The 72,089-nt window shown below is 39.5% G+C and overlaps 1 protein-coding gene across 1 annotated transcript; it reads right to left on the minus strand.

Annotated features, from left to right (window-relative positions):
* Nucleotides 1-23,333: 23,333 nt before the first annotated feature.
* Nucleotides 23,334-55,294, minus strand: riok2 (RIO kinase 2 (yeast)). The gene is made up of 10 exons (XM_059969451.1): nt 55,139-55,294; nt 50,386-50,524; nt 46,936-47,052; nt 45,346-45,521; nt 38,921-39,009; nt 37,892-38,083; nt 33,923-34,015; nt 31,621-32,106; nt 24,428-24,518; nt 23,334-24,028 (listed from the first exon to the last, which is right to left on the minus strand). Exons 1-10 carry the CDS (start codon nt 55,202-55,204, stop codon nt 23,867-23,869), a joined length of 1,611 nt encoding a protein of 536 aa, XP_059825434.1. The 5' UTR covers nt 55,205-55,294; the 3' UTR covers nt 23,334-23,866.
* Between the last annotated feature and the right edge of the window lie 16,795 nt (nt 55,295-72,089).

Here is a 72,089-nt window from a genome sequence, read left to right on the forward strand (position 1 = left end):
ATTTATGAATCATCAGCCTAGACTAGAGTAAATGAGAAAACAGGAAAAATGATCAATTATAATAACAGTAACTTTTAGTTATATGGTATTTTTGTTATTCAATTACACAGGAGCAAAGAGAAAGATACTGCACAGGAGCAAAAATCAAAGATCTGTGTGGGGCATTGCATTATAATTAGCAACGATCTGCTCTCGGGATCATTAAGCAAACAAAGACAGAAGAGACCCAGGCTGGCATCCTGCCAACAGAACAACTGTAACTCAATTTTTTCTGCATTAGAGAGGGAGATGTGTTTGTGAAGTTTGAAAGGCAGCTATAAACTGTAAGATGTGAGTGCAAAGCCTGGACTACCAAGTGAAGATATGGCTTGTAAGTGAGCAAAGAAAATGATCTGCAGTTGATATTTTGAATTAAATTATATATTTTATTGATCTTAACCACTTGTATGAGTTATTAAGCATTTTGCAGCCATTTCATTATGGTTCTTAGATTTTACACCTGGCAGTACAATTCTTTTTTAGATGTGGTGGATTCCTAGAACCCAATGAATGCCAATCAAAATCTTTCTCACTCCATTGGCTCACTGACTAATCAGACTCATCCACCCTGCTTTCTCACTCAGTAATTGTCTGCTCACCCTCCTCTCTCACTGCTTGAAACATTGAACTAAATATGGCTCTTAAATATTGCTGTTGTATCTGTTTCCTCTACTTCCCAGCAGCACATTCTATGTAGCAACCTCTCTCTGTTGAAAAGAAACTTATCTCATAAACTTCCTTTAAGCTTTCCGCCACTCTCATTAAAGTTATCAGACTCAGAATCAGGTTTAACATCACTGGCAAATGTCATAAAATCTGTTTAATGCAGCAGCAGTACATTGCAATACATGATAAATATACTGTAGAAAAAATAAATTGAGGTAAGTTATGCAAAAAACAGAAATTTAAAGAAAATAGTGATGTGGTGTTCATGGGTTCAATGTTGATTTAGGAATCAGATGGCAGAGGAGAAGAAGCTGTTTCTGAAACACTGAGTGTGTGCCTTCAGGCTCCTGTTCCTCCTACCTGATGGTAGCAATGAGAAGAGGGCATGCCCTGGGTGGTGGGAGTCCTTAAAGATGGACAACCCTTTCAGAGGCTTCGCTCCTTGAAGATGTCTTGGATACTTTCTGCAGCTTACTTTGATCCTGTGCAGTGGCCTCCCTTCCCATACCAGACGGCGATGCATCCAGTCAAAATGCCCTCCATGGTACATGTGGAGAAATTTGAAAGTGTTTTACCAAATGTATATCCTCTAGTGTATGATAGTTCCACCCAAGGTAAAACCTTTGACTCTCTACACTCTCCATGCCTCTCATGATTTTATACACTTCTGTTAAATGGCCCATTCCAGGCTGCAGGTGAACGTGTTGAGGGGCACACTGAAGCTCGGTGCAGCCCCCACAAGGGCTCTTTAGGGTGGGCCACAGTCTAGCATTCTTTCGCTACTGGAGAGAGAGGGGCCACGTTGGGTGAGGAAGCCCCTCAGTTATTGTAGTAGTGTACCGCCACAGTAGGTCACAGGAGTGGTAGACATCCTATCGGTTTTAAGGAATCTTACCAGAACTGTACTCAAAGCATTGACTATGAATGTAAGAATGAAAAAGCATTCAATGGTCTATGCTTATAAATGTTCTTTTATTACGAATAATGTTTATATTAATTAAAAATATACTTCTTCCAGTGGAAATCCATGTGGGGAGAACGTACAAACTCCTTACAGACAACAGCAGAACTGAACCCAGTTCATTGGCATTATGCAAACTGCTAAGCTGTGTGTAACTCCATACACCACCGTGGTGTATCGCCTGCAGAACTCTTGGAGGAAAGGTCAAGGACACGTGAGAATTCCATTCACCTAAAGTTGGATTCTGGACTTGAACAGAAGCAGCCGAGTCAAGGAATTACAATACCCACAACACTGGTCAGAAAGACTATTTCTGTTCCCCTGAGTCATAAAGATATGTAAAATTCGAAGGACATCGGACTGAAATGTCGACTGTTTATTCATTTCTGTGACACTGCCTGACTGCTGAGCTCTGCCAGAATTTTGTGTCTGTTGCTCTGGATTTCCAGCATCTGCAGAATCTCTTGTATTTTTAGTGAGATTTATTAGCTTCTCTTCAAATTATGATTAAAGCATAATTTATGATTTATCAAACAAACTTTTCTATGAATGGGAAGAGATTCAATTAAATATTAAACTGCAACAATTGTCTGTGAGTTCTCAAAAACTTTGATGCAAATTTTGGTATCAAGTGCTTCCTTAGAAACTCAGTACAAAGCCAAAATAATTGGTGCCGGGACTTGAGAACCCGAGTTATAGGGCAATATGTTAGGACTTTATTTCCTGATGCCTAAGAGAATGAGGGAAGATTTTATAGAGGTGTACAAAATTATGAGAGGTATAGATATGGTTGGTGCAAGCAGGCTTTTTCCACTGAGGTACTGAGTTTGGTTGAGATTATGGGCTAAGGGGGAAAAAGGTGAACCTGAGGGGGAGTTTCTTCACTCAGAGGGCAGTGCAGGTGTAGAATACACTGCCAGTGAACTAGTGAATGCACACTCAGTTTTAACATTTAAGGAAAGTTTAGGTAAGTACGTGGATGGGAGGGGTTCTGGAGGGTTTTGGTTTAGGTGCTAAGATGATAGGACTAGGCAGAATAACAGTGAGGCATGGACTAGATGGGCCAAATGGCCTGTTTTGTGCTGTAGTGCTCTCTGACTCAATGGTGCACTGATATTTTTAAAGGATGACATTCTTGTATAGATTGGCAATAACGGTTTTGCACAGTTGGATTAGTACGTTACAAAGACTTAATAATAAGTAGGTCATTTCAATTGGTGATGCAAAGGGCCTCCTTAACATAAATTTTCAGATACCAGAGGAAAAATTCTGTGCAAACATGAAGTGTTTAAAGGACTGTACTTCAAACATAAACCTGGAGCTGCCAGTTCAGTTGTTACATAAACCTATTGCTGACCTAGGGTAGCAGGAGATAATGATTGGAATGCTGCCAATGTTGTATTTAGAGAATAAGATGACCAACGCTATTGGCTGTATAATCAAAGCTAAAACATTCCTCCCTGAGAATGAATCTGTTTATGCTTGTGCTGAGATACAGGATTGAAAAAATGCAGAATGTATCACCTTTTAACCTTTAGTTAGGAAGCTCTTTAAGACCATAAGATATAGGAGCTGAATTAGGTCATTTGGCTCATCGTGTCTGCTCCACCATTTCATCATGGCTGATCCATTTTTCCTCTCAGCCCTAATCTCCTGCCTTCTCCCCATATCCCTTCATGCCCTGAGCAATCAAGAATATATCAACCTCTTCCTTAAGTACACATAAAGGCTTAGAGTTCACAACTCTGGCTAAAGAAATTTCTCCTTATTTCTGTTCTAAAATGACACCCCTCTTTTTTGAGGCTATGTCCTCTGGTCTTAGACACTCCCACCATAGGAAACATCTGCTCCACATCTACTCTATCGAGGCTTTTCACCATTTGATAGGTTTCAATGAGGTCACCCCTCATTCTTCTGAATTCCAGTGTATACAGGCCCAGAGCCATCAAACACTATGACAAGCTGTTTAATACTAGAATCATTTTTGTGAACTTCCTTTGAACCCTCTCCAGTTTAAGTACATCCTTTCTAAGATAAGGGGCCCAAACCTGCTCACAATACTCCAAGTAAGGCCTCACCAGTGCTTTATAAAGTCTCAACATGACACCCTTTCTTTTATATTCTACTCCTTTTGAGAAGAGTGCTAACATTATATTTGCCTTCTTCACCACAGATTCCCTAATTAATTTTTTGGGAAACCTGCACAAGGACTCCCAAATCCCTTTGCGCCTCAGATTTTTGTATTTTCTGTCCATTTAGAAGATAGTCAAACTTTACACTTCTTAAGACTGTAAGACCATAAGACACAGGAGCAGAATTAGGCCATTTGGCCTATCGAGTCTGCACAGGTCATGGCTGATCCTTTTCCCCACCTCAACCCCATTCCACAGTATTCTCCCCGTAACCTTTGATGCTGTGTCCAATCAAGAATTTATCAATCTCTGCCTGTCCAAAGACCTGTCCTCCACAGCTGCCTGTGGTAACAAATTCCAAATATTCACCACCTTCTGACTAAAGAAATTTCTCCGTATCTCTGTCTAAATGGACACCCCTCTATCCTGAAGCTGTGCCCTCTTGTCTTTGACTCCCCACCCATGGGAAACATCCTTTCCGCATCTACTCTGTCTAGGCTTTTCAACATTCAAAAGGTTTCAATGAGATCCCCCCTCATCCTTATAGCTTCCAGTGAGTACAGACCCAGAGCCATCAAATGCTCCTCATTTGATAACCTTTTATTCCCGGAATCATCCTTGTGAACCACCCTTGGACCCTCTCCAATGTCAGCACATCTTTTCTTAGACAAGGAGCCCAAAACTGTTCACAATACTCAAAGGTGAGGACTCACCAGTGCCTTATAAAGCCTCAGCATCAGATCCCTGCTCTTGTATTCAAGCCCTCTTGAAATAAAAGCTCAACCTGCAAGTTAACCTTTAGGGTGTCCTGCACAAGGACTCCCAAGTCCCTTTGCATCTCAGATTTTTGGATTTTCTCCCCATTTAGAAAATAGTCTGCACATCTGTTTTTACTATCAAAGTACATGACTATGTGTTTTCCAACATTGTATTTCATTTGCCACTTTCTCGCCCATTCTCCTAATCTGTCTAACTCCTTCTGTATCCTTCCTGTTTCCTCAGCACCACCTGCCTCTCCACCAATTTACCAAAGTACGTGACCATACACTTCCGATACTGTATTCCATCTGCCACTTCTTTTTCCATTCTTCTCATCTACCTAAGTCCTTCTGTGGCCTCATTATTTCCTCAAACCTAGTTGCACCTCCACCTTTGCAACAAAGCAATCAATTCCATCATCCAAATCATTGACATATAAAAAGAATCGGTCACAATACTGTCCCCTATGGAACACCACTAATCACTGACAGCCAACCAGGAAATGCTTCCTTTATTCCCACTCTTTGCCTCTTGCCAATCAGCTACTAGTTTATCCATGTTTGAATCTTTCCTGTAATACTATGGGCTCGTAGCTTGTTAAGCAGTGTCATGTGTAGCACCTTGTCAAAGGTCTTCTGAAAATCCAAGTACACAACATCAATTGATTCTCTCTTGTCTGTCCTGCTTGTTATTTCCTCCACAAACTCCAAAAGATTTGTCAGGCAAGATTTTCCTTTGAGGAAACCATGCTGACTACAATTAGCCACTGCTTTATCCATGCAACAATCTTTCCTGCAATATCATGGGCTCTTAGCTTGTTAAGCAGTTTGTGGCACCAAGTACACGTCATCAAATTACTCTCATTTGTTTATCCTGCTTATTGTTTTTTTGAAGTATTCCAACAGATTTGTCAGACAAGATTTTCCCTTGAGAAAACCATGCTGACTATGGCCTATTTTATCTTGTGCCTTCAAGTACCCCAAAACTACATCCTTAACAATCGACTCAAAATTTTCCCAACCACTGAGGTCAGACTAAACTGCTGTATCATTTCCTTTCTTCTGCCTCTCACCCTTTTTGAAGAGTGGAGTGACATTTGCAATTTTCCAGTCTTCTGGAACCATTCCAGATTCTTGAAAAATCATTACTAATGCCTCCACAATCTCTTCAGCCACCTCTTTCAGAACCCTGGGGTGTACACCATCTGCTCCAGGTGATTTATCTATCTTAAGACCTTTCAGCTTAGCAAGAATATTCTCTCTAGTAATGGTAACTTCACACATTTTATGACCTCCGACACCTGGATCTTCCACTATATTGCAAGTGTCTTCCACAGAGAAGACAGGTGCAAAATACTTACTCAGTTTGTCCCCCATTAATACCTTTCCAGCATCATTTCCAAATGGTCTGATATCCATTCTCGCCTCTCTTTCATTCATTATGAATCTGAAGAAACCTTTGGTATTCCTCTTTAATATTATTGGCTAGCTTACTTTCATATTCCATCTTTACCTTCATAATAACTGTTTTTTAGTTGCCTTCTGTTGGTATTTGAAAGCTTCCCAATCCTCCAATTTCCAACTAATTTTTGCTCTATTATATGCCCTCTCTTTGGCTTTAACTTCTCTTTTTAGCCATAGTTGTGTCATCTTGTCTTTAGAATACTTCTTCCTCTTTGGGATGTGTATATCTTGTGCCTTTTGAATTGCTTCCAAAAATTCCAGCCATTGCCGCTCTGCCATCATCCCTACCAGTGTCCTTTTCCAATCAATTCTTGCTAACTCCTCCCTGCCTCTGTAATTTCCTTTACTCCACTGTAGTACTGATACATCTGACTTACTTACTGATTAATTCCCACCAGGTCTCACCTATCACTTGCTAGCTTCTATTCCTCCCACTGCCCCAAACTTATTATTCTGGCTTCTGCTCCCTTCCTTTTCAGTCCTGATGAAGCGTCTCAGCCCAAAAATGTTGTCTGTTTCTTCACCTTCGTAGTTGCTGCCTGATTTGCTGAGTTCCTCCAGCATTTTGTATGTGTTGCTCAAATACAAACGCTGTCTCCATTAGCCATCTCTTCATGTAAATTTGTGGATTTTAAAGATTAGTATCCAGTGGAACTCTATGAGCAATTCTGAAGTGATGCATATCATAATCAAAGTACATATTTTTGCTATGAAATATATAATTTGCTTCATATTCATCTGATAGACTTTTTTGAAAGTCATGGTAAAGGGTGCAACATACACAAACAACTGGAGGAACTCAACAGGCCAGACAGCATCAATGGAAACAAGTACTGTCAAAGTTTTGGGCTGAGTCCCTTTGGTAGGACTCACAAAAAGGGTAAAGGGTGTTTAATTTTCATTAAAAATTGTGTATTTTTAAAGCATGTATGGGTGGAGATTTTATGTCTGGCTGGAAAATCATAAAACAGTAATCAAAATGAGAAAACAAAACATCTGCACTGTTATTATTTCAGTAGTATTTGAGTAATCTTGTGTATATATATTGTTTGATGAAGCATTCTTGTTTGTTTAAATAATTCATTACAGGTTATATGTAAAATCACATAAATGGCATACATCATCACACTACCATGTTATACGTGTGTGCTTCACTTAAAGTAAACACGAAGTTAGGTTCACATTTCGCACTTCCGTGCCTTTGAATTAGTTTAATGTTTTGAACTTGCAAAGCATAACAAGCATGCAATTCCTCCTTTTTAATAGAACATGAAAAGGATCTTAGAAATCTTGCAATGGTAACAAAAGAAAAGGGTGAGGTGTAGTTTACTATTAAACATCAAGAAGGCAAAAATTATAGTATCTGGAATTCTAAAAACACTACAAAGTAGGCAGTGACCAATTGAAAGTGGTAATCAGCTTAGTCTTCCTGAGAGCTAGAACAGGCAGAAATGGAGAATGTGCAGAAACAATCAGAGGGACGGTAATGTCAGGGCTCGTTAAGGCAATGAATGATAAAGATGTTACTGAGATATATACTATATAAAGTAACAATAATAGAAAGGCTGGATTTCCCATTCATGATGTACAGATGTTAAAGAGTTTTATATAAAAGAGTGAGAGGAAGGAGTTGAAAAGTGGTAGTGGAAAAGGCTGCTCAAAGTGCCATTTGCAGGAAGATTCAATCATTCAGTCCTGAGCCAACTGAGGCTTATTCATTCCTTTGTGGTTATAATTATTTTCAAATAAGAACTGATATCCTTTGTTTTTAAAGCATTGAGTGTGGGTCTTCAGGCTCATGTACCTCCTGCCTGATGCTAGCAATGTGAAGAGGGCATATCCCAGATGGTGGATGTTCACTATTACCAGAGGATGATAAACTCCACTTGCATGCTTTTTTTTTTAATCAGAATCAGGCTTAATATCACTGGCATATATTCTAAAATTTATTTTTTTGCAACAGCAGTCAAATGCAATACATATTAATAGAAAAAACTGTGAATTACAGTAAATATATATAATAAATTAAACAGTGCAAAAATATAAGTAATCAAGTAGTAAGGCAGTATTCATGGGTTCAATGTCCATTAAGAAATCAGATGGCAGAGAGGAAAAATCATTGTGTCTGTGCCTTCAGGCTTCTGTATCTCCTTCCTGATGGTAGCAATGAGAACAAGGCATGACCTGGATGATGGGGGTGGGGTGTGATCCTTAATGATGGATAATTTCTTTTCTTTTTCTTCTTTTTTCTATTTCCCTCATATAATCAAAAACAATCACTATCTCTAACAGAACAACATTTCCTATCCTCCAGTCAACGTTCGAAGTAATTTATTATCAATCTATCTGTCACTCAAGTACTGTATTGAGATACATTTCCTTGCATACTTTCACAGTAGAATAGTGAAGTACAATAGAGTCAATGAAAAACTACACACAAAGACTGACAACCAACCAATGTGCAAAAGAAGACAAACTGCAAGTAAAAAGATAAGTAAATAAATAATACTGATAGCATGAATTGTGGAGTCCTTGAAAGTGAATCCATAGGTTGTGGAATCAGTTCATTGTTGAGTTGAGTGAAATTATCCATGATGTTTAGGAGCCTGATGTTTGAAAAGTAATAACTATGTGGGTGGTGGGTGCATGGAATGCATTGCCGGTGATGGTGGTGGAAGTGGATACAATATGGTCTTTTAGATAGGTACATGGAGCTTAGAAAAATAAAGGGCTATGCGCTAGGGAAATTCTAGGCAGTTTCTGGAGTAGGTTACACGGTCGGCACAACATTGTGGTCTGAAGGGCCTGTAATGTGCTGAAGATTTCTATGTTCTATTGCAAGGGTTCCCAACCTTTCTTATGCCAAGGAGTAATTCCATTAGGCAAGGGGGTCTGTGGACCCCAGGTTGTGAATCCCAGCTCTAGTGGGACAAGTTGCTGTAGAGATCGATCTTTCTGCTGATGGTCCATCATAATTTGCTACAGCTTACAGACAGCAAAGGCAAACGCAATGCAGTATAGATAGATGTCTGTCATGAAGAGTGGAGGACTCCTCTCCCATTATGTATGGTGTGTATCTACTTGGTAATTCTTCAATCTACCCTGAACCAGGTTTTAATAATTTCATTCCTTCTGAAATGTCAGATCTCTCCAGAGTCTCACCTCTCTCCTATCATGACCTTCAATAGCCTGGGCCCTAATATCTGGTGTTCTATCAGTATCAATGTCAGTAATTTGCATTCAGGCTCCAAAACTTAGTTCAGCTTAACAGTCTGAATAGTTGAACCTATAGTTTTAGCAGCTGTGACTTGAGGAAATCCAGCATAACTGACATCCTAAAATATATGAAATGTGTGTGACATTGGTACAGACACAGGTGTGTTCACTCCCATTCGGGTGAACCCATGTGTCAGCTTGACAGATGTTTCAACTTTATCATTTACATTGAGGGTGAATTTCAATTTTAGCTAATGTAAAGCTATAGAGCAAACAAAATCTTAAATGTAAATTTCTTTAATGATTCCTGTTTAGTCCTTCTGACAGCTAAATGAAATGTGTTAGAAACTTAAGAGTAGTTGACCTCAGTAGGTTTCGACTCTGTTAGCCATACACTAATGGCTTTGAAAAGAAGCCATGACTATGGAATTGGAATTACTTTATCATTGCTGCATGTAGCAAGGTACAGTGAAAAGCTTGTTCAAACAAATCGATTCATTATACAGTGCATTGAGATAGTACAATACCAATGCAGAATAGTGTAACAGCTGCAGAGAAAAGGTAGTGCAGGTAAATAATAAGGAGCAAGATCACTAGGAAAACTCAAGGTTTCCTCTGGGTGCTCCAGTTTCCTCTCACAGTCTGAAGACGTACTGGTTAGTATGTTAATTGGTCATTGTAAATTGTCTTATGATTGGGCCAGTGTTAAATAGGTGGGTTGCTGGGCAGCACGGCTTGATAGGCTGGAAGGGCAGTTACACACTGTATCTCTAAATGAATAAAATGAGGTAGGTTGACACCGCAACAAATTCCTAATACGTGTAAATATATATGGAGAATAAAGTTAATCCTTCATTGTGAGGTAAAGATAAAATTGAAAGGTACCAGGGAACCATTGAATAATCTTATAACAGCAGGATAGAAGATATCCTTGAGCCTTGTGGTATGTACTTTCAAGTTTTTATATCTTCTGACCGATGGGGATGGGGAGAAGAGAGAATGTCTGGGGTGGACAGACTTTTTGACTATGATGGCTCCCCTAGTGAGGACAGAATCCTCAGAGGGGAGGTTGGTTTCTGTGATGTGCTGAGCTGTGTTCACAGCTCTCTGCTGTTGCGAAATTAAGTGAAAAAATAGCGGAACAAAACACCCAACAAATTCACACTTGCCAAACTGGTGAGAGCACCTTTGACAGATAACATAATTACAGTCCTATTTTTGTTACTTGTCAAGATTTTAGAATGCATTTGAACATCTCTGACAATCAGAAGCATACACATGTTGTGAGCATTGAAATGAACAATGAACAAAATTTAAAATCATTAAATGTTTTAAATTTTTTTAAATTACCTGTAAACATTTCTAAGTAATGTTAAAGAAAATTATGTACTTTGGCTTTCTAGTTATGAGATCTTATTTGAATGGGTATCTTCAAGGATCCTGCACCAGTTTTTTGAAAGTTAAAATTCCCATAGAATCCATGAGTAGACTTCCAGATGCCAGAGAATCTCAGCAATTTCATGTTTGCCCGGGGCCAAGTGACACATTCTCCAGCTGGAATCCATCAGCAAATGCTGTACTTCCGAGTTGGGATACACATGGCCTGAAGTTCCACACTTGCTCAGATTTACATGGGTAAAGGCCATGGTTCACTGCCTGCCCATCACATCAAGCATTTCCATTGCATCGTCAGAACAAGTTCTTTCTCTTTGAGAGTACAGTACTATTTTATTTATCGTGACATATTTTTACATTGTGAATAATGTGATGATTAAAGAAATCTATGAATTATTTTTGTGACTACTTGACTCTGTACTTTTTGATCTTTAACTTGAAAGTCTGAGCCACATCCAACAACAAGAGCATGAATGTTCACCCAGAATTGTGATAGATTTTCAATTGTGCAATTTCAAGATATTGCAGAATCTGAAATAAAGACAGAAACTCCTGGATATACTCAACAATTCAGGGGAGGAAAGAAGTGAAAGTGAAAGAAGTGAAAGATGAAAGATAGGGGAAAAAAATCATCCCACATTAAATTGTCCAGTCCTTCGGAAAAATATCCATAAAAATTGGAAGACAGAGACATTTTATTTTACTTTAAGTCATAGCCATCTGTCAGTAAGAGAATTATTATTCTGTGTTTACCGAATGAAATATCACTTATGGGACTTCAGTGCTGTATTCCCTTGTGCAGACTTTCTGAGAACAGATATGAATTGGTGTTCCACTCACAACTTTTACCTCCAGAGAAAAATCTTTGTGGTTCCTCGAGGCCCTCTTTTTCATTTAACCTCCCTCTAACTATTTGTACCTTTGAAACACCAGGTCCTCATGCACTGATGGATGGCGGTACCTGGTACAAAGTAGCAAACAACAAATCATGACACAAGGCCTGATTTTTCATTGTCTGAAATCTGTCAGATATGTCATTGTATCTATTGAAACTGCATTTGGGTTTATTCTACCAAGAGATTCTCCCGGGACATCTTCCAAGTGTCCCCATCAGAAATCTGTAATAAAGACCTTCTGAATTTACAGCTCCAGTCTCCGTGTGGACCAAAGGTACCATACAGGTTACTTGTTCATAGTGACTCCTGGCTGTTTTCCTGCTGAAGTGCTACAAAGACCAAGCTGTGAAGCACTGAGTATATTGTATTGGGATAAATAGTTGTTATTTTTCTTGTGGTTTAACTTTCCTGTGCTTGCTCATAACCCATATACGTGTTCAGTGAATTTTCCAGTATTTACAATACAGTTGCTTCTGAATTTTTCGAGAAATTTTTCAGTAGCAGGTGTCACACCACTTAAATCTGGCTATTTTATAGGTCATGGTTATCACTGGAATTTGCTGTTATCCCCAGTAAGACTCCTCGTTTTCTCCTTTCCTCTTTCTTTGTTCACCCTTTGTTCATGTAACATTTAATAAAATTGCAAGCGATTAGTTTCATGCCACATTCGTGACTTCGGAAGAACCTTTGGGTCACAAGAGTATCAGGATCCAACAACTATTAAAGGATGGTGTTGGCCAAGCTTAAGAGGCTGTCGAATGCTGCTCCTGATTGGGCCACTGCTTCTACATTTCTGGGTTCATACGGACTCGTCAGTTACAGTCGTACACTTAAAATCAGAAAATGTTGCAAATGCTCAGGCTGCATCTGGCAGCAACTATGGTAGAGAAACAGAATTAAGCAAATTACATAACACCCAGATCTCCAGCTAGGTATTGTTACAGACCCATAAAGGAAAATCCCTCTGGTCTGAATGTACTGCTGTCTGTTTTGCATAGCCCTCCAGTGAAATTAGAAATGTGAACTGATCTTCATAAACCCTGTTTGCTTAGTTTTTGATGTTTACCCATATCTATATGACCTTTTCTGCAGACAAATCCCATCCTGAAAAACTGAATGGCATCATTTTATTAATACAGATAGTAAAATGTTGGGGAATCTTCGAAAGTCAGGTTACATCAATGGAGAGAATAGAACAACTGTTGACATTTTGGTCCAAGTCCCTTCATCAGGACAGGAAAGGAAGGGTGCAGAAGCCTGAATAAGAAGGTGTGAGAGAGGGAGTGTTAGGGGAAGGAGTACAAGCTGGCAGGTGATAGGTGAAACAAGGTGAGGGGGAAGATAGTGGTGGGGCAGGAGAAGTAAGAAGCTGGCAGGTGATGGTTATAAGAGGTAACAGGCTGAAGAAGGAATTTAATAGGACAGAACCAAGGAAGAAAGGGAACCCAAAGGAGGTGATGGGCAGGTGAGGAGAAGGGATGAGAGAGGGGAACCAGAATGGGAAATGGAAGAAGAGGGCAAAGCCCATCAAAGTAAAGGATTTTAAGTGTTTCGATTCCTGTGGCTAACCACAATTTTTACTGAGCTTCTGAAAATCTGAGGTAATTTCCTCACTCATTCACTAGATATTCTGGAACTGAGATACACTGTCAGTCATCAATAATCGGAATGTCTTTACAACACATATTTTATTGGGCTCAGCATTTATTGTAGATTCCTAAATAATTCTGATTGAACCGGAATTTTCTTGTCTTTACTCCCACAAAATGATATGAAGAATTAATTTAATGCATCTGTTATTTCTAAACTCCTAACATGTTTCTACATTTTCCCTTAAATAAGCGATCTGTTCTTTATCCTTCAATCTGTTTCATACATATGTAAAACATTAGTAATAAATCATTGTATGGTAAGAAACCCACTTTTAACGATTATCTGTTTTTCTCATTTTTCTGATTGCTTCTGCATTTTAAAACAATTGTTACACTGCAGTCATAAAAATAAAAAAGTGGTTGTTTGACTATGGCAAGTAATTCAACAATTTATGATCCTCAAAGGAAGAAAATATACTTTCTTCACTTGCTCTGGTCTACATGTCATCGATTCTTAACTACCGACTCAAAATGGTCTCCCAAACTTCTCAACTCAAGGGTCACCTAAAGTAGATAATGGCTGATTCAAAGAATATTTATTATCAAAGAATGTATAAATTATACAACCTTGAGATTTGTTTGCTTACAGGCAGCCACAAAGCAAGAAACACAAATGAACCCAATCAAAGAAAAAAAATAAAAGGCCAACTCTCAGTGCGCAAGAGAAAGGGGGAAAAGCACAAATCATGCAAACAATTGGAGGGAACAACAACTTGCTGATTGCAAGTTCCATATTCTGTGAGAAAAATCCATAAGACTGGAAGACCGTAAGACATATGAGCAGAATTAGGCCATTTACCTGGTCTATTTCTGACACCTCCCTCCCCTTTCCTGATCTTTCTGTCGTCATCTCTGGAGACAGCCTATCTACTGACATCTACTATAAGCCTACAGACTCTCACAGCTTCCTGGACTCTTCCCCTTCCCACCCTGTCTCTTGCAAAAATGCTATCCCCTTCTCACAATTCCTTTGTCTCTGCTGCATCTGCTCTCAGGATGAGGCTTTTCATTCCAGGACGAAGGAAATGCTCCTTTTTTAAACAAAGGGGCTTCCCTTCTTCCATCATCAACTCTGCTCTCAAACGCTTCTCTCCCATTTCCCGCACATTTGCCCTCACCCCACTCGGGATAGGGTCCCCCTTGTCCTCACCTACCACCCCATCAGTCTTCGGATCCAACGTATTATTCTGTGCAACTTCTGCCACCTCCAACGGGATCCCACTACCAAGCACATCTTTCCCTCCCCCACTCTTTCTGCTTTCCGCAGGGATCACTCCCTATGCAACTCCCTTATCCATTCATTCCCCCGATCCCTTCCCACCGATCTCCCTCCTGGCTCTTATCCTTGCAAGCGGAACAAGTGCTACACCTGCCCTTACACTTCCTCCCTCACCACCATTCAGGGGCCCAGACAGTCCTTCCAGGTGAGGTGACACTTCACCTGTGAGTCGGCTGGTGTGGTATACTGCGTCCGGTGCTCCCGGTGTGGCCTTTTATATATTGGTGAGACCCGACGCAGACTGGAAGATCGTTTCGCTGAACACCTACGCTCTGTCCACCAGAGAAAGCAGGATCTCCCAGTGGCCGCACATTTTAAATCCACGTCCCATTCCCATTCTGATATGTCTATCCATGGCCTCCTCATGAAGCCATACTCAGGTTGGAGGAACAACACCTTATATACCGTCTGGGTAGCCTCCAACCTGATGGCATGAACATTGACTTCTCTAACTTCCGTTAATGCCCCTCCTCCCCTTCTTACCCCATCCCTGATATAGTTTTTTTTGTTTTTTATTTCCCCCCTCCTTTTTTTTCTTTCTCTCTCTGCCCATCAATCTGCCTGTTCTCCATCTTCATCTGGTGCTCCCCTCCCCCCTTTCTTTCTCCCTAGGCCTCCCGTCCCATGATCCTTTCCCTTTTCTAGTTCTGTATCCCTTTTGCCAATCACCTTTCTGGCTCTCAGCTTCACCCCACCCCCTCCTACTTTCAAATTTCTTACTATCTTTCCTTTCAGTTAGTCCTGACGAAGGGTCTCAGCTCAAAATGTCGACAGTGCTTCTCGCTATAGATGCTGCCTGGCCTGCTGTGTTCCACCAGCATTTTGTGTGTGTGTGTTGCTTTATCAGAAACAAGTTGAGTATATAAATAATAAATACATACAGCCTTAATCTAAATAGCATTGTGCATGAAACAGTGACACTTGACAAATAGTTAGGAAATTAAATAAGACTGGCTCACTTTCAAAACAGTCACAGTGAGTTAGTTCCTTAAAAAACAGATGTGTAGTTTGTAAATTTGCACAATAATCACTTAATTAGTAATGAAGATTCTTATGTGCAATTAAAGACTTGGCTAAAATATTTAGCTTGTTTCTGTTTTTATAAATATCAATTAACTGGAAATATTTGTAGGACACAAACTGAGTGAAACATAATGCAGGATGTTAACTATGGCTCATTACAGGAATCGAACTTTGCTGGCATATGCAAAACGGGTGGCACATTCTATCAAGGTTTCAAGATTGGGCCAAACTGTCCCGAGCCATCAGAGGGGCAAAGCGTGCACATGCCCAGCATGCACTTCCAGGACAGTGGCGACACACGGTGCATGTGGAAGGGCATCCAGGACATCACCAATTACAGGATCAACATCATCTGACTGTGCAGGTGATGCCTCCCTCCCAGATGCACTGAAGAACTTTTACGCCCGGTTTGAGGCGGAAAATGAGGTGGTGGCGAGGAAGTTCACCCCTCCTACAAATGACCGGGGGCTGTGTCTCACTGTGGCCGGCGTGAGAAGAACCCTGTGCAGGGTCAACCCACGGAATGCTGCTGGACCAGACAACATTCCTGGTAGAGTGCTCAGAGGATGTGCAGACCATCTAGCAGATGTTCTCACTGACATCTTCAACATCTCCCTGAGCAGCGCCACCATTCCAATGTGCTTCAAGGCCGCCACCATCGTCCCCCATGCCAAAGAAGTCTTCAGTGTCCTGACCAAATGACTACCGTCCTGTTGCACTTACATCCATCATAATGAAGTGTTTCGAGAGGCTCATCATGAGGCACATCAAGACCCTGCTGCCCCCCTCACTGGACCCTCTGCAGTTTGCGTACCGCCCCAACCACTCAACAGATGATGCCATTGCCATCACCCTCCACCTGGCCCTAACCCACCTGGACAAAAAAGGCACATACGTTCGGATGCTGTTCATAGACTTTAGTTCAGCATTCAACACAATCATCCCTTAGGAACTGATTGGAAAGCTGAGCCTACTGGGCCTGAACACCTCCCTGTTCAACTGGATCCTAGACTTCCTGACTGGGAGACCTCAGTCAGTCCGGATTGGGAGCAGCATCTCCAACACCATCACACTGAGCACGGGGGCTCCCCACGGTTGTGTGCTCAGTCCACTGCTGTTCACTCTGCTGACCCACGACTGTGCTGCAACACACAGCTCAAACCACATTATCAAGTTCGCCGATGACATGACTGTGGTGGGTCTCATCAGCAAGAATGACAAGTCAGCTTACAGAGAGGAGGTGCAGCGGCTAACGGACTGCTGCAGAGCTGACAACCTGTCTCTTAATGTGAATAAAACAAGAGATGGTTGTTGACTTCAGGACCACTCCCCACTGAACATCGATGGTTCCTTGGTAGAGATCGTAAAAAGCACCAAATTTCTTGGTATTCACCTGGCGGAGAATCTCACCAGCTCCATAGTGAAGAAAGCCCAGCAGCGCTTCTACTTTCTACGAAGGCTGAGGAAAATCCATCTCCCATCCCCCATCCTCATCACATTCTACAGGGAGCATTGACAGCATCCTGAGAAGCTGCATCACTGCCTGGTTCAGGAATTGCACCATCTCAGATTGCAAGACCCTGCAGTGGATAGAGGGGTCAGCTGAGAAGATCATCGGGGTCTCTCTTTACACCATCACAGACATTTACACTACACACTGCATCCGCAAAGGAAACAGCATTATGAAGGACCCCATGCACCCCTTATACAATCTTTATTATACAAGCATTATACCCCTTATACAAGCATTCGGGCTCTCACAACCAGACTATGTAACAGTTTCTTCCCCCAAGCTATCAGACTGCTCAATATCCAGAGCCTGGACTGACACTTTGCCCTATTGCCTTGTTTATTATTTATTATAATGCTTGCACTGTTTTTGTGCACTTTACACAGCCCTGTGTAGGTCTGTAGTCTAGTGTAGCTTTCTCTGTGTTGTTTTTTTTTACGTAGTTCAGTCTAGTTTTTGTACTGTGTCATGTAACACCATGGTCCTGAAAAACATTGTCTCATTTTTTCTATGTACTGTACCAGCAGTTATGGTTGAAATGACAATGAAAGTGACTTGACTTGATTGATCTTAACGGTGCTAGTTATGTGCAGAAATCAAGACAAAACAAATTGGGGTTTAAGTGGAGAGACAAAATAATTTAAAAGTATGGAATTTTAAAGATTTTCAACAATAATAAAAACTTTAAGTATGAAGTTTAGTGCAGAAGAACCTGTTTGCAGTCATCATGGTGAAATTATGGTGCTAAAAATGAGTTAGATTGGAACTCTACTGCTAAGATGAGGCCATTCACAGATTAAAGGAGCAACACCTCAGATTCTGCCTGGATAGCCTCCAAACTGATGGCATGAACATCTATTCCTCTAATTTTTGTCCCCTCCCCTACTCTCTTTTTCCATTCCCCAATCTGGCTACCCTCTCACCCCTTCTCTTCTCGTCACCTGCCAATCAACTCCCTCTGCTGTAGCTCTTTTTTCCCTTTCTTCCATGGTTCACTCTCCTCTCCTATCAGATTCCTTCTTCTTTAGTCCTTTTCCACTCATCACCTCCCAGCTTCTCACTTCATCCCACTCTCCCACCTTCCCCTCATTTAGCTTTACCTATCACTGGCCAGACTGAACTCCTTCCAACACCCTCACCTTTTTGTTCTGGCTTCTTCCCACTTCTGTTCTAGTCTCAGCACAAAACATCCTGTTCATTCCTCTCCTTATATGCTGTCTGACCAACTGTTTCTCCAGCATTTTGTGTTACTCTGGATTTCCAGAATCTCTTGTTTTAGATTGGAATAGAAAATGTTGATATTTTCCTCATACTTTTCAATATCTATTACATGCATTTCCATATTGAATTTCTGGTGAGATAGCATATCTCATCAAGCTTCAAGAGGAGACCAGCTTCATTGTTAGCTTCCTATACCTACATTTTTCTGGACACAGATTTGCTGTCCAAATTGCTCTTTAATAATGTTGGATTTTGAGATATAATGTGGAATTTTGGGATACAATGTTGGCAGAATGGATCAAAATGTTGTGGGTTTTTCATGACTAATTATAGAAAGGCAAATAACTAATGCTATTGAGAGAAACACATGTAAAAGGAGGGAAAGCTCAGGAAAACACATTTGCGTTTGTGTTTCTTACATCAAAGGCAAATAGGAATGAGAACCTCTACAAAAAGCTCAGTTCTTTTAAGTTGACTTCATCATAAACACAAGATATCCGGCAGCATCTGTGGAAAGGAATAAACAGTTGACATTTCAGGCTGAGATTCTTTATGACTGCCCATTACTTTCCACAAGTGAATAGCCCTTAGAAGCTACATCAGGACAACCTCTGTCAACATAATGATCCAATTCCACTGAAAAGTCTTGATTTCACTGATGGATTAGTTTGCATTGGAACACCAACACCACAATCCCAGTCCAGGATACACCACTGGTAGGTTTCAATCTCCACCAATACCCTTATAAAAATTGCACGTCATTTATGTGCAGCACCAAGAAGTGCATTGATTGAAAACACATAAATCAACAGCACATCAGTTATTTGGAGGCATGCAATGGGAAGGGAGAGTGGCTTCCATATAGCCATTAGAGCTAACTCCTAAACAGTAATGGAGTAGAAATACACCTCAAACACATGCCATGATGAGGATTATTGTGGAGAACATCTACGAAATACTAAAGTAAAAATTTCCTGGCTTGATTAGATGCCATTGGCCAATGGATTCACCCAGATAATTAATCTCATATAATCCATTTTGCCTAATGTGATTAAGTAGAATGCATGGCAATGGAAGGTGAAGAAAAGGAACCAATGAAATGATTAGGTGCGCAACTGGGAAGATTGATGTGGTAGTCACATTATGAACTGTTTCCAGTAAGTTTCAGATTTGGCCCCTACAAAAGCATGACATATAAACCCAAGTGTATTTCATGCACATTTTTTGTCATCTGTTTTTCCACCAACTGTCCGCAAGAGAAGAATCTTATTAAGATTTATTACATACTATTTAGCATATGTTACGTACCCCGTATCTGGGTGTCTTACCAGCAAAGATAGAAGTATCCGTTGGAGTCTGGTACTATTTTCAAAACAGTGTTTATTAGTAAAATATACAAATCAATATCAACAATGCAAATATACAGATAGTACATGTTAGCAATACTAAACCTAAAAGTGTGGGTATAATAATAATCAATAATAAACAAGCTCTATCGTTGTCTAGGGGATAATGAATTATCATGGGAAACTATAAAGTTCAGTTCAGTTCATGTAGGCTGAGGTAGTTGTTGGTGGTTTTGTTGTAATTGTTGGAGAGAGAGAGAGAGAGAGGACGAGCAGTGACAGTCAGTCAAACCTTCCTTTACCTTCTTGATCCGTCGATGTGTTGTTGTGGCCATTCAGGTATGTCCTTTAGCTAGACCGTTCTTCTATGGTGGACTCGTCACCCAGGCAAGGGTGGACACACACACAAGCCCCCACCGGCCTCGCTATAAACACTGAGAGTTAAAATTGACCGATCCTTCGTTCAGTTTCTGTTGCCTCCACACCTTCTCGTGGGTTCCAACACTTAAGCAGTGCTCACTAGTGTGTCTCCTAGTGTGTCGGAGGGGTGTCTCCCCAGACCTCACTTTTATCCCTACTCACGGGGTCTCAGGTGTCAATCAGTTTTGAATGGCTTAACCCATCAAACCAGCCCACTCCGGCTGTCCACTGAGGAATTTTAATGAACAGAATAGAACCAAGTAAACAGCTCTCTCCAGAGCCATAAGTCTTTCAGGAGTCATAATATGGTGGAACAAGTCTCTTTCTCCGTGTTCTCTCTTCCTTATCTGAAGCAAATGTTCCAGTCCCAGTATGTTTTTGTTCCATCTCTTTCTCTCTCATTAGCAGCATGGCAACAGTAACGGTTTGTAATTCTCCCAGGGGAGGGGGACATGGGCAACTCTGTACTCTTCTGCCCATCAGAGTTGTTCATCCTTCGTAACACATAAAATATGCTCAGCATTCCTGTTTGACTGACCTTGCTTCAAATCCCACTCGTCATATTGAAACTATCTATGGTGTTTAAAACTGGATTGTTATCCAACAGGATACTCGGCTCTGAGGTCAATGGAGTTCTCCCCAGTCCCAATGAGGGACCAGTGTTCAGGCCTCTGCATGCTGAGTTGACATCAAGTGAAGTACTGTTTTTACAGGCGTGTTGCCACTTTCTCCAGAAGCGATGTATCTACAATAATTGGGGAGGGCTTATAGGATTATTTCTTGCCCACATCTGTGGAAATGTGTTCTTTAATTGCAGCATGTTCACTAAAACATCCTCTCCTTAATTGAAAAGCAGTCATACACAGTTGAAACTGTAGATGCTGGAAATCTGAAACAGAAACAGGAGCTGCTGGAAGTACTCAGCAAGTCAGGCAATACCTGTGGAAAGGTCTTTCAATAACCTTTCATTAGAACTAGGAAAAGTTAGAAATAAGTTGTTTGTCACTGTAATTCTCTGTCCCATCCCACACTGATTTTTCTGCATTTGGCCTCCTATACTACTGCAGTTAGATCTAATGGGATCTCGAGAAACAGCATCTCATTTTATGATTGACATGTTTTAGACTTTAGCTCTCTGAATTCTACGAAAGATATTCATATTATCCAATTTATATAAGAACTAACAAATTCCAGTGATAGATCATTAACGTATAACATTTTTTCTTCCCATAGATGCTGCCGACTTGCAATTTGTCAAACATTAACTTTTGCTTTCAAATGACTGCAATGTTCAATTATTTCAGTTCCACTATTTTATTTTCTCTCTGTTCTCATTATTACTTACATTACTAACTTGCTTGAATTTAGGTTAAACAAACATCTTGATCCAACTGCAGTACTCTACTAAGATTACTTGTGCTATGAGCATTGAGTTGCGGTCAGCTACAGAACACCTTGGTCCAATTTTCCACATTATTCCCGTAACATTTCTTTTAGTGCATTGGAGTAGAAAGCAGATCATATACTGAGTAACAACCCACAATGAGAAATGTTTAGTTGAATTTAATGAAAAATGACTAGAAAATGCTGATCAGAATAAATAAGACATTCAGGTATTCCTATCTGCTATTCAGTACGGTTATTTTTGATCACTGAACTCCATTACTACTTTGCTCCATGAAAGCCTATATTCTTGAATCCAAAAAAATTACCTTGAATATACACAATGACTAAGGCTCCCCATTCTCTTGGGTAGAGAGTTCCAAAGGTGCACGATCTTGAGTGAAGCGTTCTCCCATTTCAGTCCCGAATGGTTGACATGTTATTATAGGACTGTGAACTGCAGTACTGGAAACCCTGCCATAGGGAAACATTATCTCTGCATCCATCTGGTGCAGCTGCAGAAGAGTTTTGTATTCTTCTAAATGTGTGTTCTGACCCAGTCTGTTTAATCTCTCCTTAAAGGAAAGTTCACATGCTAGTAAATCAATCTTCCTTGCACAATATTCAGGGGGCCAGTATAATTGTAGTAAGACATCTTTATTCTTCATCCAATCCTCTTTCAACAAAAACTAATGACTGTTGAATCTGTACATTAGCTTAGTGATTTGTATAGGACACCTAGGATGATGTGAATAAACATCTTTCAATAATGCCACCATTTTAAAAAATATGCATTTCTACTTCTTTATCCCCAGACCAATAGAGATTCTTCCTCAATTTCCACATTATGTTCCATATGCTGTTCTCATCCAATTCACTTAGTCTGTATATTCCCTTGAAACCTTAAAACATCTCATTAACACACTGACAACTAGCTTTGTGTCAACAGCAAACTTGTATTTGGATGAAGGGATCAAATGTAATGACAAAGAATAAACTACTCTAATTCTTGTAGCACTAAAAGTCTCTCTGACCTGTTTAGTCTTACTGTTTTGGTCGAAACTAATCCTCAATCTATACCAATATATTATTCCCAATCCCATGTGCTCCAAATGATTAATTAGAATAGAAAGTCTTCCTTGACATTTTCAGAATTTCTGTTTAAACCAAATATAGATCTATAAACACAAAATATATGAATAACCACATTCTCCTATCAAGGCAATGGATTTTCAGTGTGGAAACACAAGTTTATGGAAGAGATGGAAAAGTATGTGTCTCTTACCAAAAAAGACCAATTACCTATGTAGGACTTTCAGTACCATTAACTGTGGTGTTAACTGTTCAGGCTAACAATATGGCTTCTCTGTATTGTTATAATGAAATGGCTTCTCTGTAATGTTACTTAATGCTATAATGGGTTTCTGTATCTGGAATGTTTGGGTTATAACTGCAGATAAGGGGGGAACTAACCAATGGAAAATTGTTATGCCATCTTGTATGTGGGAGCTGAGCGGACAGCGGTTCCAGGGCGGCGGATACTGGACATCGGCGATTCAGATGGTGGCCGAAGGCTCGGAAGGTCATTGTGGATGGAACCGGAGGCGTGAGCTCCAACATATTAAAATATTATGTGCACTAACTGATAAACTTACTGATTTGGCGCCTTTAGGTTATCTATTTCACTAACCCATAACTAAGAAATAACTATAAAGTTGCTATTATTTACTCGCCTTTGGTGTATTGTCTGATATTTGTGTTGCAAGTGGGTACTGGGGGGCATTACACTGTATTTACACCAAAGTATTGCACTGTTGGTGGGGCGACAGCAGTTCACCCTAGGTGAACGGGGGTAAACTGGGGGCATAGATGCTACACCTACAACAGAATAGAAACTTCATCTAATTATATAATTTTCATATTATTCCTTTTAATTATGGTAATGGGAAAATAACCACTTCATTCTTCAACACTTGGTATTCCCCAATTTTATTACTGAAACTATAAAGTGCTACAAATATTATACACATATTAACAGTAATCTCTATTAGCCAAATTTAAACAGCAGTGAGCTAATTAAATATTTATTTCAATTTTCTTGATTCAGTATATCAAAATATTGAGATACAATTTTCATCAAATAGACATTCCATTGAGAATTCACATATAAAACAAATGACTTAAGGAAAGTAAGATTCAAAACAAAATTCAAAGATCATACCACACATTATTTTAAGTATTATTTTTAAAAGAACTTTTCCAGGACTCCCCAGTTTGATATTTCCATGGGTTTTGTAGTACAGATTTGTATGCAGATTCAAATTCTGTCTGACCTGTTCCTCCAGCAAATTCATGTGATCTTTAAGTCCCAAACTGAATGAATAACTTTATAACACACTGTACTGTATAATATTAAGTGTAGAAATGTAAATAGAGTATCAGTGCAAATTAATCTTCATTGTACTTATGTAGCCAAATAGAATTATGACATTTCTAAAAGCACTTCTAACCCCAGAAATCTTGTGCATCAACACTCCATTTAATCGTCTGCATGTTTTCTCGCCGCTGCTTCGTGTAGATGTTGGCTTCTCCTTTTTGTAAACGTCTTCTTGTTGCAGCCTTTTGCTGCTTGGTGAGCTGTTGTTTAACCTTTCGTTTGATCACATCCTAAAATAGCATACACAATCTCAATAACTGCAAAGCAAACAAGTGGCAATCATATATAGAAATAATATTAAGAAGCTCTGCACTACTATTTTTGTTCAGTCACAGTTAATCCCACAATACAGTTGCTGACCTTTAGCAATTATCTTTCAATAGGATCACTGAAAGTTCTTTTATGGTAAGCTAATTTTGTCAAGAAGCTCTTGCAATATCTGCTAACAGCGCCAGTAGCTGGCATCTATGCCAGTTTAAAACTGAATACAGAATGGAATCATCAGGGAAGACTATCTGCTAATCTCCAACCAGGTTGCATTTCAAAGTCCAAGGAAGTAAACTGCATTAACTACCACTGAAGTAAAACAAATAAAAGATACAAGAGTGTGAATCTGAACACAAACTTACTGGTGGGATTGTTGAAGTACTCAACAAGCTGCCTGCAGAACTCACACTGGTGGTTCTCTGTCTGTGTCCACAGGAGTCCATCGATTCATCCCTAGTAAAAGGTAATATCATGAACACAGGAACTAAGAACACGTTAGCTGCACTGCATGACATCAATCCATAAATGTGGAATCTATCTTTGATAAATTTAAAACCCAACGTACTCAGTATGTGTTCCTAGTCACTCATGCTGCCAATGACTTGCCAAAAGCAATATGGGGTCAAACAAGAACTTTAGTTTACCTAGCTTCAATACTCAACATTTCCTTTTTGAACATCTAATGTTGGTAAATGCCACTTTTTCTTCCTGTAATTCCCTTTAGGTTTCTTGTTCCACAATCTTTGTTGGTAATCTGTTTTGTATACATCCTTACATATCACAATTTACTATTTAAAACCTGAAAATTTTAGTAACCATCTCATCATACATATCCTCATATAACAGTGCTTCTACTTTTCTCTGCCAATAAAAAGCTCATCAAGATCTTTTATTAAATGAAGATACACTGACACTAATCATTATTGCTAGATTTCTCTTTGATATAGAGAATTTTGGAGAAAATATTCTATCTTACAACACATTACACATCAAGATACATGATACATGTCTTAAATAAGGTAGATGATCGTGTAGCACAGATAGGGATGGGTAGGTATGACATGGGAGTTATGGCTGAAAGACGATTGTAGTTGGGAGCTTAATACCCAAGGATACATAATCTATCAAGGACAGGTAGTAGGCAGTGGAGCAGTAGCTCTACTGGTAAAAATGAAATCAATTCTTGACAGAGAGTCTACATAGGAGAAGATGTAGAATTCTTGTGGGTAGTTAATAAACTACAAAGATAAAACCATCCTGATGGGAGTTATATATAGGCATCTGAAGAGGAGCCAGGATGTGGTGAATAAATTGTAGCAGAAGGCATTTCAAAAAGACAACGATAGTCAAGACGACTTCAATATGCAGATAGAATGGGGAAATCAAGTTGATGCTAGATTCTAAGACAGAATTTGTGGAATACCTATGAGGTGGCTTTTTAAAGCAGCATAATTGAGCCCGTTAGGGGATCAGCAATTCTGCATTGGGTGTTGTGTAATAAACTGAATATGATTAGGGAGCTGAAGGTAAAGGAACCCTGAGCATACAGTGATCATAATATGACATAATTCACCCTGCAATCTGAGAAGCTAAAGAAAGATGTATTGGTATTACAATGCAGTAAAGGGAATTTCAGAGGCATGAGAGGAGCTGGGCAAAATTGATTGGAAGGGGGCATGAGCAGGGTGACAGCAAAGCAGCAATGGCTGCAGTTTCTGGGAGCAATTCACAAAGTGCAGAATAGATAATATCCCAAGAACTACCCTAAAGGCAGGATGACATAACCGTGGCTAACAAAGCCAACGTAAAAAACAAAAGACAGGGCATATAATAAAGCAAAAATTAGTAGAACATTATTGGCAAGCTTTTAAAAACCAAAAGAAGGCAACTAAAAAAAATCTCATGAGAGGAAAACAAATGAAATATGAAGGTAAGCTAGCCAATAATATCAAAATGATACCAAAAGTGTTTTCAAATATATAGTAAAAATGATGCTAGACAGCTGGCAAACTGAATAAGTATTTTGCATCAGTCTTCACCGTTGAAGACATGTTTGAGAGTGTCATGGGACAGAAGTGAATGCAATTGCTATACTAAGGAGAAGGTGCTTGGCAAACTGAAAGGTCTGAAGGTAGAAAGTCACCAAGAACCTGAAGGATTGTACCCTAGGATTCTAAGAGGTAGCTGAAGAAATTGTGTAGGCATGAATAATGATCTTTCAAGAATCAATAGATTCTGGCATGGTTCTGGAGGACATGAAAATTGCAAATGTCACTCCACTTATCAAGAAAGGAAAGAGGCAGAAGAAAGGAAATTACAGGCCAGTCAATCTGAATTTGGTGTTTGGGAAAATGTTGGAGTCAACTGTTACGATTGTGGTTTTGGGGTACTTGGAGGCATATAAAATAGGCCGTAGTCAGCATGGTTTCCTTAAGGGAAAATCTTGTCTTAAAAATCTGTGAAATTCTTTGTAGAAATAACAAGCAGGATAGACAAAGGAGAATTGGTAGATGTTGAGAACATGGAATTTCAGAAGGCCTTTGGCAAGGTGCCACACATAAGGCTGCTAAACAAGAACCCAGGATGTGACAGGAAAGAAACCAGCATGGGTTGAGCAATGGCTGATTAGCAGAAGATAACTGGTGGGAATAAAGGAATTTTTTTTTTGGATTGGCTGCTAGTGACTGGTTGTGTTCCACAGGAGTTGGTATTGGGATTGTTCCCCTTTACATTGTAAGTGTATGTCAACGATTTTGATGATAAAACTGATGGTTTTGTGGTGAATACTAATACAGGGACAGGTTGTTTTGAGGAAGAAGAGCGGCCGCAGAAGGACTTAAGACAGAAGAATGGGCTAAGAGGTGGCAGGTGGAATACAGTGTTGGGATGTGTATGGTCATGCACTTTGGTAGAAGGAATAAAAGCAAAGACTATTTTCTAAATGTGGAGAAAATTTAAAAATCTGAGGCACAAAGGGATTCCACATTCAAGATTTCCCAAAGGTTAATTTGCAGGTTGAATTGATGGTGAGGAAGGCAAAAGTAATGTTAGCATTCATTATAAGAGGACTAGAATATAAATGCAAGGATTTAATGCTAAGGCTTTATAAGGTACTGGTGAGACCTCAAGAGTATTGTGAGCAGTTTTGGGCCCCTTATTTAAGAAAGGATGTGCTGACATTGGAGAGGGGTTAGAGGAGGTTCACAAGAATGTTTCCAGGAATGAAAGGATTATCACATGAGCAGTGATTTAAGGTTCTGGGCATATACTCACTGGAATTCAGAAGACTGAGGAGGGATCTCATTGAAACCTATTGAATGCTGAAAGGTCTAAATAAAATGGATGTGAAGAGGATGTTTCCTTTGGTGGGGGGAGTTTAGGACCTGAGGGCACAACCTCAAAATAGAGGGATGCCCAGTTAGAATAGAGATGAAGAAGTCTTTCTTTAGCCAAAGGGTGGGTGAATCTGTGGAATTCATTGCCACAGGTGGCTGTGGAGGCCAGGTCACTGAGTGCATTTAAGGTGGAGGTTGATAGGTTCTTGATTAGTCAGGGCGTGAAAGGTTATGGGGAGAACGCAGGACAATGGCGTTGAGAGGGAAATGGATCAGCCATGATGAAAAGGTGGAGCAGATGATGGGACAAATGGCCTAATCCTGCTCCCATGTATTATGGTCCAAGACCACAAGATTCTTGTATGAACGCTTCTCTCAACCCTTTCATCAGGCAGAAGATACAAAAGCCTGAAAGAATGGACCACTGGGCCCAAGGACAGTTTCTGCCCTTCATTAAAAGATTATTGATTGGTTCCCTAGTAAGTATGAACTTTTGACCTCACAATGACCCAATTATGACTTCAAATCTTATTGTCTACCTGCACTAACTCTCTTTGTTCTGAATTCTTATTGTTTTACCCTGTACAAGCTCAGTTCACTGTTGTAATGAAATGATCTGTATGAACTATATGCAGGACAAGTTTTTCACTGTACCTCAGTTAATATAATAATACATTAATTTACCAACTGGTTTTAATGGGACACAAAATAAACATCCTTCTAGTTGTAGTCTATTAGAGAATGTCTTATCTAACATTTTATAGAAAAATGTATTAAAAGGCCATCTTCTTGAAGAACGAAGAGAAAAAATACACATTGAATTAGAATGGCAGAAGTAATTGTAGTTCACACAAACTGCAATCACACCTCTTGTTTGTTTGCCCTCTAACATTCATTGTATATGGTCAATGTTAGAGATTGTCTCATGATTTCAGAGATGCAAGTTTGAGTATAATGCACAGGAGCCTAATGCACTGAGTTGTCAAATGTTCTGAAGGCCACTTTTACTGGCACAGGCAGAAGAATGACTCAGAATCAACCACATAGGTTACATTAAAAATTATGATATTGTTACAAGTTGTCATTATTTGAGCAAGTCTATGCTGCTGTTAGAACAGTACCATTAATGCCATTTCCCAATTTTCTCTGTTGCTTAAACTATTTGCTCAAGTGTTTGTCCAATTTCTTTTTTAAAGCATTACTGTGTTTCAACCTATCTTAAAACAAGGAATTCCTCAATACAGTCCAAAATAAAAAAAAGTTTCTTTTCATATTCCACAGAACAGTAGAACACAGGAACAGGCCCTTCAGACCACAATGTTATGCTGAATCAATTAAATTAATAATCAAATTTCCAACTAAACTAGTCCCTTCTGCCTAAACAATGTCCATATCCTTCCATTTTCCTCACACTCATTTGCTTACCTAAACATTTTTTAAATGTCTCTAATGTTTCTGCCTCTACCGCCACTCCAGGCAGCACATTACAGGCACCCACCACTCTCAAAAAAAACTTGCCGCTCACATCATCTTTGAAATTACCCTCTCTCACCTTAAATGCATGCCCACAGGTATCAAGACATTTCAGCCATGGGGAAAAAATACTGTCTGTCTACTCCATCTATGCCTCTCATAATCTTATAAACCTCCATCAAATCTCCCTTCAGCCTCTGCCACTCCAGAGAAAACATCTGAAGTCTGTCCAACCTCTTTTTATAGCACATGCTCTCAAATCCAGGCAATTTCCTGGTAAACTTCTGCATCTTCTCCAAAGCCTTGACATCCTTCCTATAAAGACCAGAAACATATGCAATACTCTAGATGTAGCTTAACTAAAGCTTTACAAAGCTGCAACTTAATTTTCTGACTTTTGAACTCATTGCCTTGGTAAGCATGCTATATGCCTTTTTAACCACTCTTTCAACCTGTGTTGCCACTTTCATGGAGATATGAATTTGGACCCCAAGATACCTCTCCCATCAACATTTGCCCTTAACAGTGCTTTCCTTCTTCCACCATTTCTGCGCCGCATCTGCTCTCAGGATCAGGCTTTTCATTCCAGGACGAAGGAGATGTCTTCCTTTTTTAAACAATGGGGCTTCCCTTCTTCCACCATCAACTCTGCTCTCAAATGCATCTCTCCCATTTCCCGCACATCTGCCCTCACCCCATCTGCCCGCCACCCCACTCGGGATAGGGTTCCCCTTGTCCTCACTGACCACCCCACCAGTCTCCAGGTCCAACGTATAATTCTCTGTAACTTCTGCCACCTCCAACGGGATCCCACTACCAAGAACATCTTTCCCTCCCCTACTCTTTCTGCTTTCCGCAGGGATCACTCCCTATGCGACTCCCTTATCCATTCATTCCCCCCATCCCTTCCCACCGATCTCCCTCCTGGCACTTATCCTTGTAAGTGGAACAAGTGCTACACCTGCCCTTACACTTCCTCCCTCACCACCATTCAGGGGCCCAGACAGTCCTTCCAGGTGAGGCGACACTTCACCTGTAAGTCAGCTGGTGTGGTATACTGCATCTAGTGCTCCCAGTGTGGCCTTTTATATATTGGTGAGACCTGACGCAGACTGGGAGACCGTTTCACTGAACACCTACGCTCTGTCCACCAGAGAAAGCAGGATCTCCCAGTGGCAACACATTTTAATTCCACGTCCCATTCCCATTCTGACATGTCTATCCATGGCCTCCTCTACTATCAAGATGAAGTCACACTCAGGTTGGAGGAACAACACCTTATATACCGGCTGGGTAGCCTCTAACCTGATGGCATGAACATTGACTTCTCTAACTTCCATTAATGCCCCTCCTCCCCTTCTTACCCCATCCCTGATATATTTAGTTGTTTTGTTTTTTCCCTCTCTCTCTGCCCATCACTTTGCCTGTTCTCCATCTCCCTCTGGTGCTCCCCCCTCCCCCTTTCTTTCTCCCTAGGCTTCCCATCCCATGATCCTTTCCCTTCTCCAGCTCTGTATCACTTTCGCCAATCACCTTTCCAGCTCTTAGCTTCATCCCACCCCCTCCGGTCTTCTCTTATAATTTTGCATTTCCCCCTCCCCCCACTACTTTCAGATCTCTTAGTATCTTTCCTTTCAGTTAGTGCTGACAAAGGGTCTCGGCCCGAAACATCGACAGTGCTTCTCCTTATAGATGCTGCCTGGCCTGCTGTGTTCCACCAGCATTTTCTGTGTTGTTTGAATTTCCAGCATCTGCCCTTAACAGTGTATTGACTCTTTACATTTGACCTACTATAAATCACAAACCTCCAGCTAGAATAAGTCCCTACGACCACTACCCTTCGTCTGCGCTGGGCCAGCTAGTTCTGAATCCAAACAATGGATCACATGTATCTTAATCTTCTGGATGAGCCTCCCATGAGGGCCACTACTAAACACTTCACTAAAACCCATGTAAACAGCATCCACAGCTCTACCTTCATCAATCATTCTCACCACTATGTCAATAGTCTCAATAAAGCTAGTAAGACACAACTTGTCCTACACAAAGCCATGCTGTCTCTCCCTAATTAGACCATGGCTTTCCGAATGCTGATAAATCCCATCCCTAAGAAATCTCTCCAGTAGCTTCCCTACCACTGACACGAGCCTCACCAGTCTACAGTTTCCAAGATTATCCCCGTATCCCTTCTTGAATAATGGAACAACATTAGCCACTTGCCAGTTCTCTGGGATCTCGCCTGTAGCTGGAGGAAATGAAAATATTGAAGGCCCCAGTAATCTCTTCTCCTGCCTCTACCAATAACCTGGGTATATCCCATCAGGGCCTGGTGAGGTATCCACCAGTAATTGAATCAGTACTCCAGTTGTGGCCTGCATTTTATATAGGTTAAACCTAAATCTAGTTTTGCATTCACAATTATGTCAAAGTTTATCACTTAACACTTCCTCACACCTTTCACATTTCTATCCATTCAGCTAACACACATCTTCTGACAATCTATTAGTACTATATTTCTAAACATGTATTAAACAGTTTTATGGGGAAAAACATGCACATCAATGCCCATATCATTACTATAAATAAGCACAAGTGTCTGCACTGACAATTAGGAAAAAATGATGCCTTCTGATAATTCAGAGAGAAGATATCAACTTCAATCTATTAATCATCCTACTTCTAATTCCTCAGAAATTAAACTGAGTAAGTTAATGAATTATGCCAAATGGACACTACTGAAATAGTACCTGAAAGGTTTAAACTCCTTGTTGTGAGCAGACAGATCAATTAAGTCTGGGCATTCTTCTTCATCAGTTGGAACAGCGTCACTCCGGTCTATCTGATGCACCATTTCAGACATGTGTTCATGATAATGTTTGTTAACATCTCCAGAAAGTTCAACAGCACCAGCCATTTCAGTGCACTGTCTTTCAACTTCTTCATCATCTATTTTCAGTGTCACCAAATTAATATTTTCAATATCATTACCACTGGTATCTTCCCTGTAAGTCTGCTCACTATTAGGAGAATTTTCAGAATTACTGTTGGCATGCAAATCCTCGCTTTCAATTGTTTTGATAGAATTTTTGATTTCTTCATCCAAATCATCTTCTGAAAGCTCATTCTCAGCACCTTCTTCTTCAGGGTCGAAAGCATCCAGCAGTGCTGCATCTTCCTGGAGCTCTTTGGTGAAACCACTAACTTCTATCTCCACATCAAGTGAAGCTTCCTTCCTAAAGATAATAGAAAAAGATCCTTATGCATAAACAATTATCTGTATGTATTACAAAACTAAATTTGTTCCCTGGTTCAAGATGAGGCAAAGCCATCGAGTTTGAGTGTGTGGGGGTTGGGGGCGGACAAGACAAGATGATAGAATAAAGCAAATGAGTTGAATACAAAATAATGATGCAGTCTCAATTCAGGTATTGTGTTCTCTTCTGGATGTATCATTGTAAGGAAATAAAAGTATTTGTGAAGGTATTGGAGAAGGTCTAGGAAAGATTTATGAGAATTGCTCCTAGGATAAGGGACCAGTTACATAGATACATTAAAAAGGTTTGGACTTTAGAGATGGTTAAGGGGAAATTTCAAAGTACATACATGATGAGGAATGTGTCCAGAGAGGATTACAGGAGGCTTTTGTCTTCGGAGATGACACCAGGGATCAATGGTTACAAAGCATTAAAAAAGAGAATTACCAGAAATGAAGTATTTTAGCCCACATAGCATGCATTGGAGACTGGAATGAATTGCCACTTTATAGTTCTATAAGTCTATTCAGGAATGATTATGGGATAGTAGCTCCTATTTGGTCAAATATGATACTATTTAACCTCTTGATGCCAGCAAGGAATTCATGGCAGAAACGTAGTAACAAGAAATGCTGATATTGGAAGCTGGAGCAATTAAATGCTTGAGGAACTCATCAGTTCAGGCAGCATCTGTGAAGGGAAGTGGACAGTCTGCATTCTGGATCATGGCCCTTCATCAGGAATATAGCCACTGCTTTTGGTCATTCCAAAATTTAGTTAAAAGTAATAATTTCTGCTCATCTAGTGCTGGACAAACAATGGTGCTATTGGAATAGAAGTAAAATTGAGTGCTATCAATGTATGCATAGAAGATGATGTGGTTTTGAGTGGTGTCATAAAGGAGCAAGGTGCAGGTGAAACTGATGGCCAAAGATAAATTTGGGAGCATTGTAGTTATACTGCTGTAGGAACAAAAAGATGCTAAGTACAGATAATTCTCATTTCAATAGCTGAATAACTGACAATGGAAGAAAACGTATTAATTCCACTTAACTGAGCACTGAACTTGTTAACAAGTAGAGATTGATGAAGAAGAAAGGTTTACCTCAATGCACTTTATGACTCAGGTTGTTTTAACATCTCAAAACAAGTTAGCCACATCATTCTACCATTAAAACTTGAGTATGGTCCACTGCTCCTGCTCAACTGAGCCAAAATACAATTTTAGGAAGTATAACAGTAAAAAATATACAGGAAGTCAATGCATGTAATGGGTATAGCAAAAGAAATGGGAAGATCCCTGGGAATGCTGGACTAACAATTTTGAGGAGTGTGAAGAAAAAATTACCTATGATGCATAGTACATTTCAAATAGCTATTTATTCTTAGTTGGATTCACACTTGTCTGCTAGTGCCAATGCAACAATATCAGTGGTGGGGTAATACAAAACCTCCTGGAAAAATATGCAGAAAGTGAGGGAAATGTCCTTTAAGATCTAAACTGCAATTTTACTTAAGTTTACTGATATATTAATACAAGATTCATTAAAAAATGTAACACTACATCTTGCCAATTGTTCCACAAGGAATTCCATTAGCTTTAAGATCATACACACTTTAAATAATTTAAGTAAACCATATAGTGTAAAAATGCTTTACCGTTGAGCAGAAAAGGCATCTTTTGAACAATCAATTACCATACAACCTAAAGCATGATATTGTTAATAATTTGCATATGAAAATCATCACCAGAAATCTACAACATTAAATACTGACATATACAAATAATGCTAACCTGATATCCTTAAATGTTGGATAAAGTTCACTTTCATAGTTGAAGCGCTTAATAAAAAAATCACGGATACATTTTACATCTCTGTTAAAATACCTGGAATGCAAAAAATAAAAAGGTCAGATCAATGTATTCATTGAAATGCTTTAAAAATGGGCAATGCTTATCTTTAAGCTATTTCACCCCCAAATATCTGCCTTTAGTTTTAAACACATAGTTAGAAAATAAATGAACAATTACAAAATCAGCATCTGTATAGAAATGCAAAGATTACTTTCAATTAAAAAAAATCTTTCAGTCAATTTCCTGAAAAAGTGAATACACGCACACAAGTGATTAATGTTAAAATCTTCTCTAGTATGGCAAGATGGACAATTGTCCTCACTATCTATCTTGTTATGATTGTGCACGATTGTTTACTTACTCTGCACTTTCCCTGTCGCTGTTGCACTTTATTCTGCATTATGTTAGTTTTACCTTGTTGTACCTCAGTGCAATGATTTGACGAGTATGGACAGTATACAAAATTAGCTTTTCCCTATATCTCAGTACATGTGATGATAAACCAATTCCAAATTGTAAAGTGAGGACTACCAATTCATTATTATTTACTGATTATTGACATTTTATTTTTAATTTCTGGCATCCTCATTTCCCATCCTCCCCGCCCACACAATACATTTTAAATTGAGAACAGGTCCATCACTTCGGGTGTGGGTAAACAGAACTAGCTACTTTCTCCAGTCTTTCGAACTTAGCACCTCCTTGAAAAGCTCATCAATTGACACCAACAACAAATCATAGAGAATATTCTGAGTATGCCTGTTTCACTGGTGTTTGCTTCACCTGCTCTGGACAGTAAATACAAGAAACACTCAAACTCAGAGAGAAAGAAACCCTCACATGGAATAAAAGCAAAAAGAAAGGGTCCAACAAAAATTTGTAATTTAAAAAAACATGTTTTAGATGGAGCCCTTTATCAGATTACCTGATAAAAACAGTCAACCAAAATATTATTGTTTCATCTTCTAGTAAATAGTCTCCTGTGGTGGGTACATTTGTTACAACTACACGTGTCATAGAGAAAACGGAACAGTAGCCTAGCAGTTGGCACAACACTATCATTGCTTGGGGCATTCCAGAGTTCAATTCCAGCAGTCTGTAAGGAGTTTGTATGTTCTTTCCTGTGAAATAGGTCAGTAGGTGGATGTGTTCAATAGTTCCATTTAATATAAGAGTATATAATATAAAACCTGAAATTCCTACTCTCTACAGGCATCCTGGAAATAGAAGAAAATCCCTCAAAGAATGAAATGACAGAAAAAATATGCAAGAACCCCCAAAGCCCCCGCCCCCTCCCACACACAAGCAAGCAGCATCAACAACCCCTTCCCCTCACTTATTTTAGAATAAAGCATCAACATTCCCACCACCCACCATAGTGGGTAGGTACAGTTGCAAGAAAAAGTTTGAACCTGGCTTTCTGCATTAATTAGTCATAAAACATGGTCTGATCTTCATCCAAGTCTCAATAATAGACAAGGATAACCTTCCTAAACTGTTAACAGAGAAACTATTGTACTTGTCAATATTGAGAACACATTCGGCGGTGGAGCTAAGTTAAGATGGCACTAAATGGAGAATCCTTTGCTTGCATCTTTGGAAACCGTTCTATTTCCATCTTTATTATCTTTATTTTTCCCTTTCAGGGTTCTTTTGAAGACCCTGATCTAGAGTTACAAGCTGACTTTGGTTCTTTGCGGGAATGGGACCCGTCCTCAGGGTTTCAGGACTGGCTGCTATTCGGCACGCCAAGGATTCTGCCTGAGAGTCCAGCTCAGGTTCTTGAGCCTAAGATCTTGGGGCTCTGGAGACAGGCGGATTGAGGGCTGGTGTCATGGCAGGAGAATCGTTTGTTGCCGGGGGAGTCAGAAAATCTACTGCTGTGGGCCCGAAGACCCGGGATCTTTGCTATCTTCAGGCACAGAACTCGAAAAAAAGCGATGCAACGGACTTTTAACATGGCAAACCAGCTCACTGGGAAAATGGAGACACCTCCTTCTCCCTTATTATGGACAGACAGAACCTGTGTAATATCGAATGGCGGGTGAAACGTGAAGTCTGTGTCTTTGCTATTGCTTTGCTCACACTTGAGTACGGTGCCAATGCTTGCTGTTTCGGGAAGGGGGATTGCTGCTCGCTGCCGCTTACGTGTGGGAGGGAGGGGAGCTGGTGGAGGTCTTCAGGGTTCTTATATTTAACTGTTGTTCATTCTTTGGGGCACTTCTGTCTTTCATGGATGTTTGTGAAGAAAAAGCATTTCAGGATGTATACTGTAAACATGTCTCAGACATTAAATTGGACCTTTGAACATTCTAGTTTCAATAAAGTACGTGAACCTCCAGGGTAATAACTTTTACAAAAGCTGTTTGGAGTCAGGTGTTGCAAACAATGAAATGAGACTGGAGGTGTGAGTTGTAGAGGTGCCTGCCCTAAAAAAGATACACAAAGTCAGGTTATTGACAGAGCCTGCTCTTCTCAAGAAAATCTGTTTAAATGCACCATGCCTCGATCAAACCAACTTTCAGATGATCTTACAACAGAAATTGTAGAGATGCAAGAAGCTGGAAAAAGCTACCAGCTTACTGCTCACCAGTCCACAGTAAGAGAAACTATCTACAAATGGAGGAAATTTAGTACTATGGCTGCTCTCCCTAGGAATGGGCATCCTGCAAAGATCACACCAAGAGAATAACATACAATGCTGAAGGAAGTGAAATAGAACCCGAAGGCAACAGCAAAAGATCTGCAGAAATCTCTAGAACTTGCTCAAGTCTCTGTTCATGTGTCCACTATAAGGAAAACACTGAAGAAATGGTGTTCATGGAAGGACACCACAGAGGAAACCACTGCTCTCCAAAAAACAAACAAACAGAATTGCACATCTGAAGTTTGCAAAATACCATCTGGATATTCAATAATGCTTCTGAGACAATGTTCTGTGGACAGATGAGACAAACACTGAATTTTTTTGGCAGAAATGCACATTACTATGTTTGGAAGGAAAAGGGCAATGCACACCAACACCAAAACCTCACCCCAACTGTGAAGAATGGTGGAAGGAGCATCATGGTTTTGCTGCCTCGGGGCCTGGATAGCTTGCCATCATTGAGGGAACAGTGAATTTGAAATTGTATCAAGACATTTGACAGGAGAATGTCAGGGTAGTAGTCCGTCACCCAAAGCTTAATAGTTGCAAGATACAACAAGACAATGAACATAGAAATAATATGAAAAGAAGAAAAGTTATGTTTTGGAATGACCAAGACAGAGTCCAGACCTGAACCTAATTGAGATACGATGGCATGACCAGAAGAGTGCTGTTCTTGCAAAGAATCTCAGAAATATTGATGAGCTGAAATAGTTCTGTATGGAGGAATAGTCTAAAATTCCTCCTTGCTGTTGTGGAAGTCTGATTAGCAGCTACAGCAAACGTTTCCTGGAGGTTATTGTTGCTAAAGGAGGTACTACCAGTTACCAAATACAAGGGTTCAAATACTTTTCTAACCTGAACTCTAAATGATTAAACATGTTAAGCAAAGACATGTAAAGTACAACTGCTTCTGTGTTATTACTTTAGGCAAATTATGTTGGTCTATTATTGTGACTTAGATGAAGATCAGACCACATTTTATTTGTGAATAATGCACAAAACCAGGTGATTGCAAAGGACTCTCAAACTTTTGCTTGCAACTATAAACGGGTAAGTGAAAAATAAATGAACAAGTTCTTATATAGACACCAAACTCAAACAAATTAAATTTCAGATACTTTGACAAAGCAACTGCAAATGACTAAAACAAAATGTAAGTTAGAACTTCGTTATTTCCCTCTCAAGTGATTCAACTAGAATAACTAACTCCAACTAACATAAAAATGGAAAATAAATAACCATTTTGGTTTTGTATTTACCATTCAGCATTTATATGAGACGTAGATACCATCTGTGGAAAATCAATCATTGTGACATGATCGTCATCATCTAACATCAAATTGAATTCATTGAAATCTCCATGTATTAAACCATGATTTGCAAGCTTCACAATAAGGTCCATTAACTCATTATATGTTGCTGCTGGATTATCAAGTTGATGAACTTGGCACCTAAGGAAAAATACAACAAATGGTGATTTTTAAATACAGAAATTCTTATTTAACATATTTGGTTCATTTTAGAAACTTTCATTTCACAGATTAAAATGCTTTAAATTTGTGTTACAAAAAAATAGGGAACAGCTCTCAACTGGGATTTTTTTTCATGTTCTTTCTGTACTTAACACACATCATAATTGTGTATTAGCTTTACTGATCTCATACAAATCAGTCCACCCTTTATTCACAGTCAACACCATTATTAGTTAATAAATATTAGAAAACATAGTCAGCGCCTCCAATATCCCCTTCCTCACTTTTATCACACTGGAATATATTTCACCTTAGCCTGATGGATTATCTGATTTCAAAAATGATATGTTTAGCACTTTCACTCTTTGCACATACTCATGATTGAGCATTTTACAATTCTCTTCAATTACGATGAACCCATCATCTTCCTATTTTGAGGATATGCACAGTTTTCATTGAGAATTATACTCAACCTTGGTTTCTACATTAGTTACCTTCAAATGCTAACAGATTTTATTCCCTTCATCTATGTATTTAAGCTGTGGTGAAGTCATCAGGGCTATTCCTAAAGGTTACTGTTACCCTATCTTTTTGATTTTAGCTACACAAGTTACTTGTCTCAAGTTTTTGAACAATATTCAAGTATAAAATAGCTTTTCTGAAAACAGCAGTAATAACAATTGTTAACAATGAACAAGAGTTTTATCTTTGAAGACCACAAAGAACATTTAGTAATGTTTAGATACAAAGCATTTGAAATATTTGAAAAAAAACTCGTACGAATCAGTGTACTCTGAAAAAAATATGAATACTCACATGGGATAACCATTTATGAGCTCCATGACTACTGCATGTCTATTGAAATCCACTGGCTTGGGAACAGGGAATCCTCGATCATATAAAGCCTTTATATAAATAAAACAATTGTATAAAATATCTTATATTTTCAAGATCCCACATATACAGTGAAATTCTATTATTCTGGTAACTGATTGTTTGGAAATTTAGAAGGTTCAGCATCTGGCTCAACAGGTTTGGCTTCCTGATCTCTCTTTAAATTTACTAGCGAACCATTTACTATACCCTCCTTTAAGTTCACCAGATCTATGGGAAACTTTAATAAGCTGCCATGTAATATCTTAAAACAACTTAATGGTGCGATAGCAGTAATTAATAACAGAAGAGAAATCTGCTAGTCCAGTACCCAAGTCCCAACGATGTCAGATTAGAGTTTTACTGTTCCTAAATACTCATAAAAAGGTTAGCAATCAAAACATGTTCTTTTTAAATAATAACATGTACTTAAAAGATGTATTTCAAGATAGTTGATAAGAGTAACATTCAACAAGGTCTCTAATGATAGGCTAATCCAGCAAATCAGTGTATATAGGATTGGATTCAAAATTGGTTGCTCATAGAAGGCAGAGGGTAGTACTGAATGTTCTGACTAAAGCCTTGTGTCAAATGGTGGTCTGCATCCAGTTCTGTGATATACATTTGGAAGAAAGTAGATAGGTGGACTTATTCACAAAATGCTGGTGAAACGCAGCAGGCCAGGCAGCATCTACAGGTTGACAGTGCTTCTCCTTATCGATGCTGCCTGGCCTGCTGTGTTTCACCAGCATTTTGTGTGTGTTGCTTGTATTTCCAGCATCTGCAGATTTCCTCGTGTGTAGGTGCTTATTAGTAGGTTTGCAGAAGAGAAAAACTGATGGAGCTCTGGATCGTGAAAATGGCTCTCAAAGGATATAAATAATCTTCGCAGACAAATAACAGATGGATTTTAATTTAGACAAGTATGAAGTGTTCAACTTTGTGAGGGTAAGTATACAGTAAATGGCAGGAACCTTCAGATCATTAATGTACAGAAGAATCTTGGGAGCAAGTCCCTATCTCCCAAAAGGTGACAACAGAAGCAGATAGAGAGGTAAAGGAGATAAGCGTCTGTTAGGGTACTGAACATAAAAGCTGGCAAGTCATGGAGCAACTATATAAAACCTTTGGTTAGGTCACATTTGGAACATTGTGCGCTGTTCCAGTTGTCACATAACAGGAAGAATATGAAGGATTTGGAAAGGGTGCAAAAGTGGTTTACAAGGATGTTACCTGGATTAGACAGCATTAGTTATAAGGTTTGACAAACTTAGGGTAATTTTTTTCTAGAGTTGGAGGCTGAAGGGCAAAATGATAAAAGTATGTAAAATTATTACAGGGTACCTAGTCCGTCTTTTCCCATGGCACAAATGACATACTGAAGGGCACTGGTGAGAGGGTGAAAGTTTAAAGGAGAAATGCATGGCAAGATCCGTTTTAAATATGTACACAGATTGGTACTCACTGCCAAGAGAGCTAGTGGAATCAGATATGACAGCAGATTTTAAGTGGCATTTAGACAGGTAAATAAGCAGGCAGGGAATGTAGGGACTTACGACATGTGAAAATAGATGGAATGACCTTAAACTGGCACCATGGATGGCATGGACATAGTTGGCCATTATTTAGTATCTTGAGCAAGGGCAGTACAAGAAGGTTCTGAATTCCCGAAACAGGCTAAATAGCATTGTAAGGTTGGGGAAGAGGATTAAATAGGCCATATGGAACATGCCTAGATCCCATATGACACTGAAACAATTAACTTTCATTTTATTTCATTCCAAAGCATTCTGTTGCTGATTACTGTCATTCCTACTGATGAATAAAATACTGATATTCGGGCACTTCTATGAAGACACAAATGCCAGCGTTTCACATTAACCTAATCTCTGAGGTTATGCACTTGACCATATAATTTACTCAAGGTATTTTTTTAAATATCAGTTTCTAGGAATTTTAATTCCAAACTGAATCCTCGAACCAACGTTGATTTTTTCAATGTATCAAAACAATATTAAACATCAAATTCATACAGTAAAAACATAACTCACAGTACAAGTTGTGTTGCTTTGGAATGAAATAAAATGAAAGTTAATTGTTTCAGTGTCATATGGGATCTAGGCATGTTCCATATGGCCTATTTAATCCTCTTCCCCAACCTTACAATGCTATTTAGCCTGTTTCGGGAATTCAGAACCTTCTTGTACTGCCCTTGCTCAAGATACTAAGCCAGGATCTTCCCTGGACTCTGCCTGTAGCACTTAAGGTAAAAAGAGCACTGGTCAAAGAATGGTGAATAAACATTCTTACTCCAGATCTTTAGCTCTTGGTTTGGGAACCTTTGTGTAACTTAAATAGCGAAGTTGGATGTGCTCCCACCCTTTACTCTCAGCTACTTCTCATCAAGTGCAAATAAAGCATTAAAAAAGATTATAAAAAGAACTCTGGTCTAAGCACCAGCTCCCTCAAGCCCACTTCACAACCACAAAGTTATGCCATTATTTGGTTCCTAGTAATTTGCCATTATTTTGCTGTTAATGGCTGTTCCAATGCCAAAGTCTACCTTCTCAGGTCAACCAAGCATCCCAAATGGGTCACTAAAAGTAGAACGAAGTGTTCACTGGGCAACTTCTAGATGGTGAACATTACAGCTATAACTGATTGGCTGCTGCTTCCGATAAACAAGTGTTTCTGATGCTTAAAGTATTCACTCAGAAGTTAGGACAATCACATGCCCATACTGGGGGACTTCAACCATTTGACCTTTGCTATGTTGGAGGCCCTGGAGCTAGCCAGTGGGATGCTGTGCTCGACAGGTTAAAACATTCCAATACTGACACCTTGTGGATTTGCAGAAAAACAGCACCCAATTCTCATTTTGAACATTCTGAAAAGTCCAATAGCAGATCTAACAGCAACTCAGATCATGTAGAATCCTTTTTTTTAAAAAAATTCCCTTCAAAGCAAGTACTATTTTTTATGTATTGAGACAAAATGTCCTAACTACTAGCAGAAGTTCTAATTTACATTTATTGGACTGTTTCCTTGTGCAAAACAAAAGATAAAATTCCTTTTCAAATATGGATTGCTGTGAATAACGAAAAATGAGAATGAGATATGGTTACCATTTTAGTTAGATAGTGACACTCAGGTCTGCAGTCAAGTGAAATACAAGAGGTCCAGGGATGATATCTGGAAAAACCATTTCAAGGGCGAAGTGGCAATTCTGAACTAAACTTGAATCACTGAAGGATGTTAGACATCTGTAGCAGGACTTATTACCTCTTACAAAGTGAAACAAAGTGACATGGGTGACAAGGCCTCGCAAACAGATGAGTTCAATGCCTTCTATGCTCGCTTTGACCAGCAAAACATGGAGGAAGCTTCACAAACTGTGTCAGCTCCTGAGGATCCTGTCATTTCAGTATGAGGCTGCCATGAGAGCATCAGAACCCACAGAACGCATCTGGCCAGTGCTAAAGACCCACACTGTTTCACCGATATCTTTAACCTCTCATTTTGGCAGTCTGAGATGCCCCATTGCTTCAAACAGGTTTTATGTGGTAACCTGCCTCAATGACTACCATCCAGTAGCACATAAATCCAGTGAGTAAGTGCTTTGAAAGGTTGGTGATGAAACCTATCAACTCCTACATGAAGAGAAATTGGATCTGCTCCAATTTGCCAATTAAAACAACAGGTCCACAGCAGATGCCATTAAATTTGCTCTTCACTCAACCCTGGACCATCTCGACAGCAAAGATAAACACGTCAGTATGCTCTGTATTGATTACAGCTTGACATTCAATACTATTATCTCCTCAAAAACTAATCAATGAGCTTCAAGACCTTGGCCTCAAAACCTCCCCGTGCAACTGGATTCTGGATTTCCTCAGTTGCAGTCCCCAGTCAATTCAGATTGGCAACAACATCAGTACAGGTGCATCACCAGGCTGTGTGCTTAAACCCTGCTTTACTCACTTTACACTTATGACTGTGAGGTTAAGTACAGCTCCAATGCCATATTTAAATTTGCTGATGACATCACAGTCAAAGGTTGTGACGAATCAGCATAAAGGAGGGAGACTGAAAATCTGGCTGAGTGGTCCACAACAACAACCTCTCACTCAACATCAGCAAGAGCAAGGAGCTGATTACTGACTTCAGGAGAAGGAAACCAGATATCTATGAGCCGATCCATGAGGTGGAAGGGGTGAGCAACTTTAAATACCTTGGTGTTATCATTACAGAAGATCTGTCCTGGGCTCAGCATGCAAGTGCAATTATGAAAAAAGTACAGCAGCGCTTCTACTGCCGTAGAAGTTTGTGAAGATTCCGCATGACATTTAAAACTATGACAAACTTCTGTAGATGTGTAGTGGAGTTTACTGACTGGTTGCACCAAGGCCTGGTTAATGTCCTTGAATGGAAAATCCTATAAAAAGTAGTGGATATGGCGCAGTCCATAACAGGTAACGTCCTCCCACCAATGAGGTCACCTATACGGATCGCTGTCACAGGAAAGCAGCATCTATTAAAGGACCCTCAGCATCCAGGCCATGCTTTCTTCTTCCTGCTGCCATCTCAGGAGTAAAGTCTCAGTACTCGCATCACCAGGTTCAGAAACAGTTATTACCCCTCAACCATCAGCTCATGAACCAGTGGTGTTAACTTCAGTTGCCCCATAAACTATGAACTCCCTTTTAAGGATTCTTTATCTTACACTCTTGATATTTATTGATTTATTTTTTCCTTTTATTTGCATTTGTATTTTGCACACTGGTTGTCTTGTTGGATGTCATCTTTCATTGATTCTATTATGTTTCTTGGACTTATTGAGTATGAATCTCAGGGTCATCTGCGGTGATATATACGTACTTCGATAATAAAGTTACTTTGAACTATGAACCGTCAAGCAGTCTTATGTTTCAGGGTCATCCCTTAGTCATCTAAATTCTAAGGAATATGGACCCAAAATGTCTAGCCTCTATTGATAAGACAGGAATCAGCTCAGTGATCCTCCAAGTGTACTGCTTCCAATGTGTTACTATATCATTTTTTCCAGTTGGGCTTCTGACCCAACACATTGCACAACTGCAACAACAGCTCCCCACTCCCATTTTTGAACTTCAATCCCTTTTCATTCAATGCTGCATTGCTGTGTGCCCTCTTGTTGGACCTGTCTACTGCTTTTTATGATTCATACCCCTAGTACCTATAGACTCTGAACTTCAGTCATCTACAGCCCCTTACCATTTAAATAACAATCCATTTATTGATTCCTTTTATGACCTCACATTTCCCCACATTAAACTCCATTAGTTGAAAGATAAATATATAATGGTAATAAGAAAAACTCTGATCTTTCTTCAATTGGTAGCTTGGGATTTGTGCCTGAGCTAAGACTAGATAGTTGGATGTCTCACGTGAAAGAAGGGATTGCTGACAGTGCAGCACTGTCAGTTCCATGGTTATGCAGTAGGTAACGTACGCAAGTCTCTGAAATGAAGCTTGATTCTGATTTATCAGATAAAAGTGCTCCCACTAAACCAAGTCTCTCTTCTAGAGTGCGAAGTGTTCCACAAAATACCTTAAAGACTTAGGGATATAAAGAGCATTTAAACAATGGTAATGTGCAATAAATTATTTTGAGAACAAGGAGAAATTACTAGATAAAGCATAATATAAATGAAAAAATGATAATGTACAAGTGCCATAGAACAATGCAGTAGTTCTATAGTAGGCAGTGCACTGACTCCCAGAGTCAGTAGATGAATGGTAATATATAGGGATTGTAGCAAAAGAAACATGAAGAGAATAAAGTAGAATTAGTGTAGTTAGAATAAGTGGGTGCTGATAACCAGCACAGATGCAGTGGACTGAATAGTTTGTTTCCTGATGTATGACTCTAACAACAGATGCAATGTTCTAAAAACACTACAAACAATTTGATGGTAATGTGAAGTTCAATTACTTGGCAAGCTGTAACCTCATATTGAAAGTATAGTTGATCTTAAAAGAAATTTAAGTTGCATTACCCCTTTAATCCATATGAGACATATTAAGATGAAAAGATTTTATTGTGTGAATTCCTCATTTCCTTCACGTATGGAAGGTCATTTTGTCTTTGGAATACCATAACAATCTGAAATGTTATTTAAATCCTATCCTGAAGGAAGAATGCATACTGAAATGACCAGGATTCTACAAAGGTATCAGATTATTGCTTGATGTGTAACTGTATTCAGAACCACAGTGTAAAAATAATGTCACATTACTTCCTTAAATGCAATTGGGAGAATTCTTTACATATTAGTAGAAAATATGAACATATGAAAAGTCAATCTTTAAAAGGATCAACCAACTACCTTCATATATGCATATTCTTTCATTGCTGCAAGGCGGGACAGATAAAGCCAGGACATTTTTTGTCTATGTTTGTGGTAGTCACGTTTATTCTTCAAATTCCGAAATGATGTGCGACCCAATCTATGTAGCTTTAAAGCAAGCTGCTGCTCCTCTTCATTTGCAACTATATAAATGTCTGCAATAAATCAATGGAAACTGTTATTGATGCACTTGGTTGAAACCATTTTTAACTAGTAAGCGCTCAAATAGCGTTTTTGCAGTACTCATATGAACCTTTTTTTTAAAAACTGACCATATTACCATATTTGGATTGACCTTATTACTTACATTCTTCATATACATGCAGAGTAAAAATTTCCTCCATCTACATGTGCAATTTATGATAAATAGTATATACAGCAGGATAATCAATATACATAGAAATACAGTTGTGTCAGCATGAGTTAAGTAGTCTGATGGCCTGGTAGAAGAAGCTGCCCTGGAGTCTGTTGGACCTGGCTTTTATGCTGCGGTACTGTTTCCTGGATGGTAGCAGCTGCAACAGTTTGTGGTTGGGATGATTCGTGTCTACAATGATCCTTCAGGCCCTTTTTTTAAACACCTGTCTTTGTAAATGTCCTGAATTGTGGGAAAGTTCACACCTACAGATGTGCCAGGCTGTTTGCACCACTCTCTGCAGAGTCCTGTGATTGAGGGAAGCACAGTTCCCATACCAAGCAGTGATGTAGCCAGTCAGGATGGTCTCAGTTGTGCCCCTAAAGAAAGTCCTTAGGATTTAGGGAACACACCAACCTTCTTCAACAGTCTGAGGTGAAAGAGGTGCTGTTGTGCTTTTTTCACCACACAGCCGGTATGTACCGACGTGAGACCACTGGTGATGTTTATGCCGAGGGACTTAAAGCTGTTCACCCTCTCAACTCCTGATACATTTACGTCAATAGGGGCTAGCCTATCTCCCTTCCTCCTGTAGTCCACAACCAGCTCCTTTGTTTTTATTTTAATTTTATGTAAAGTTAAATCTAGCAATAGGAGACATCCCCTTGTACCTTGCAAGCTAGTCAGATTTGTAACAGTTTGTAATGAGCTGTTAAAATCTGAAATGATATTGAAATCTATTTGTAGAAATGAAATAATGTAGAAGAAAGACTGATAGACAAATTGAGAGTCCAGAAGTTTTGTTAAAGAATTTTGTCACAAGATAGGTTTTTAGTCCCACAAATCATAAAATCAAAATTATTCCTTAATTATGTTAAGATAATGACTTACCATGAATCAAATTCAAAACTCCAATAATCCTTCTGATTTTGCTAGCCCATCAAATGTCCAGCCTATTGGATGTTAATCTTACTTATAGCTCTTTTTCTACATTTTATATAGTTGTATTTTAAGTTTTCCATCGAACCCAGGAATCGGAAGGGAATAGGAAATATTATAGGAAATTCTAGACCCCCAGTTCCAATCACATACCCCAGCCCTGGTCATGCACCTTGTTTACTGTCAGAACTGCCAACCTCTAGATTTTCTGGACTAATAACTGAGCAGATGCCAGACTATTTGGATTTTTAAATTTATTGCAATTGTGTTCTTACCAGATTCTTTGCCGACACCCAATTGATTTCCAACAGAATTCAGGACATTTCTAGAAGAAAGCGTTTTCAGGGCAAGATAATCATATCCAGTGTTTGTCAACCGATAACCTTGTACAGCTAAAAGAAAGAAGTCTGCCATTAACCAAAAAGGACAAGGAAATCAAAGTCAATTTTATTACCATATTATATGTCACCATATCCAACCCTGAGATTCATTTTCCTGCAGGCATACTCAGCAAATCTATAGAATAGTAACTGTAACAGGTTCAATGAAAGATTAAGTAGACTGCAGAAGAAAATAAACTGTGCAAATACAAATATAAATAAATTGCGATAAATGAGGACATGAAATAACAAGATTAAAAAGTCCTTAAAGTGAGATCATTGGTTGTGGGAACAACTCAATGGATGGGCTATTGGTGTGAGTGTGGTTATCCCCTTTTGTTCAAGGGCCTGATGGTTGAGGGGTAGTAACTGTTCTTGAAGCTGGTGGTGTGAGTCTAGAGGCTCTACTACTTTCTTACTGATGGCAGCAGCAGGAAAAGTGCATGGCCTGGGTGGTGAAGATATGATGATGGACATTGCTTTCGTATGACTGTGTTTCATGTAGATGTGCGCAATGATTGGGAGGCCTTTACCTGTGATGTACCCGGCCGAATCCACTACTTTTTTGTAGGATTTTCTGTTCCGATATGTGACTACTTTATTTATTTATTGTTCTATCTTTCCAAAAGAATACAAGAGAAACTGCTCACTCAATCTTTACTCATATACTCAATCTTTACAACGATACCCTATGCAAAGTCTACAACAGCCACCTTTCTTCTTTCAAGCATTTTATTGCATTCCATCCTGGATAGTAAACTCAATAACCACCATAGCAATACTCATTTTCTAACGAAAGCATGTGCCAGATTTTGAAAATGCTTACAACAAAGCTACGTATAGTATTGAGGTGGAAGCTGGTGTCTATGTTAATAATAATAGTAATATGGCTCATCTGGCCATGCCCTGCCCTTTCCTTATAATCCTTAATTCCCCTACTATGCAAAAATTGAAACTTTATCTTAAATACACTCAGTGGTCAATTTATTAGGTATATCTGCTTGTTAATGCAAATACCTAATCAGCCAATCATGTCGCAGCAGCTCAATGAATAAAAACATGCAAACATGGTCAAGAGATTCAGATATTGTTGAGATCAAACATCAGAATGGAGAAGAAGTGTGATCTAAGTCACTATGACCATGGAATGATTGTTGGGGTGGTTTGACTATCTCAGAAGCTGATCTCCTGGGAGAGTTATGCACAACAGTCTCTAGAGTTTACACTGAGTGAGTGGCCGTTCTGTGGGTGAAAATGCCTTGTTACTGAACGAGCTCAGAGGAAAATGGCCAGACTGGTTCAAGCCGACACGAAACTCAAATAACCATGCATTACAACAGTGGTGAGCAGAAAGCATCTCTGAACACACAGCACATCAAATCTTGAAGCTGATGAGCCATAGCAGCAGAAGGCCACACTAGGTTATATTCCTGTACCTAATAAAGTGGCCACTGAATGTACATAATGAACAGCTGTGGGCTGACCCAAAGCATTCCACTCACCACTGACTGCCAGCCAGAGAAACACCCACTTATCCCAACTCCTTGCTTTCTATTGGTTAGCCAATCCTCTATCCATACATTACTCCTAAATTAATGCATTCTTCTCTTATGGATAAGTCTTTTAGATGGCACCTAATTGAAAGACTTCTGGAAATCCAAGTAAACAGCAACTGGAGTGGATCCAGCCCTAAGATTTCTGCCATTACTGTCACACTGAAGACCACTGGGAGTTTTCCTAACTTTACAAGATTTTCATGTACAGGTGTCCCCCACTTTCCGAACGTCCACTTTACATTTTGCTTTTACGAAAGACCTACATGAGTACCTGTTTTTGCTAACCGAAAAAGAATTTTCACTTTTATGAAAAACGACGCCCGCTTTAAACTTGTGTTTACCCCAAGAAAGACTACCATAATCATGAAGCCTTGAGCAGGCAGGTGTGTGCGCATGCATGTACATGCTGATTTTTTTCTATAAGTCAGTTTTGGCTCAATTTTTCCGATTCTGGTAGGTGAAACTACACTGTACATACTTTATTTCTACTTTATATAGGCTGTGTACTTACCATATCATTCCTGCTTTTACTATATGTTAGTATTATTTTAGGTTTTATGTGCTATTTGGTAGGTTATTTTTTGGGTCTGGGAACACTCAAAAATTTCTTCTTTATGCCATTTCAGCTTATGAACGGTTTCATAGGAACGCTCTACCTTCAGATAGCGAGGGAACCTGCATTCTACTGCTAGGTTGCTGTAATCATTCACACCCTCTGGATCGTTTGTGTTTTTGTTTTTTCTATCTTTCTGCTTTCAAGAATCAAAAGTCATTAATACAGGCTCCTTATTGGAGACTACTCCTCCTCAACTGACTCAACTACACCTTTGAGACTTATGTGGCTTTTGCACAAAGTAACACCTCAGCATTCTGTAAACTACAAATTGTTCTGTGATTAGATAAAGTCCAAAATAGCTATTGCATTATTTACAGGTGCAGTCCCAAAACAATTGCATACTTAGGATTTTTGAGAAAAATAAGTAAATAAGGAGGGAGATATACAAGTAAACTCCTTTACAGTACCATCTATTTTGATAAAAATATCTAACATAAATATTTTATATAATTTTGCCTGGATCTTCCTTCTCTGACAGAGACTAATATGAAGACTTGAATGCCATCATTATGGTTTGCTTGTTAGATCATAAATGCATAATGGATATGGCAATGTTTTTAAACAGCATGAGATGGCAAAAAAACCCCTGCAATTTTGCACTAGCTGATAGATCATTCACATGGCGGTGCTGGAAGTGGAAACAATAGGGTCATTTAAGAGCCTCTTGGATAGACACATGGGGTTTAGAAAAAATAGAGGGCTCTGTGGTTGGGAAATTCTAGGCAGTTTCTAGAGTAGGTTATATGGTTGGTACAACATTGTGGGCTGAAGGGCCTATAATGTGTTGTAGATTTCTATGTTCTGTTAACAGCTGTGACATAAAAGGACATGAGATAATACCAAACTACTTCACTCCATACACAAGTGACAAGAGAAACAAAAGGCAAAGCACTGCAAAGATAGAGAAACATTTTGTTTGTATACCTCCTATTCAAAATAGATTACCAAAATTATAAAGCATTAGAAACGGAAACAGAGACAAAATAATACAACTAAGGTAAAGACTACCGAACAGCAAATACAGCAGAAACAAATGAAAAATAAAAGCAATGCCATTTGAAAAATGAAAAACTGAGTTTCTCAGAAAATATGCATGTAGCATTTATGTAAGAATGCAAGGTTAAACTAATACAAGGTAAATTATTTAATTCCTTATTTCTGTTTCAAACTTACTTTTCGTTCGCTCATAAGCTAATAGTTTGTGCTTTACCAATTCACGAAGGACCTTGTTGCATCCACCATGTTTAAGATTTGATATTGAAGCAATAAGACTGGGTGGAACAATTTCATGATTTTTCATTCCCATTTCAACCTGTGCATTGAAAGACAATGAAACGTGAAAATGGCAGATTGAAATACAGCGATTCAAACTGAAACAAAATTCAGTACTTAATGCATTACTGACTAGAGGCAATCAAATAACATGACAACCTATCTCCCCATCATGTCACCTACACATGCAAAAGGTAAAGCCACACACTAAACGAGAAAACAAACACCAGCAAATCCTCCAACTCTGGAATAAATTGAACAATTTCTTGACAGCTGCTATGTCTTGTTATTATATTGGAGAAATACTAAAGCATACTCATATCGCTTGTAATGTTTTCAAAAACTTATCCAGTTCTCCTCCCAAGCTTTGCAGAGCATTTCTACAGGTTTTTCCTAATGTATTCCAAAAGTCACTAAATGAAAAAAATCTTAGCATTTAGCCAAACTATTTCTACATTTTACATATTTAATTCTTCCTTGCCTGCCTCAAACAAAAGCTCAAACTGAACAAAATCCATTTGTATCACATTTAATCTTCCACAACAAACTTTCTCTAGTTCCACCAAACCAAGGATGAGTGCCTTTTCATCTTCCACACTAACATCAAATTCTTGAACAAAAACAGAAAAAGGTAAAAATATTCAGAAAGTCAGGCTGCACGCAGGGGGAGAGAAATGTTACAGGTCACAGATTCATCAAATTCTTTTAGTGTTTTCCAATAGCTAAAAGTGAAAGAATGTTTATAATTTGATTACTGCGACATCTCAATTAACTCACACTGGATGTGGAGACCAACAATGAAATATTGTATTCCAAGTACAGGCATTATGCGACCGTGTGAAATGCACTGTTCGAACACTGAAATACAAAACGAGGAATGTGCTTTTCCACTGACTCATCACATTGCTTGCAAACCTTCAAAATGCCAGTACTGTGTCTCTCTTCTACTCTGTTAGTGTCTTTTATTGTAAAAAATTACTGATGCTTCAGCATCCGGTTGATACATTGTCTGGAATGTGAGAAAAGAAACTGGACTGCATGTCAGGTAGGCAGCCAGAAGAGGAACACTGGAACTTGTGGAGATTTGTAGCTGGAACTGGAGTTCAAAGTGCTTGTCTCAGCTTGTTTTGATAACCTTGTTATTTTTACAGTTCAATGATCTGAAAATCTGCTATAGCAGTAAAGATCACAGACATCGCAGAAGAATATCACAAGCAAGGGGTCAGAGAGCGAGTCCCACTAGGCACTGAAGAGGTCTGGAGACTCCATAGGTCAGGGTCAACCATGAATGTTGTGTCCTAGCTGTCTAAATACGCAAGCCAAGGTAGTAAAATATGGAGACCAAGTTCCATGCATGTGATGAATCTAAAGGAATGATACAGACTGATACAGTTTGCACCAGCAGCATCACAGGAGTTGCCAGTCAGAGTTGAACTCAACATGGGACTGCATTAGGGTCTCCAGCTCCATATTCTTCCCTTGGGGTTTACTTTCCCATGTGTGGGTATAGCCACAACGCAGTGTAGGTTTTCTCCAAGTTTTCCTTCTTCTAGATGAGCTGCCAACCATGAGCACCATCTGCCCAAAGCAACTGGTTAACCCAACTTTGCCTCTTCTCCCGTTAGTAGAAACGGTTCTGCCGGGCTGAATAGCTAAGCCACGTGTGAAGACCAGGAGATGGACTTGTATATAACCATCTGTGTCTAAAGCCACCCTATGTGGACCATGCCCTAAATTAATATTCCTTACTGTATTCACCGAGGAGATATGAAAGATGGTGAGTTTGGGAGGGATACATGCATAATCTGGGAGGTGCCAGCGTTAGCGAAGCTCTATGGAACAAAAAAAGGGTTGTTAAAGCTCCAGGGCCTTTTGGCATTTATCCTAGGTTGTTCTGAAAAATGATGGAGGAGATAGCCCAGGCCTGATAAGAGAGTTTGAATCTTTGACACCACAGACAGATAAGGTATCAGAAGTTCAAAGGACAGGGTAACACTGCTCCTTTATTTAAGAAGGCAACAGGGATAAGCAAGGAGCATGCAGGTTGGTAAACTTTCTGTCAGTGGTAGGGAAATTATTGGAGAAGATCCTAAGGAGTAGGATTTGTGTACATTGGGAAAGGCAAGGCCAATCAAGGATAGTCCACAGATCTTTGTTCAGGGATAATCCTGTCTCACTAAATGGACAGATTTGCGAAGCAATAACCAAGACTGATGAAGGTAAGTTGATATGTATTGTCAAGTCAAGTCTCTTTTTATTGTCATTTCGACCATAAACTGCTGGTATAGTACACTAGACTACAGACCTACACAGGACTACATAAAGTTCACAAAACAGTGCAGGGCAGTACAATAATTATTAATAATTAATGAACAAGACAATATGCACAGTTGAGGACAAATTTCAATACAATAATAAATGATATAGATGTCAGTCTAGACTCTGGGTATTGAGGAGTCTGATGGCTTGGGGGAAGAACCTGTTGCTCAGTCTGGTTGTGACAGCCTAAATGCTTCGGTATCTTTTGCCAGATGGCAGGAGGGAAAAGAGTTTGTATGAGGGGTGCGTGGGGTCCTTCACAATGCTGTTAGCTTTGCAGGTGCAGCATGTGGTGTAAATGTCTGTAATGGCAGGAACAGAGACCTCGATGATCTTCTCAGTTGACCTCACTACCTGCTAGAGTCTTGCAATCCGAGACGGTGCAATTCCCAAACCAGGCAGTGATGCAGCTGCTCAGGATATTCTCCATATATCCTTTGTAGAATGTGGTGAGGATGGGGGGGGGGTGGGTTGGGTGGGAGATGGACTTTTCTTAGCCTTCGCAAAATGTAGAGACGCTGCTGGGCTTTCTTGGCTATGGAGCTGGTGTTGAGGGACCAGGTGAGATTCTCCGCCAGGTGAACATCAAGAAATTTGGTGCTCTTAACAATCTCAAAGGAGCCGTCAATGTTCAGTGGAGAGTGGTCACTCTGTGCTCTCCTGAAGTCAACCATCTCATTTGTTTTCTTCACATTCAAAGACAGGTTGTTGACTCTGCACCAGTCCGTTAGCCGCTGCAACTCGTCTCTGTACGCTGACTCATCGTTCTTGCTGATGAGACCCACCACGGTTGTGTCTTCAGTGCATTTGATGTGATTCGAGCTGTGCATTGTCACACAGTCATGGGTCAGAAGAGTGAACAACAGTGGACAGAGCACACAGCCCTGGGGGGCCCCATGCTCAGTGTGATGGTGTTGGAGATGCTGCTCCCGATCCGGTGCTGAGGAATGATTGTGTTGAATGCTGAACTGAAGTCTATGTACAGCATTCAAACGTATGTGTCTTCTTTGTCCAGGTGGAGGGTAGTGGTGATGGCGTTTTCTGTTGAGCAGTTGGGAACTGCAGGGGTTCTAGTGAGAGGGTTATCAGGGTCTTGATGTGCCTCATGACGAGCCTCTCAAAACACTTCACGATGATGGATGTGAGTGCAACGGGACGGTATCTTTGAGGCAGGACACTGAAGACTTCTTCAGCACGGGGACGATGGTGGCGGCCTTGAAGCATGTTGGATCAATAGTGCTGTTCAGGGAGATGTTGAAGATGTCAGTGAGAACATCTGCCAGCTGGTCTGCACACCCTCTGAGCACTCTGCCAGCAATATTATCTGGTCCAGCAACGTTCCATGGGTTGACCCTGCATTGAGTTTTCCTCACATCGATTAAGAACAAAAGTTCCTAATGAACTTTAGGAAGCCATCTGAAAATTTCCAGCATGGTAAACTGGAACAGAAGACTAATAATCACGGTATCTAGAGTGGGTGAGGAGTTCCAGAGTTTATTTGCAGAAAATGTGACGTTTTCAAGTTAGCATGGTGTAAGCTTAGTGGAGTACATGCAAATGAAAACATTCTCACTTGTCCTTCTTCGTGTCGTGGGAGAAGTTGTGGACTGGAAATAGTCGTGCATGGCCCTCCACTGCCCTAACATTTGAGTACATTATAAGGGAATGCTTTTGGTTTAGCATAAGGGTCACAAATTGTATGAAAAACAGCTATGACTGTTGGATCAATCTCAGCCCCAGAAATGCCTCCTTTAGTGTGTGGAAGACATGCGACGAGGCAGAGATCAGTCCAAGTTTTATTTCCTCATTCATCTCAAAGATCACCTTTTATTTGGGCCGTTAACATAAAAAGCTTTCCAAGGCGCAAACTGACAAATTAAAGAATTTCGAAATGACCTCCTTTCGACAACCATTGCAAGCAAAAAAAAACCCCGAAACGTATAAATTAGACTTTCTGCAATGTACGAGTTTCGTTTGGTAAGACACTAAGATAATAGAAATTTGCGCTATTCAGAAATCTCCAAATCTGCAGGACAAACTCTCACAACAAATCATTCACATCTCACCCAAATCTCTGTAAAGGGTCGTAGATCCGAATCGTCGATTATTCTCCAGAGCGGCCGCCTGACTTGAGATTTTAGCATTTGATGGTTTTGTTTCAGATCAAGTGGAGTTTTTTCACTTTACATTTCCAGTTATTGTCGCCCCGTTTAAGCACACAGCCTGGGGTAAGGGAATGGAATGACTGACTGCGGCACGCCGCCGGGAGAACTACCGGGCTAGGCCCCGACCACCCAGCAAGCCAAGAGCTGATAGAACCAAGACTGAGACTTACCCCGACAAGCACTCTGAAATCATCCCTGCTGAGGTACCTCAGAATCACCACATTAAGCTTGCCCATGGCGACAGCCGCTCGCCACCAAGCGCTGGCTAGCTTGCAACCTCGCCGAATCGCACACGCGTCTACCTCCCCACTGCGCACGCGCTTCGCCTCTAGGTCCTGTTACACTTAGAAAAAAATAGGTATTGGATTCAGAGTAAATTCAGAAGTATCTCAAGATACGTCTAACTTTATTAAACAAGATAATTTTTAAAGTAAAATATTTCTCGCAGATTGCTTTTCCCTGCGTGGCTAATTGCGAGTTGTGTTGTGTGCTGTGAGGAACTGATGACGGGGGAGGGCGGTGTCTGTCGCCGTTGGTGACCGTGTCCTCTGTGGAGGAGGCTTACCACTGTTTTATCAGATGCTCAAAAGTAATAATTATTGGCCAGAGGAAGGGCGAGAATTAAAGTTTCAAGTCTTTAATTTATGGCCAGCATCCCAGAACATTCACAAAATGTAGGAGGGACTCAGCAAGTCAGGTAGGATCTATGAGAGGAATAAACAGTTGAAATTTCGGACCGAGACCCTTCATCAGGATGCTGTAGGCCCGAAATATCGACTGACAATTCCTGAGACAGGACATTGCCTGAACTGTTGAGTTCCTCCAGCATTTTGTGCGTGTTGCTCAAGATGCCCAGCATCTGCTGAATCTCTTGCGTTTATAACCCATAAACACTACCTCGGTATTTTTGCTTTCTATATATACAATTCTTAGTGTAATTTGTCGTGTTTTTATGTATTGCCCTGTACAGCTGTCGGAAGACAGGTCATTTCATGACATATATCAGTAATAATAAACTTGATAATTCTTTTGTGAAGGTCTGAATAGAAACGATAAAGAAACCTATGCCACTGAATAATAACCTCAGTAAAGACATGTTTTCCAGTATTTCCTGTTTCTTTTGAACACATAGGAAAACTGGCTGTGTGCGGCCAAATAACCTCGTCATCCTAACCAGCCTAGAAGACAGAACAATAATAATCATGAAATAATCCTGTTTGATGTGAAATCAGATTCGGTTTATTAATCACAAGATCGCCCTGAATTAAAATGCTCTTTGGGCACCTTTCCATAATTTGCTTTAGTTTGCCATGCTACTCTACAAACATTCTAGTTCCAATTGCCTTCAAATCTTTGGGAATGGAGTTAAGTTTTGAAAGTAATACTACTCATGGTAACAAACAAGAGAAAATCTGCAGATGCTAGAAATCTGAGCAACACACACAAATTCCTGTAGGAACTCAGCAAGCCGGGGTTTTGGCCCAGGACGTTGACTGTACTCTTTTTTTTCCATAGATGCTGCCAGACCTGTGCTGAGATTTTCCAGCATTTTTTGTGTGATACTCATGGTAACGGCAGCTTTAAAATTCAAACCCCCGTACACTGTCTTCTGGATCAATTATGTTCATTTTGAGAATGCATCAAGGATTCCAATTTCCTTGATGGTTGCTTCCTCCTTGACAACATGAGTGAAAAATCAATGCAAGCCATGGAAAATTTCAGCTCATCTACTGAAATTATGTCAAATAAATGTGAAAATGCCATAGGAAATTAAACCTGAAATTAAAAAGTGCCTGTTTAAATCATGTTATAGTCATGACAACCTCACTTATCACATACAGTATTTATTACATTGAATTGTCTTTTTAATTGATATTTGTGCATGGATTTCTATCACTGATAATGTAAGACACCTTGGAACGACATGTAGATCTGGAGAGCTATTATGGTGTCACTAAGTTTTCTGTGTAACAGTAATAAACCAATTTTAATCCCAAATGCTTCCTAAAATTTTACAGGAGTCTTTTAAAAAGCAAAGAGTGTTAATATTAATTCAAGTCTTAAATCCTGTCTTCTTTTATCCAATAATGTATGAACATTTTAATCTTAGCAATTTCAAGCATTTGAAGATCAGCTTATTTCTTTTAAAAATATAATATAAGTTTATTTATTTGTTGTTTAGATGTAGCTGATAGTAGTAACAGCACTCCAAGTGCGTCTCTGGTTGCTTTGTGAATGGGAGACGTAATGTTGCAAGATTATATTAATTGGTTCTTCTTTGTTGCCCTTGGAAGTTGATGTACCTTCTCCTTTAATAGCCAAAATCCTTGCACGAATAATGCTTATCTTCTGTTACTTATTGAGATACAGCGCAGAGTAGGCCCTTCTGACCCTTCAAAGTCATGCCACCCAGCAATCCCCCAAGTTAATCATGTAACACCTTACAATAACCAATTAACCAACTAGTGGAGTGATGTCCCAGTAATGACCTTGCACTCAATGTCAGTAAGACGATAGAGCTGATTGCAAACTTCAGGAAGGGTAAGACATAGGAACACATGCCAATCCTCGTAGAGGGATTAGAGGTGGATAGAGTGAGCAGTTTCAAGTTCCTGGGTGTCAAGATCTCTAAAGACCTAACCTGGTTCCAACATATCGATGCAGTTATAAAGAAGGCAAGACATGGACTATACTTCATTAGGAGTTTGAAGAGATTTGGTTTGTCAACAAATACACTCAAAGACTTATGTGGATGTATCATGGAAAGCATTCTGACAGGCTGCATCACTGTCTGCTATGTGGGGGGTGGAATGCACGGGGGTTACTGCACAGGACTGAAAGGAGCTGCAGAGGGTTGTAAATTTAGTCGGTTCCATCTTGGGTACTTGCCTACCAGGACATCTTCAAGGAGTGGTGTCTCAGAAAGGCAGCGTCCATTATTAAGGACCCAGGGCATGCCCTTTTCTCATTGTTACCATGAGCTGAAGGTGCAGAAGCCTGAAGGTACACACTCAGCGATTCAGGAACAGCTTCTTCCCCTCTGCCATCCGATTCCTAAATGGACAGTGAACCAGTGAACACCACCTCACTTTTTATATTTTTTTTGCACAATTTTTAATCTATTCAATATAAGTATACTGTAATTTATTTAATTATTATTAATTTTTTCTCTTCTTCTATATTATGTATTGCATCGAACTGCTGCTGCCAAGTTAACAAATTTCACAGCACATGCTGATGATAATAAACCTGATTCTGATAACCTACCAACTGGTAGGTCTTTGGACTGGAGTCGACTTCAGGAAGGGTAAGATGAAGGAACATGTCGATGCAGTTATAAAGAAGGCAAGACAATGACTATACTTCATTAGGAGTTTGAAGGGATTTGGTAACTGGTAGGTCTTTGGACTGAGAGGAAACTGGAGCATGTGGAGGAAACCCACACGTTCACGGGGAAAATTTATGAATGCCTTACAGGCAGGGGTGGGAATTGAACCCTGGTCACCTGTACTGTATGGTGTTGAGCTAACCACTACACTACCATGAGGGTCAGCCACAACAATTCCAGTACAGTATACCTATTTTTCTTATTAGATCAAGTCCCTCACAGACAGTTACATCTAAAATTAGAGGTTTATAAAACTGGTATTTATCTCAACATTTGCAAAAAGTACTAAACAATTAACTATAAGCTCCACTTGGTGGACATTCCCTGTTTTAAGAACCAAGTTGAATGTTTTATCATCACAACAAAAGTGCAAGGATTTTCTTAATCTTCTTCATCTTATGATGAAAAAAACTTTATGTAATTGCTTCAAACTAAATTTTACTGGAATATGAATTATATGTGGCACATGCATTGTTCAGATTGTGGTAATGTGCCACATGCAATAATGTTTTTTTATTACTTGAGCTGGTAAGCTAGAGCTTGATTTGTATTTGAGCCTTATCATTTAATTGCTCCTGAAAATATTTTTTATATGTGAAGTTTAGGTATTTAATAATGGTGGAAAACCTTATGATGCCAAAAGAAAAACAGATTTATTTTTTTCTTATCAAATTTCTCTCCTCGCCATCTCCCAGAAAATGGGAACTCTCAAATGAAATATGGATTATGAGTTTTTTTTAATTTCCTGGTATACTCGAGTAACTGGTTTACATTCTGGTATTCTGCGAAGATTTTAGAAGCTATTCTCAATTTTAGTCTCTATTCCTGAGCATTTTGCAAGGCCCTGCATGACTGCAATGTGGAAGGGCATCTTTAGCTGATTTTTTTTTTACTTTTCTCCTCTAAATCCCAAGTAGATTAAAAAAAGTAACATAATGATATGCAACACTGGCAACAAATGTATACTGGAAACATAGTAAATGGAGTGTGGTGAACAGTATTTGGCTTTTTGCCATTTTGTTCATGGCAGAGGAGAGAAGAACCTTAAGGGTGTCATTTACTAGTTTGGAAATAGTTTGTTGTTTGGACTATTGCCCAAGAACAGGGGGATTTACCATAGAGGACAGTGTTTTTATTTGAAAACTACTTCTGATGCATCCTGTTTTATGTACATTTTATACAGCTGGCAAGAAAACTCGAGCAAAGTGCACTGAAGCTAAGTTTGTCTGAAGTGGAAGTTTGTTCTTGGCTACAGGAGCATTTATGATGTTGTGAAGGAACTGTAAAGGGAAGAATCTTCTCTGCAACCAATGTTTTAGTTTATGATCACAGTACCAAATACAATAAATATTATGCATGAATGAAAGATATGGATTACATAACGGTTATATTGAACAAATTGTTGACAGGGAAGAAATTTGGCTGTACAAGCTCTTGAAAATATCCTCAAGCTGACAGGTGGAAGAAAATTTGGAACTGTAGAACCATAAAATAACAATATTTCAGTTACTTCCTGAATGTGGTTGATGGATTTGTGATTTTTTAAAAAAAATCAGCCTTAAACACTAACTTAGGTAATACACAGCAGATTTAAAGAAATAATTAAGATGAGAAGTGTGACTTATTCCTTTCCTAAAAAAAATTGTCCTTGCATTTCTCTAGATAGTACAGAAATAGTTTCTGGGGCTACAATTGGGAAACATAGTCTTTAAGGAATAGGATTGCATTGTTATATAAACACTACTAAATTGAAATGATTTTTTTCTTGATACAAAGAGCTGCTACTGGAGCAAGACTTTAAAGTTCCAATACATTGTAGGACATCAAATTCTAAGTTTTAGATAGGATGGTTATCCATATTAGTCAATAGAATTCAGCTATATAAGCCTTGACACTACTAGTCCACTCCAGATGAAGAGTCTCAGCGCAAAATATTGGCTATTACCCTCCACAGATGCTGCCCAACCCGCTGAGTTCCTCTATTGCATTTTGTGTTTCTCAAGATTCCAACATCTGCAGTTTCATGTCTTCAATATGTCAAAGCTCGATACACTGAAGTGACATTGTTAAGAGAAAAGAAAACTTGAATTAGAGTCTCAGCCTGAAATGTGGACTGTTTATTCTTTTCTATGGATGCTGCCTGACTTGCTGAGTTCATCCAGAATTTTGTGTGTGTTGCTTTAGATTGCCAGCATCTCTGGATTTTCTTGTGTTGAAGAAAAATAATTATTCATGCAATTGAATAGATAGGAATATAACCAAGCAAGAGCCAAATGAAGGAAAGACATTGGAGGAAAATGAACTTATTCACTTAGTTAAGAACAATAGTGAGGTTGAGGATAATAAGGACAAAAGTTGCCATTGTAAATTACCGGAGATTAATTTATAACATTGTTGTTTCATCATTGTGACATGGGGGAATGGGAACTGTCTAGAAAAGATTTTAGGAGGAAATAATCACAAATTTACTAGATTATCATTTACTAAAGATTTGGCATGCCCTCTAAAATGTTGATAGGCTTCTATAGATGTCTGGTGGAGTGTATATTGACCAGCTGCATCACAGCTTGGTATAGAAACACTAATGCCCTTGAATGGAAGTAATGAACATGGCCCAGTATGCCATGGGTAAAGCCATTGAGCACATCGACATGAAACATTGTGGCAGGAAATCAGCATCCATCAACTGGAACCCCACAACCCAGGTCATGCTCTTTTCACATCACCAGTTTCAGGAATAGTTATTAACCCTCAACCATCAGGCTCTTAAACCAAAAGCAAATAACTTCACTCATTTTCACTTTATCGTTGAAATGTTTCCACAACCTATGGACTCACTTTCAATGACTTTTCTTCTCATGTTCTTGAAATTTATTGCTGATTTATTTATTGTTATTCTTTTTTTCTTTTTATATAATCAGTATGTGTCTTTTGCACACTGGTTGAATACCCAAGTTGGTGCAGTTTTTCATTGATTCTATTATGGTTATTTTCCTATTATGGATTTATTGAGTATGCCCACAAGAAAATAAATCTCACGGTTATATATAGTGAAATATTTGTACTTTAATAATAAATTTATTTTAAAAGGGTGAGCACATAGGCACTAAATACAAGGTTGAACCACCAGATGACCTTATACCTCATATGGTTTTCCTCCTGGGATACCCACTATGGAAAATCCAATGTAGAACAAATTGTGTTCACTCCTCATAATATTTATAAATTGATGAGAGTACTTTCTAAATATTATGAGGTGTTAAACCAATTTGGGTACATCAAAGCCTATGGGTGTAGATAGTATTCTAAATGTAGTACTGAATGACTGTACTCTAGACCTAGATCCTCAGGCCAAGCTGCCCCTGTATATTTACAACACAGGCATCTATCCAACAATGTGCAAATTGTCCAGATGTGTTTCATAACTTAGGATAAACACAATCTGTCTGCTTTCCAGCAATAGCAAAGTGATGGAAGATATCACCAACAATGTTCCCTTCCAGCACTCACTCACTAATAAACTACTCACCAAGGCCCATTTTGGGTTTTACCAGGACTACTTAGCTCCAAACCTCATTGCAGTTTGGTCCCAACATTGACCAAGTGTCTGAATTCCAAAGGTTAGGTGAAAGTGACTGCCGTTTAACAGCAAAGCTGCATTTGACCAAGTGTGGTGTCAAGGAACCGTAGTGGAACAGAAGGTAAGTCATTGAGCAACCGAAGGAAGACCTCTAGGTCAGGACATACCCCCTTTGCAGTACAGGAGCCTGAAGACCCATACTTAATGATTCAGAAACAATGTCTTCTCCTCCACTGTCAGATTTGTGAATAGTTTATGAACCTTTGAACACTACCTCAGTATTTAGTTTTTTTTAAAATTTTTAGATGGTGTTGAGCAGGCATACAGGAATGAGATAGATTGACTGGTTGAGTGGTGTCACAACAAAAACCTTGCACTCAATGCCAACAAGACCAAAGAATTGATTGTGGACTTCAGGAAGGGGAAGTCAGGAGAACACGTGCCTTGAGATATATTGTTTTGCAGCAGCAGTACAACAGAATACATGAACACTATTATAAATTCCAAAATAAATAATGTGAGAATGTAACAGCAAGGTAGTGTTCATGGACTGATAGCAAAGAAGCTGTTCCTAAAACAGTGTGGGTCTTCAGTTTGGGTCCTATGGTATAAATGCGAAGAGGGCACAGCCTGAATGGCAGGGCTCCTTAATGATGGATGCCAGCTTCTTGAGGCATTGTATCATGAAGATCGTGTCAGTGGTGAAGAGGGTTGAGCTCATGATGGAGCTGGCTGAGTCTACCACTCTCTGCATGCTCTTTCGCTCCTGCACATTGGAGTCTCTATACCAGGTAGTGATGCAGTCATGATGCTCTCTACTGTACATGAGTAAACATTTGCAAGAGTCTTTGTGATATACAAAATCTTCTCAAATCCTTGATGAACTGGATCCTCTGACGTACCGTCTTGGTGATTGCATCAATGTGTAGGGCCCAGTATGATCTTCTGAGACATTGTAGCCCAGGTACTTGAAGCTGCTCACACTTTCCACTGCTGACCCCTCAGTGAGGACTGGCTGTTGCAAAACAACAAACTCCATGTCATAAAAGAGAGTGATAATAAACCTGATTCTGATTCTGGTTAGACTTTACATAAAGGACGATAGTTATAGTTATGGGAGGTCAATTAGCCAGCCCCTCTACATTATAGTAGGAGTTTCTCAAGATAGTGCCCACTAGTTTAGAAGGATATGGGCCAAATATAGGCAAATTGAGTTTGCTTAGACAGGCATCTTGGTCAGCATCAACAAGTTGGGCTGAAGGGCTTATTTCCAAGAATATAGCTCTCTAAATCTATGTTAATAAGGCCCAGATCCTGAAAATGAACCTTTTGGGCTTGTGAGACAAAATTTCCAAATTTATGGATGGGATTAAGTATGGAAGCAACCTAAACAATGAGATGGACAACAGTGAGATAATAGACCTGCATGAGATACAGATGAAAATTTAACCAGTGAAGTGGTTGAAGTAATGAGGAATGGTAGCTAAATCCAGGAACACTACAAAAATCCATAATACTGTAAGGGCATGTTGAGAGAGTAAAGGTTAAGATTAAAGATAAGCTTTATTAAAGATTGAGATTAAAAATAATCTTTATTTGCCACAAATATATTGAAACATACAGTGAAATGCGTTGTTTGCATCAACGACCAGCACAGTCCAAGGATGTGCTGGGACAACCCACAAGTGTTGCCATCGTTACAACATCATGTTGCAACATCGTGTGTCCACAATTTACTAATCCTAATATGCACGTTTTTGGGAAGTGAGAGGAAACCAGGGCACCTGGAGGAAACCCATTGAGTCATGGGAAGAACCCACAAACTCTTTTTGGACAGCGGTGGAAATTGAACACAGATTGCAGGTGCTGTCAACCATTATGCTAACCACTATGTTACTGTGCCACTCCCTGTAGTTAATAAAGCAGATGTAATTTTGAGATTCATAAATTGAAGCACAGCTAGGGGATTTACAGTAAACCTCTACAAGTTAGACCACAATGGGAATAACTTAATTCACCTATGGTGCCTACATTGAGTTAAGAGTTGATGTAACGAGATATCTGCAAGTGTGGTTCCAGAAATAAAGGATTTCATTGTAATGTTAGAATAGAGAAACTGGAGTTCTTGTACTAAAGGAAGTGTAGGGACATTTGTTGGAAATGATCCAGATTGACTAGTTTAAATATGATCAATAGAACTATTCACAGCTTAAGAACGTTTAAGGGCCAGGGGACACAGATGTATGAATTTCAGGCAGAAGTTATCAGAGGAATGTATTCAGAGAGTTTTTGGCATCTGGAGATCTCGTAAAAATGGTGATAAGTGTGGTGGAAACAAGAACCAATCAGTGCTCTCAAAAGCATACAATTGAACAAGAACGTAAGTAACCAATCAACATGAAATTGTGAAGATCTTTTACAGGTGGGGTCACTTTACAATGAAGGCACTCATCACATGTGAAAGTAATGAAAAAGCTGTTCATCAATTTTGGAGAAATGAAGGAGTTCAGGAAGATTTATCAAGGAAGCCATTAAATCAGTTCTAGTGAATTCAGAAGAATATATTTAAATATTCAAGGAACTATAAATAGGGAAAACACCAGAGCCAAACCATAATAATGCAGAAGAATGAGGATAAAAAATTAGAGGTTTTCAAATTTTACGCTGAAAGTTTTCTTAGATATAACTTGATTAATTATTCCAGATGAGTGGCAGTGTGGAAATACATCCCTACCAAAGGAGGTGTAAAACGATCCTTCCCTTTGCTAGCCTGTAGACACCCTTGAGCAAGGTGTAGCATCTACTTAGCCCCCCTGATCAGGGTCATGTGAAAGCTGTGGGTGCAGGTAGTGGATGGTCTTATGAGCATCTAGTGCATATCACATGTCCTGGTTATGTGACCACTGATGCCAAGCAGATAATCTCTGAAAAATATTAATAATGGCTGGGGTCACCTTTCTTGTAAAGAAGAAGGCAATGACAAACCAACTCTGTAGAAAAATTTGCCAAGAACAGTCATGGTCATGAATAGAGAGAAGAATAAGAACAACAGTGTGAAGAGGTCTTCTCTTCAACCAGATTAAAGATGGATGGAAGACTATGGTCACCCATGCCATATGACATGGCACATGATGATGATGATGAATCATTCCAGGGTGTGGACCCTCACATCTTCTATAAACCTAAATTGTCCTTCACCTGTCCCCCACCTTATTCAAATAATTTCATTGAGTTTGACTGAAAGAGGAATCTTTTATTTAGAGACACAGCATGGTAACAGGCCCTTCCAATGATCCGACACTGCCTAATTACACCCAAAGAGTCACAGAACACTACAGCACAGAAATAGGCCCACTGGCCCATCCAGTCTGTGCTGAAACATTAACCTGCCTAGTCCCATTGACATAGCCCTCCATACCTGTCTCATCCCTGTACCCATCCAAAGTTCTCTTAACTTTTGATATCAACCCCACATCTACCACTTGCGCAGGCAGCTCATTCCAAACACTTGCCACTATTTGATTGAAGTTCCACCTCACGTTCCCGTTAAGTATTTCACCTTTCACTCTTAACCCATGACCTCCATTTGTAGTCTCCGCCAACTTCAGTGCAAAAAGCCTGCTTACATTTACCCTGTCTGTACCCCTCATAATTTTGTATACCTTTATCAAATCTCCACTCAAGCTTCTACGTTCTAGAGAGTAAAGTCCGAATCTATTCGACTCTTTCCTATAGGTAGGTGACCAAAATTGCACACAATATCCCAAATTAAGCCTCACTAACATTTTATACAATGTTAACATAACATCCTAGCTCCTGTACTCAATGCATTGATTGATGAAGGCCAATTTTGCAAAAGCTTTCTTTACAATCTATTTACCTTATAATGTCGCTTTGAAGGTATTATGGATCCGTATTCTCAAATTCCTCAGTTCTACCACACTTCTCACTGTGTAAGACCTACCCTAATTGGTTCTTCCAAAGTGCAACACCATTATTCACAGGTGTCCAGTTAGAGAAGCAACTATCTACAACCATTCTCCGACTTCTCTTGCAAAGCCATTATCCAAACCAATTTAATACCTCATCCTGAATGCCAAATGACTGAACCTTCTTGACCAGCCTCCCATTCAGGACCTTATCAAAGGCCTTGCTAAAGTCCATGTAGACAATATCCACTGCATGCCTTTATAAATTTTCCTGACAGCTTCTTCAAAAAGCTATCAGATTGGAAGAACTCAGCAGGCCAGACAACATCTATGGAAACGAAGTACAGTCAATGTTTTGGGCTGACACCTTTCATCAGGACCTGAAAAAAAGATTAGAAGTCAGAGTAAGAAAGTGCGGAGAGTGGTGGAAGAACCTAATCCATTCCTGTCTTTCCAAATACTTGTACATTAGAATACCTTCCACTAACTTTCCCACTACTGACATCAGGCTCACTGGCCTATAATTTCCTGGCTTATTCTTAGAGCCTTTCTTAAACAACTGAACAACTTTAGCTATCTTCTAATCCTCTGGCGCCTCGCCCCATAATTAAAGATTCTTAAATATCTTTGCTAGCGCCTCTAATTTCTTGGCTCCCACAAGGTCTTAGGGAACACCTTGTCAGGCCCTGGGGATTTATCCACTCTAATTTACCTCAAGACAGCAAACACCTCCTCCTTTGTAATCTGCATCAGGCCCATGACTTGGCTGCTGCATTTCCTTACATCTATAGGCTCTGTGTTCATCTCCTGAGCAAATACAGAAGCTGTCACTGGGAGAATTTACACACTCCTTGCAGACAGTGGCAGAATTGAAGCCAGTTCACTGGCACTGTATTTGCGATACACTAGCCGCTATGATACTGTGGCAGACTATTTTCCAGTCTATTAGTTAACATGCAAATTTACAGACCGTTAATTAGATCCTGGAATTAATTTGGTTTGTTCTCAGTGAAATATTTCAAAGTAGTACATGAAACATCATTTTTGAGTGTCAAAAATAGTATTTTTGAAAGTTATTTGAACTGACTTTCAACCATATGCGAACAGGATCACAGTTTTTTTATTTTTCACAGAGTTTCCCAGCTGGCTTACACACCTTACTGCAGACTGCTTGGTGCACATCAGAAGCTGCTGGCTGTAATATTCATTACAGCCCATCTGAAGAGTAACAAAGCATCATGGTCTCGTTCCCCTTACAGAAGAAATTCAGACCTTCATCTCAGGTTGGACTATTAAACAAATTTATTATTTCAGAAAGGTCCCTGGTTTGTCAGTCATGTGGGATACTTAAATTAAATGGCCTAACAGCTTTCTAGAAATCTATATTGATCTCCTCCAACCACATTGATCAACGTGAGATTGTAGTAAATCCACATTTGTGCGATCAGGGACACTACTGCATTCAACAAACATTGGTATATTTAACCATAATTTCATTTACATTGTGACATACTAAAACAACTTTCTTGACCATTTTCTGAGTCCTCTGTCAATCTCAACCCCAAGTGCATTTAACAAGCATTCCAAGGTTTACATTTAGAAGATTGTGATTGTGACTAACCTTGTGACTGTGGCTTCAGTTCTGTTTCATCATCTGAAGGAAACACTCTTACAGATTCTACCCCATCCATCCCTCTTAGGATCTTGGATATTTGTTGAATATTTGTTGGATAGGAAGTTGAGGAGATTTGATATGTCACCAAAGACTCTAGCAAATTTCTACAGATGTACTGTGGAGAGTATCCTAACTGGTTGCTTCACCGTCTAGTATGGAGCGGCCAATGAACAGGATCATAAGAAGTTGTAGAGCTTTGTAAACTTAGCCAGCTCCACCATGATCACTTACTTCCCCACCAGTGAGGTGTTGGAAAAAGAGAGAGAGTGAGAGCTACTGCTTCTACCTCTTCCAACGATTCTGAGTGAGGCACAGGGAGATCTGTATTTACTGACAATTACCTTTATTGTTCAAACTACAAGTACATGAATTCATACACTAAATACCTTGTGCACACACCTGCTAAGTATCCCTGACTGTCCTGGATAGTCAAAGAATAGCAAAAGATATTACCCTGGCGGAGGAATTTACGCAGGCCAGGAGTTCCTTGTCCCTCGTGGTCCCGATTCACTCTCCACGTGCTTCACGCTGGGTTCTCGCTTGTATCTGTGATGGTTATTCTTCGAAGTTACTGCCACCAGCACCCACAAAGCATCCACTTTTATATCCATTTCTTATCAATTCAAATGTCGCATTCCCATGTCATTGGCCGCAGGTCATGTGTCTGGCCTTTAACACCTGGTCATTGGCTCTGGTCCAAAACAGCATCCATCTATTGTCCTCTTCCCATCAAGGGACAGTTGCTGACTCATGGCTCTTTGTTCTCAGTCAGCAATGAGCTCGAATCGCCTCAGTCATTCACAATCCTGCATGTTATAGCAACCAAAGAACACCTCACAAATAACTCCTTATTTGGAAATGACCTCCAGTCCAGCAGATTACCTGAAGAGTCTTTGTGCCTTTTTTAAAACACTAATCAAGTCCAGCATGTCAAGTTCACAAAAATGGAGAATAGAGTGTCTTCACAAAATAGCAGCCTCCGTCCCCCAAGCACACGGCAAGAACAAAGACCACTTCTACTGTCCTTGATTCATTTTAATTCACTGATTTGAAGATTGTCATTCTTTCTGGCCAACAGAGGACATCTTCAGAAGGTGGTACCTCAGAAAGGGAGCATCCATCATTCAGGATACTGATCAAGCAGGACGTACTGTCTCTTCGTTAATACTATAGTGTGGAGGTGCAGGAGCCTGAAGACCCACATTCAACAACATCTTCCCCTCTGCCATCAGGTTTCCGATAGGACAATGAAGCCATGAATACTAATTCTGATCTCTTTTTGGACTACTTATTGAACTTACATATAAAGTGGATTCTGTTAATTGGGCTGTTGGTTAATTGAGCAGTTGCTTATTTAAGACAGTTCTTCAAGAACAAAAACCAATCAAGAAAATAGCCGGGTTTCCCTTCATTTATTTGGGACACTATATCACTTTAACTGGGACAGGAGAGTGTTGCAGAACATGTTCTAACTAGTATCAATCATGTGCATGTTGTGTGGCCATTAGACAGTACACCATGCTTAGAGCAAACATTTTTAAATAGCATCACTTGCATGTTTACATTCAAAAAGCAGAGATTTTTATCACTAATAATTGGCAAGTAATAAACAATAAGACAATTTAGAAATATTTTGCTCACTTGGGCTTCAAGTATTCAGGCCGGGAGTGAAAATGAAATGAGTTCACTACTTCAACCAGTTGGGAGCTATGAAGAATTTGAAGGTATAAACAATCATCTTAAATCTTTCATTTAAATACATAATTTGTTACTCAGTTATATGATAGTTTGCCTTTTTAACTACTTCCATAAAACTGTGGCAAATTGGGGCTGCCGCTTAATTGGGCCAAAATGTACTGGTCCGGATGTGTCTCAATTAAACAGAATCGCATGTGTGTGTGTATATGTGTGTTGCATATATTTCTTAATATAATTTTTTCTAGATTTTATGTATTGCAATGTACTGCTGCCACAGCTAATTTCACAGCACGTCAATGATACTAAACCCGATCCTGATTCAGATATTTCAAATATGTCTTAATTTCATTAAAATTAATGCAATGTAGATTCAACAACTTAATTCCTGGAATGAAATATACTTGCCATGACACACAATTGCCCTTCAATCAGTGGACCTTTAGTTGTTGAATCTACATTGCATTAATTTTAAGGCAGGCATATTCTTCTTTAGCTATGGAGACCAGTATAGCATTCTCATCATCACCATTATGTGTCGTGTCATATGACATGGATAATCATGGTCACATAACCATGACTGTTCTTGGCAAGTTTTTTGACAGAAGTAGTTCACCATTGCCTTTTCTGGGTGACATCAGCCAATATCAATACTCTCCAGAGACTGCGTAACTGGCATCAGTGGTCACATAACCAGGACTTCCCTCACCTGCTCGCATGGCTTCACGAATCCATGATCCAGGGGCTAAGCAGGTGCTACACCTTGCCCAAGGGTGACCTGAAGGCTAGATGAGGAAAGGAGCACGTAAACAACCCTTTGGAAGAGGCACATCTCCACCACACCACCCACTGTATAGCTTTAAGTAACCAAATGAGATCTCACCAAGTTCTGTACGATTTAAGCAAAGAAAAGGACAACTCAGTAGGTAATGCAGTATCAGTGAAGAAAGAAAAGAGTTTAAGTTTCAGGTTGATGTTCTTTCAATGGATAATCTCAGCAAGACTTCTTTATTTTGTTCATACTCTGAAGGCTAACGTTACATTTTCCTTTCTGATTGTCTGCTGTACTAGTAAGTATACAGCCTGTGTTTAATATATCATCTCACTAAGACTCCTTTGTGTGTCAACATTTACTGTTGCTCACTTTTTAAAATATTTTGCTTTCTGTTCATCCTATCAAAATGCAAAACCTAATGTGTTGATTGTCCTTAATTAGTCTGTGCCAATAATTGATTTATTTGCCTGACATTAAAGTAGCTGGCCTACATTTTATAGTTTCTTCCCTTTTTACAACTTAGCAGTTCTCCAATCATTCCCTTAACACCATTTCATGACCATGGAGAATTTAAAAATAATGGTCTGAGCCTTTGCAATTATTTCCCTTGCTTCTTTTCACAGCCTAGGATATATTTTATTCAGGCCTGGAGATTTATCCACTTTCAAGTAAGCTAAGTCCTTAAATGCATCTGCTCTTACTCTGTTTAACACATCATTTTACATCTTCCTCCTGAACTGAAACATCAGCATCACCTTCTTTTGTAAGGAAATCCATGAAGCATTCATTAAGAAATTTACCAAAACCCTCTTCAACCACAAATGGTTTTCATTTTTGATTTCCAGGAGACCCTACCTTTTTTCCTGCATAATTCTCAATGTTTTGTGTAATAATAATGCAGCTTTGGATTTGCTTTGTTTTTACTTGCTGCTATCTTCTTATCCCTTTCTGCTTGACTAATCTCTTTTCTAACTTAATACCTACACTTTCTATACCCATACAATATTTTGTGCAGTCTTCACTTTTTGCTTTAACATACCTTTGTCATGCTGGGGTTCCTACACTTGACAGCCCCATACTGTTTACGATACAATTGACTGGAAATATTAATTGTTTCCTAGATGCTGCATGACCTACTGATTATTTTCAGTCTTTTCCGATGGCACTGATGCCAATCATCATGAAGCACGTTGTCCTTGCCATATTGGACAATCACCAATATACATACCAACAGAATTGTTCTACAACAGCTGCCATAGCATCTGCCATGCACCTGGCCCTGACGCACCTAGAAAACAAGGACACATACATAAGATTGCTGTTTCTGGATTTCAGTTCCGCATTCAGCACTATTGTCCCAAAGATGGCATGGCTGGGCTGTGCTGGGAAGGGCTGGGCTAGGCTGGGCTGGGCTGGACTGGGCTGGGCTAGGCTAGGCTAGGGTAGGCTAGGCTAGATTAGGCTACGCTAGGGTAGCGTAGCGTAGGCTAGGGTAGGGTAGGGTAGGGTAGGCTATGCTAGGGTAGGGTAAAGTAAGGTAAGGTGTGCTGGACTGGGCTGGGCTGGGCTCTCCCTGATGGTAATAATGAGAAGAGGTGATGGTGAGAGTCTTTCATGATGGATGCTGCTTCTTTGAGGTATTATCTTGGTGATGGGAGATAGCTGAATCTGCAACCCTCCTCAGATGTTCTAATAAGTTCTTCAGAACTTTTACCTGTCCATCCCTTGATGTAACTCATGAATGTCATGCACTGTTGACTGTGACTTTCTCTTCCATCAGTTATTCCAGGCACTGCAAGATGTTCGAGTTTCTCTTTCCTCAGTACATCTCCCAAAAATTCCATTTGCTGTTTCCTTATTGATGATATCCGCTCTCTTTTTATTCCAGCTTTTTGCCACATTTCCTCATTTGTTATACTGACCTTTCACATTATTTTAAGAGCAAACATGAGGAAATCTGCAGATGCTGGGAATTCAAACAACATACACAAAATGCTAGTGGAACACAGCAGGCCAGGCAGCATCTATAAGGAGAAGCTCTGTCGACGTTTCGGGCCAAGACCCTTTGTCAGGACTAAC

Source organism: Hypanus sabinus, chromosome 5 (genome assembly GCF_030144855.1).
Source record: "Hypanus sabinus isolate sHypSab1 chromosome 5, sHypSab1.hap1, whole genome shotgun sequence".
Taxonomy (NCBI): Eukaryota; Metazoa; Chordata; class Chondrichthyes; order Myliobatiformes; family Dasyatidae; genus Hypanus; species Hypanus sabinus.

Excerpts from the sequence above, each read along its gene's own strand:
- riok2 (XM_059969451.1), bottom strand. The coding sequence starts at position 55,204 with ATGGGCAAGCTTAATGTGGTGATTCTGAGGTACCTCAGCAGGGATGAT. Across the intron at positions 47,053-50,385 it reads AGCTTATGAGCGAACGAAAA|CTGTACAAGGTTATCGGTTG; the intron begins GTAAGTTTGAAA and ends TCTTTCTTTTAG. Across the intron at positions 32,107-33,922 it reads CCAACATTTAAGGATATCAG|GAAGGAAGCTTCACTTGATG; the intron begins GTTAGCATTATT and ends TATTATCTTTAG.